The 72089-nt window shown below is 46.1% G+C and overlaps 1 pseudogene; it reads left to right on the top strand.

Annotated features, from left to right (window-relative positions):
* The first annotated feature begins 9567 nt into the window (after nt 1-9567).
* Nucleotides 9568-43911, top strand: LOC125534981 (phosphoenolpyruvate/phosphate translocator 3, chloroplastic-like; annotated as a pseudogene).
* The last annotated feature ends 28178 nt before the right edge of the window (nt 43912-72089 follow it).

Below are 72089 nucleotides of genomic sequence, written 5' to 3' on the forward strand. Positions count from 1 at the left end.
ACATACACACCAATCTAGTATCACTAAAAGAAACTGCTAATAAGATGACAATCAACAGCAGAAAACAAACATGTACATGTGATTTTAAAAAGTTTAAATGTTGATTTTAAGCATGGCGTGCCCATGAAATCCTCACTGGTTTATACCCGAATGACACCCATCTTCAACAGCAAAAAATAATAAACAATCTGCTCGATTGTTGAGAGCATTACATCCATGGATGAAGATTCCTAAAGAAGATTTTAATTAGGTTGGAAATCAAATGACACTAACATGTGTGGTACAAGGAGCCGTGTCGATCTGTAGCCACAAGTTCTTCCATTTAGTATTAGCAGCTCCATATGATACGTAAGGAGGCTGTCCAAAATAGGTCATCATGGGAAAGGGGTGACTCCCACGAGTCAATTAAGATCCAAACTGGATTTTCTACCGATCAGCAGTTGATCACCTTGCACCACGTACAAAAAAGTAGAGCTCACAATCAGGAGAGAAAGTCCAATAGAGCAGGTAATATCATTTGCAAGATGGACAATATAGTCAGAAACTCAGAATATATAATAAAAAAGATGATAACTATCACCGGTCACATACTGGACACAGGATGGCATAATAATGCACCATATGAGGCTAAAATTTTCATATAACATTAACACATATTAGTAGAATGAAAATAAATTTTATATGGCAAAAAGAAAACATTTGTCTCATGACATGTAGAAGAATACGATGCAAATAGATTAGTATGACCATAATATGTTTTTTTAAAGACCAAAATATGTCTTTGACCTCTGTCAGAAAAAAGCATATACTTCTAGTAATAGTTTCAGATGGAGTAATATTCTTTGAGCAGATAGCTACACATTGCTAATGTGTAATCTACTGTCTAAGCTCGGCTAACTCTACAGTAACAATAATTGAGCATTACAAATGTATATGCATTTTCAGTGGCTGTGCATTTTTTATGCAGTAGCTATTCTCACCCATGGTGACATTTCACGGAATTTTCAACTGTACCTGAATCAGTTCATAAGCTATTTTAGGTGTAAATGTCAATATAGTAGAGAATTCTCACCTGCTTTATGTTCAGTAGCACGCTCAATATTTTCCTTTCACAAGCCATAACCTGAATAAGCACATGATTCATGAAGTAACTAATATTATTTAAAAAAAGTGCATGAAAATAGCAAATAGTAGCTGTAGTGCCTGTTAATTGGTCCACGCCAACTGCTATCAGAACTACCTCAACTCACATCAACCTAAACCCAAAGAGAGATTTAAAAGGGGCAGTAGGGAAGGTGTAACCTGGACTTGAAGGACAGTCCAAAAACAGATTCGATCGCCCAAAACAAGTAGAGTAGTATCAAACACTTGGCAGGCCGTAATGTTAATACTCTCTCAAGAGATTATTAGAAAGCGCATCAAGAGAAATCTCAAACGAGGGAGAAGACAGAAGGATGCCAGATTGACATGGACGGATCTGCACAAGAGGAAGCTTGAAATAATGATGAGAACCCATAGTGAGAAGGCCACATGGTTGGTGGAGAAGATGTTTGGTTCTGCTGCCCGAACAATGGGAGAGCACGGGGCGACGGATATATAATTATATATGTATTAAATAGGCGCACGAACTCAAGCAGGTGTAGGCTGCCAAAGCAATAACGTACCTCCACTAATCAACACCGCGAGTGGCGGACATCAACCGCTATGAAGGCTACCATGAACTGATACTTCAATGCTTTCTTCAATGCTGGCAGATCGGCAATCGATCTGATTCTGCGGTCCCTTTCGCACGTTTCTACCGCTTCAGTTGCCGAGGTGTGTGAGGAGATCCACATCCTCTCTCCCGCATTGCTTCGCTCCACGTTGTCCGGCCGATCAAGAGGGCGATCTTCCGTTCGCTCGATCGCCATCTCTCTCTTAGATTGGACTGGATGTTTTTTTCCTTCTGAGCATACCGATCGCCATCTCCAGTAACGATTGAGTTGCTCAATGGGCTTTGTCAAATGCTAGGCCCGCACGCTATTTTTCAGTCATACCCCCGCACCCAAAGGCCCCAATTAATAAGAGAACGCCGATTTTGTTCCAGGAGCAGCGGCCCATTGGAGATGGCGATCAGAGGGTCAAGCCCAGCTGCGGGAAGTGTTTCACTGAGAAGCTGATCCAACGACCAAAAAACGCCCGGGAATAGATCAAATGGTCCAGTATCGTGAGGGCGTGAGAAGCCTCCTAGAGTGCACAGTTATAATGTTTCTAAATAGCTCTAGTGCATCCGTTGCATGGCAATCCCTACTCACTCACATTGATATCTATTGATGGGCATCTCCATAACCCGTGGATACGCCTAGTTGATGTGAGACTATCTTCTCCTTTTTGTCTTCTCCACAACCACCATCCTATTCCACCTATAGTGCTATGTCCATGGCTCACGCTCATGTATTGCGTGAAGATTGAAAAAGTTTGAGAACATCAAAAGTATGAAACAATTGCTTGGCTTGTCATCGGGGTTGTGCATGATTTAAATACTTTGTGTGATGAAGATGGATCATAGCCAGACTATATGATTTTGTAGGGATAGCTTTCTTTGGCCATGATATTTTGAGAAGACATGATTGCTTAGTTAGTATGCTTGAAGTATTATTGTTTTTATGTCAATATTAAACTTTTGTCTTGAATTTTATGGATCTGAACATTCATGCCAAAATGAGGAGACTTACTTAGAGAAATATGTTAGGTAGCATTCCACATCAAAAATTCTTTTTTTATCATTTACCTACTCAAGGACGAGCATGAATTAAGCTTGGGGATGCTGATATGTCTCCAACGTATCTATAATTTTTTATTGTTCCATGCTATTATATTATCTGTTTTGAATTTTTATGGGCTTTATTATACACATTTATATTATTTTTGGGACTAACCTATTAACCTAGAGCCCAGTGCCTGTTTCTGTTTTTTCCTTGTTTTAGAGTATCGCAGAAAAGGAAAATCAAACGGAGTCCAATTGACCTGAAACTTCACGGAACTTATTTTTGGAACGGAAGCAATCCAAAAGACTTGGGGTGTACGTAAGGGAAGCAGCGAGGAAGGCACGAGGCAGGGGGCACGCCCACCCCCCTGGGCGCGCCCTCCACCCTCGTGGGCCCCTCGTGGCTCCCCTGATGTATTTCTTCCGCCTATATATATCCATATACCCTAAAACTATCGAGGAGCAGAATAGATCGGGAGTTCCGCCGCCAGAAGCCTCCGTAGGCACCAAAAACCAATCTAGACCCGTTTGTCACCCTACCGGAGGGGGAATCCCTCTCCGGTGGCCATCTTCATCATCCCGGTGCTCTCCATGACGAGGAGGGAGTAGTTCTCCCTCAGGGATGAGGGTATGTACCAGTAGCTATGTGTTTGATCTCTCTCTCTCTCGTGTTCTTGAGGTGGTATGATCTTGATGTATCGTGAGCTTTGCTATTATAGTTGGATCTTATGATGTTTCTCCCCCTCTACTCTCTTGTAATGGATTGAGTTTTCCCTTTGAAGTTATCTTATCGGATTGAGTCTTTAAGGATTTGAGAACACTTGATGTATGTCTTGCGTGGGATGCCTGTGGTGGCAATGGGGTATTCTATTGATCCACTTGATGTATGTTTTGGTGATCAACTTGCGGGTTTCGCCCATGAACCTATGCATAGGGGTTGGCACACGTTTTCGTTTTGACTCTCCGGTAGAAACTTTGGGGCACTCTTTGAGGTCCTATGTGTTGGTTGAATAGATGAATCTGAGATTGTGTGATGCATATCGTATAATCATACCCACGGATACTTGAGGTGACATTGGAGTATCTAGGTGACATTAGGGTTTTGGTTGATTTGTGTCTTAAGGTGTTATTCTATTACGAACTCTAGGGCTGTTTGTGACACTTATAGATTGATTGGAAAGAATAACTTTGAGGTGGTTTCGTACCCTACCATAATCTCTTCGTTTGTTCTCTGCTATTAGTGACTTTGGAGTGACTCTTTGTTGCATGTTGAGGGATAGTTATGTGATCCAATTATGTTATTATTGTTGAGAGGACTTGCACTAGTGAAAGTATGAACCCTAGGCCTTGTTTCAACGCATTGCAATACCGTTTGTGCTCACTTTTACCACGTGTTACCTTGCTGTTTTTATATTTTCAGATTACAAAAACCTTTATCTACCATCCATATACCACGTGTATCATCATCTCTTCGTCGAACTAGTGCACCTATACAATTTACCATTGTATTGGGTGTGTTGGGGACACAGGAGACTCTTTGTTATTTGTTTGCAGGATTGCTTGAGAGAGACCATCTTCATCGTATGCCTCCTACGGATTGATAAATCTTAGGTCATCCACTTGAGGGAATTTTTCTACTGTCCTACAAACCTCTGCACTTGGAGGCTCAACAACGTCTACAAGAAGAAGGTTGTGTAGTAGACATCAGTACATGCTGAAGGAACTTAGCATACAAAGTAAGCAAGCTCCTTGTTTGTGGTGTGACAATCTTGGTGCCACGTATCTCTCTGCAAATCCAGTGTTCCATGCCAGAACAAAACATATAGAGATAGATTTTCATTTTGTCAGAGAAAGAGTTGCTCAGAAGCAACTTGACATTCGCTTTGTGCATTCCAAAGATCAACTTGCAGATGGATTTACAAAGCCTTTGCCTACAAGAAGTTTCAAAGACTTTAAGCATAATCTCAACTTGATGAAGTTGTGATTAAGGGAGGGTGTTAAACTTCAGATATCAAGTCTGCCGCATGCATACAATGTACCGTACCTATCCAATGTACTCGGGCGGACTTGTAGCGTATCTTAGCGAGAGTCTTCGGTTAGAGGCTAGGAGATGTTTATCTTCTATAACCATATCTCCTCCTAGCTTGATCTCCAAGTTGTAATCCTAACTGTATGTGTTATCAGGACTCGCACCCCTGCCTATAATATACGCAGCGTCCCCTCGATACGAGATAAGACGTTTTCCGCTTCATACAATTTGAACAGACGAACTTGAGGAGGATCGGAGCCCGTAAGATTGACTTGAAGAAGGAGCGCCGCCATCCGTCCAAACGTCGTCCCTACGAAGACTAAAACTCTACCTATCTACTAGCGGAAGCCGAGACACCAGGATTCTCCTCCCCGCCACCGGCCACCGGAGCGGCAGGCAGGGAGGGGGGGAGGAGTAGGGGTGGACTAACGAGCAGCTCGGCTCGTTAAGCTCGCGCTTGTTAAGGCTCGGCTCGTTAAGATTAACGAGCAGAAAACCCTGCTCGGCTCGGCCCGTTAAGCTCGTGAGCGCTCACGAGCACTCATTAACAGATTATAGTGTGTTACGATATACATGATGAATGTGTAGGTATGGTTTTCAAGATGAAATATGGTGACTACAAAAAGAAATGAAGTAGTTTGTTGCCTCATATGGCGATTAGATTAAATAGATGGGCTGAGGAGCTACAAAAAGTTTGTCATGCGAGATGAAAATATGCATTGTGTTGTTACTAACGAGCTTAACGAGCTAAAATCAATGATTGACTATGTTCATTAAGAAGCGAGCTACGAACTTAACGAGCCGAACTATCGAGCGCTCATTATGCTCGCGAGCTACGAGCTTTTGGTCCAGCCCTAGGGAGGAGAATCCACGGGCTCGCCCACGGAGATCGAAGGACGAGAGGCTTTCCAAAGTCACCTTGGGAGAGAGTAAAGAAAAGTCATCCAGAGATTTGGGCTCAATTTATGGTTATTGAATTTGTGCAAACGTTGCTATAGATTAGCAAAAAAAAAGGACTTGTATATCCAGCGGACGTCAGATTTTAGGCATGGCCAAATAAACTTCTTTTATGCAATTTATGTTCACCGAGGATGTCAAGTCTAGTTGGTAAGCAAGGCAAATCCACCTCGGTTTATTTTTTTACAAGGAAGTTATTATGCTTGCAAACTTAATTTCCATCCTCTCGCCCATATAAATTGTCATGAAAAATGTTCGATTTGCCATGTCTAAAACTCTAACATCAGATTCTTTAGCCTTTTCGGAAAATAAAAGGCGGGCCAAACATACAATCTAAAATTCAGGTTCGATATATCTTACCTTCTTTTCTATGTCCTTGCTCCTCACCCAACCTCTGTTGTTTTCATTTTTGCTAATTTCACTCGCTCTTTTTAAAATCGTATTAATTGGCCCACATTCGACTGGCTTACTAAATAAAACCAGGTTTCTTTGTTAAGTCAGTGGCTAATGATTCAATTGGCGACTTAAGTCCATTTTTATGCTTAATAACATTAACAATAATATTGCAGGTAAATCATGATGATTATATACAAAAATGTGTGCTCTCATTGTAACACATAGTCAATTATCTATTATTAATAGATAAAATGTATGGACATAGAAAATAACGACAATTTTTCTAGGTTGAATGCAATACAAAACACAAAACAAACCCTTAAGTTTTCTTTCATTTTCTCCTTTTTTGCTTTTGTGACCCAGCCTGTCCACGTTCTTTGCAAGTATGGGCCAAACTACAGCGCATATACTATATGCCACCTATGGCAGCATATATATAACTGCCCATGTCGCTCGGGCATGGGTCGTGGCCCGGTAGCAACTTTTTTCGGGGTAGCACCTTTTTCTCCTTTCCTATTATGTCTATTTTTATTTTTATTTTATAAATTACGTGGAACACATTTTTAAATTACATGAATATTTAAAAACTAGATTGAAAACTTTTAAAATTACGTGACACCATTTTAAATTTGTGAACACTTTTAATCTTAAATTACACATCTTCTAGAATTACATTAACATTTTATAAATGTGTGAACGGTTTTTAAAACTACATGGAAAAAAATCTTCAAAAAAGGCGTCAAAACTTTAAAATCACAAAGCCTTTTTATGACATGGACATTTTTAAAAATATGTATACACATTTAAAAGAAGATGTGAACACTTCTATAAAAAATAATGAACGCATATTAAATGGATGACGTTGGCACATACCAAAGTCCAGTGGCTACAATCTAATCGTTTCAAAAACAGAAAGTCCATTGGCTATAAACAGTTTCATCGAGCGATTCTTGGATGAGGTTGAATTATCAAAGTCGAAGAAGAATACGCCTGCTGCGACCATTCCAACAAGGCAACAAGACGGCACTAAGATCAATGTTGATGCACCCGCAAAAAGATCAATGTTGATGCAGTATTGAGCAAAACAAAGATAGGGCAGCCATGGTGGCGGTTGCCGGCGAAGGCACGGGGTGCTATATCTATATGTGTGTGTCGGTGTCGGGTGGCTTACTCCAGGACTTCTACTCCGAAGACTCTTAAACTGATGGCATCCATAGAAGTGCTGGCACGACCTGAATATTCAGCAAACTATGGTGGCAAGAGAAATTGCCTCAAGGTGATAAATACTTTCCCCAAGAACCTGGAGCCTTTTTTAGGTTGCGGTCACGGAGGAGATCAAAGCTTAGTCTAATGAATTCTAAGCTATTAGTTTTAGCCATGAAAAAGTGAAGTTCTAATGTAGAAGAGTATATTAGAACTTCACTTTTGTAGAGCACTGTGATTCGAACGTGTGATGGGCACTTTGACATACACAGGCGCTTCAATCCTCGATTGGATTGCCGACGACGACATCACATTGTTGCCTGTAAGAACTTCTGTAGCTCCCAGCCTCCCACGATCAAGTGCCGTGAGCAGAGCACTGTGATTCGAACGTGTATAAACGAGAAGCCATCAGTAGCTGGGGAGCAGATCGCTACTGCCGTACTAAAGTTCAGATTCTTCAGAATTTTAAAAAGGCGTCCATCTTCGGACGCCATTTGGCACTTGCTCCTTGCACTTCAGAGTGCTAAGCCAAGCCAGAACGGCTACAATTTATTGATCGACGTCAGCGGAGGCTGCCGGCCTAATTAGATGCCGAACTAATGATTGAGATTGACTAATTTTGATGTTAAAAAAAGGAGATTGAATAACTTTGGAGCATGACTTGCTAAAATCAGTAGTTAAAATCACTGCACAATCAATCTCGAAAAGAAAAGAAAAGAAAATCACTGGATAAGCCATGTGTGACCGCCAACTCGATAGGGTTCTACAAACATGTTGATCGGCGAAAGAGTTGCGCCTGAATCTCTATATGATTCAATATATTATGAAAAGGTCCGCTTAGATTTGATTGACCAATATCGGCAGCCCCCTCGTACCCCCTCGCATCGCCTCCCCGGGCGACGCCAGGGGCCGAAAAAACCAGCGCTGCCGGCGAGGTCCGCGGTGGCGGTGGGCCCGATGCCAAAGCGCTAGGGCGGGCAGATCTGCAGCGGGATCCCCTTGAGGCGGCAGGGGCGCCTCTTGTGGTGCGTCCGTGGGCAGCAGGTAGGGCAGTGCCCCTAGCCTGTGCAGCGGCAGCCAACGGTCCAGGGCGGTAATGGGCTTCCCTGCGTGTATGGATGGTGGCAGCACTCGATGGATGACACGGTGGACGGCTCTGCCTGGGGATGGGTCACGGCGGCCGCAGATCTGGCGTCCTGTACAGATCCGCCGCAACGTGGTCTTGGCCAGCTGGCAGCGCGTGGAGGGGTCGGTGAGGGGACGGAGGATCTCTGCCGGAGTACCAACGGTGGCATACGTCTTCATGGCGAGGCTCCGCACAGTTCTAGCCAGCCGCGAGATCAGGACGACGCGGCTTTCGGTGAAAATCATGCCAAACTGCGGTCTTGGCGGATGATGGCGGCGTCTTTGACGTCATTTTCTTCTCGAGGCATCGTCGTTGCAGGTCCTATCAACTCGATCGGGATGTTCCAGAGGAAACCTTAGATCTGGGTTTATTGGATCGGACGATGGCAGCGTCTTCGATGTCGTTCTCCCTCCTGGAGGCATCATTTTGGAGCAAGTGCTGGCTGGAGGGGACACAAGGAGGAGCAGTGTTACATCTACCGCAAGTCGATGGCGGATCTCGGCGGCATGCGCTGCGGAGTTTTGGCGACGGGCGCGTGTGGATGGATACGTGCAGGATGGTGGCGTTGTCTGGCGCTATGGTGGCATCAACGACAGGCCAGGCAAGGTCGATGCGTCAGTTCCTGCTCTGAAGATGGACCGGTGGAAGATGGTGGCGACAACCTCTGAGAGTGCGCCGTTCCGGTGTGTGACCCAATCCTAGTATGTGGCTGGGCTGGGGCATCCGGTTTTAAATGTTAGGCTTTTGTGCGATGTCTTTTTGGTGTTTGGCTCGGACATTCGGCACCCCTTCATTAAGAGAATAGGAGTAGCAACAAGTGTTGCCTAGACAGTGACTTTAGAGTTACAGATGTATTACTTTGTATGATTTTTGTAAATAATTAATAAAATGGCTGCATGCATCGTCCAGATGAAGAGGCCGAAGGTATATTCTCCTTTTTGAAATAAAAAAATCCAAGCCGGCCAAAAACTGTTCATGCAACAGATAAGAAACATGCGTCCTTCAACGAAGCACTTGTTAAAATCTTAATCGCGCAATTTAATCTACTCCGTATTAATTTTTTATCAGAATTTACCATTACATCTTCTTTGTATTTAGTGCATGGTGCTCCTAGCCTCGATATGATCATGGATGCGACGGAGGAACGTAGGTCCCATGCGGAGTGCCGCCCGGTCGGCTTCATAGGAGGGTTCGCAATAGTGCAAAAATGTATTCCTGGGAGGAACCGGACGAGTTGACAACTTTTCCCCAGGCCTGGAGCTGCAGGCGCTCCCTTCCTCGTCGCTCTTTCGTGCTGTCCCGCCGCCTGCTCGGCATTCGCAGGGGCCACCTGCTCCTCGCCACATCTACACGCAGGCGGCAGCAAGGGCCGGGCTTCCATGAGCAGGACGGCGGCGGCCTTGTGGCGGCGTCGCCCGGCGGCGAAGGGAGGCGTGGAGCCGGAGGCCGCTGGAATTCCTCGGACGCTGCAGCTCGGCGCCATGATCCTCGTCTTGTGCCTCCTGAACATCTACTTCAATATTTACAACAGGCCGGTCAGTACTAATCTCCATTTTTCTCCTTCTCCTTTGGGAATCGTTTCTTGAATTCCCATATGCATGTGACTGATGATGATGCTACACAGGTTCAGAGAGTATTTCCCTTCCCACACCACCTTCCACTTCGCATTCGGCTCCTTCTTCATCACTCTCATGTGGCTGCTAAACCTTCATCCCAAGCCAAGGCTCTCCCTTCAACAGGTGACACAAGGATAAACACTGACCTTTCCAATTTATAGAACGATAGAGAGAGAAGAATTGGCGGAATATGATGGATGTCGTTGTATTGAGCCTCTCGGTCGGTTTATACGCAGTAGATGGCTTGGAGGGCAAGAAGCATTCCCTAGAGATAAGACATGAGATTATTATATGCTATCAAATACATGAGATTATTATACGCCAGGGGCCCCAACCCTAGCGCCGCCAGCACCTCCCCCTCCACCCCCTCCTGCCGCCGCTGCCGCCGGCGTGGGCCGCGGTGGCGGCGGGCCCGGTGCCAAAGGTCCTGGGCAGGGGGGGGATCCCATCTGAGGCGGCGGGCGCAGCCCTTCTCATGAGATCCAACGGCGGCAGCTAGGACGGAGTATCCGTGCTGTGCGGCGGGGGCCCGAGCACCATCGCTGGCGGAGCGGCGGCCCTGCATGGACGGCAGTGGTGGCAGTGCCCCATCCAGCGAGGTGGGCTGTCCTGCTCGTGATGGTGACGACCGCTACTGCGGATCCAACGCTCCGTTTGGATCCGTCGCGGGGAGGCCTTTCGCCGACCGGCGACGCATGGAGGGAACGGTGAGGAGATGCCGGATCTCCGCCGGAGTACCGACGGCAACATACGTCTTCGTGGCGAGGTTCCGCTCGGTTCCAGCCAGCCACGAGGTCGGGAAGACGTGGCTTCCGATGAAAATCGCGCCAGACTGTGGTCTTGGCGGACGATGGTGGCGTCTCAGACGTCGTTTCCTTCTGGAGGCATCGTCGTTGCAGGTCTCATCAACCTGATCGGAATGTTCCGGGGGAAACCCTAGATCTGGGTCTACCGGATCGGACGATGACGGTGCTATCTGTTGGGGAACGTAGTAATTTCAAAATTTTCCTACGCACACACAAGATCATGGTGATGCATAGCAACGAGAGGGGAGAGTGTTGTCTATGTACCCTCGTAGACCGGCAATGGAAGCGTTGACACAACGTAGAGGAAGTAGTCGTACGTCTTCCCGATCCGACCGGTCCAAGTACCGAACGTACGACACCTCCGAGTTCTGCACACGTTCAACTCGGTGACGTCCCTCGAGCTCCGATCCAGCCGAGTGTTGAGGGATAGTTTCGTCAGCACGACGGCGTGATGACGGTGATGATGTTCTACCGACGCAGGGCTTCGCCTAAGCACCGCTACGATATGACCGAGGTGGAATATGGTGGAAGGGGGCACCGCACACGGCTAAGGAACGATAACGAAGATCAACTTGTGTGTCATGGGGTGCCCCCTTGCCCCCGTATATAAAGGAGGGAGGGGGGAGGTGCGGCCGGCCCCTAGGGGTGCGCCTGGAGGAGTTCTACTCCCACCGGGAGTAGGACTCCCCCCTCTTGCCTTGTTGGAGAAGGAAAGGGGAAGGGGGAAAGAGGAAAGGGGGGTGCCGCCCCCTTTCCTTGTCCTATTCGGACTAGGGGGAGGGGGCGCGCGGCCTGCCCTGGCCGGCCCTCCTCTTTTCCCTTAGGGCCCATGTAGGCCCATTAACCCCCAGGGGGGTTCCGGTAACCCCCCGGTACTCCGGTAACCCCCCGGTACTCCGGTAAAATCCCGATTTCACCCGGAACGATTCCGATATCCAAATATAGGCTTCCAATATATCAATCTTTATGTCTCGACCATTTCGAGACTCCCCGTCATGTCCGTGATCACATCCGGGACTCCGAACAACCTTCGGTACATCAAAACACAAAAACCCTAATTACGATCGTCACTGAACTTTAAGCATGCGGACCCTACGGGTTCGAGAACTATGTAGATATGACCGAGACACATCTCCGGTCAATAACCAATAGCGGAACCTGGATGCTCATATTGGCTCCTACATATTCCACAAAGATCTTTATCGGTTAAACCGCATAACAACATACGTTATCGGTATGTTACTTGCCCGAGATTCGATCGTCAGTATCTCAATACATAGTTCAATCTCGTTACCAGCAAGTCTCTTTACTCGTTCCGTAATACATCATCCCGCAACTAACTTATTAGTTTCAATGCTTGCAAGGCTTGAGTGATGTGTATTACCGAGAGGGCCCAGAGATACCTCTCCGACAATCGGAGTGACAAATCCTAATCTCGAAATACGCCAACCCAACAAGTACCTTCAGCGACACCTGTAGAGCACCTTTATAATCACCCAGTTACGTTGTGACGTTTGTTAGCACACAAAGTGTTCCTCTGGTAAACGGGAGTTGCATAATCTCATAGTCATAGGAACATGTATAAGTCATGAAGAAAGCAATAGCAACATACTAAACGATCGGGTGCTAAGCTAATGAAATGGGTCATGTCAATCAGATCATTCAACTAATGATGTGATCCCATTAATCAAATAACAACTCCTTTGTCTATGGTTAGGAAACATAACCATCTTTGATTAACGAGCTAGTCAAGTAGAGGCATACTAGTGACACTCTGTTTGTCTATGTATTCACACATGTATTATGTTTCCAGTTAATACAATTCTAGCATGAATAATAAACATTTATCATGATATAAGGAAATAAATAATAACTTTATTATTACCTCTGGGGCATATTTCCTTCACTCTCACACTTGTAGTAGAGTCAATAATCTAGATTACACAGTAATGATTCTAACAGCCATGGAGCCTTGGTGCTGATCACGTTTTGCTCATGGAAGAGGCTTAGTCAGCGGGTCTGCAACATTCAGATCTGTATGTATCTTGCAAATTTCTATGTTTCCCACTTGGTCTAAATCCCGAATGGAATTGAAGCGTCTCTTGATGTGCTTGGTTCTCTTGTGAAATCTGGATTCCTTCGCCAAGGCAATTGCACCAGTATTGTCACAAAAGATTTTCATTGGACCCGATGCACTAGGTATGACACCTAGATCGGATATGAACTCCTTCATCCAGACTCCTTCATTTGCTGCTTCTGAAGCAGCTATGTACTCCGCTTCACATGTAGATCCCGCCACGACGCTTTGTTTAGAACTGCACCAACTGACAGCTCCACCGTTCAATGTAAACACATATCCAGTTTGCAATTTAGAATCGTCCGGATCAGTGTCAAAGCTTGCATCTACGTAACCATTTACGATGAGCTCTTTGTCACCTCCATATACGAGAAACATATCCTTAGTCCTTTTCAGGTACTTCAGGATGTTCTTGACCGCTGTCCAGTGATCCACACCTGGATTACTTTGGTACCTCCCTGCTAGACTTATAGCAAGGCACACATCAGGTCTGGTACACAGCATTGCATACATGATAGAGCCTATGGCTGAAGCATAGGGAACATCTTTCATTTTCTCTCTATCTTCTGCGGTGGTCGGACATTGAGTCTTACTCAACTTCACACCTTGTAACACAGGCAAGAACCCTTTCTTTGCTTGATCCATTTTGAACTTCTTCAAAACTTTGTCAAGGTATGTGCTTTGTGAAAGTCCAATTAAGCGTCTTGATCTATCTCTATATATCTTAATGCCCAATATGTAAGCAGTTTCACCGAGGTCTTTCATTGAAAAACTCTTATTCAAGTATACCTTTATGCTATCCAGAAATTCTATATCATTTCCAATCAGTAATATGTCATCCACATATAATATCAGAAATGCTACAGAGCTCCCACTCACTTTCTTGTAAATACAGGTGTCGGTGTCAAAACCGGCGGATCTCGGTAGGGGGTCCCGAACTGTGCGTCTAGGCCGAATGGTAACAGGAGGCAAGGGACACGAAGTTTTACCCAGGTTCGGGCCCTCTTGATGGAGGTAAAACCCTACGTCCTGCTCGATTGATATTGATGATATGGGTGTTACAAGAGTAGATCTACCACGAGATCAGAGAGGCTAAACCCTAGAAGCTAGCCTATGGTATGATTGTATGTTATGATTGTTGTCCTACGGACTAAAACTCTTCGGTTCATATAGACACCAGAGAGGGTTAGGGTTACACAAGGTCGGTTACAAAGGAGGAGATATCCATATATGTATTTCCTACCTTGCCTTCCACGCCAAGTAGAGTCCCATCCGGACATGAGAAGAAGTCTTCAATCTTGTATCTTCATAGTCTAACAGTCCGGCCAATGGAGATAGTCCGGCTGTCCAGAGACCCCCTAGTATAGGACTCCCTCAGTAGCCCCTGAACCAGGCTTCAATGACGATGAGTCCGGCGCGCAGTTGTCTTCGGCATTGCAAGGCGGGTTCCTTCTCCGAATACATCACAAAAGAATTTGAATACGAGGATAGTGTCCGACCCTGCAAAATAAGTTCCACATTCCACCATAGAGAGAATAATGCTTTCGCAGATCTAATCCGCTAGCTTGCTTTGGCAAAATGACGTTATGTCATGGCCCGGTGATTATTCGAACCGTTTCTTTTAACCAGCCCCGCACATAACGCGAGGCAGTTTTTCGACACGTCTTGTCAAAGCAGAGATCGTGTCCCCTTATTACATGATTCTCATCAATACGGGCATGAGTAACCCAACTGCACCATCAATTGCAGCGCTTGGGGGATAAGCGAGTTTTACTAGGCAAGTGGGGACGTTTAATTTTGTCCGCCCATATAAAGGGATAAGGATTCACCTTTCTATCCACGCCTTCTTCCTCCTCTGCTCATCCGCTCCCGCATACTCGAGCTCTAGCGCCCAATACCTCACTTCCATCTCAACCTTCTCCAACCATGTCCGGAGCGGGAGGCAAGTGGATGGTATCCTCCGTCACGGAAGGAGACATCAAGAAACTGAGGAGAGCCGGATACCTGCACGACGACATCGCGCACCGGCTCCCAGATGAGGGACAACTCATCCCCACCCCGAGCCCCATGAAAGGGTGGTATTCCTCACCCATTTCCTCCGTGGACTAGGATTCCCTCTCCATCCCTTCATCCGGGGCTCATGTTTTATTACGGCCTGGATTTCCATGATCTAGTCCCAAACTTCATCCTCAACATCTCGGCGTTTATCATCGTGTGCGAGGCCTTCCTCCGCATCAAGACCCACTTCGGCTTATGGCTGAAGACCTTCAATGTCAAGCCGAAGGTAGTGAGCACCCGCCAGGCGGAGTGCGGAGGCGCCATGGTGGGCAAGAGCACCAACATCATATGGCTCGAGGGCACCTTTGTGGACACCATAAAGGGGTGGCAATCGGGGTGGTTCTATATCACCGAGCCGCGCAACCCCGCATGGGTAGCGGCCCCCGAGTTCCGATCCGGCATCCCCATGCGGCTCACCTCCTGGAAAGAGAAGGGCCTGTCCTGGGGTAATTCGAAAGAGCTGACCGGACTCCAGTCATGTATTCAGAACATGGTGGATAAGAAGCTCAAGCTTGTCAACATAGTGTAGGTTATGCTCGTTCGCCGGATACTCCCGTGCCAACAACGGGAGTTTACCTTGTGGGAGTTCAATCCGGTGTAGCACCGAACTCTGAACAGGCTCTTCGACATGACTCATGAAGATGCCTGGAGGGTGCTGTTCAAGGGCGCCGCGGTCCCTCCCCCATTACTGAGGATCGCGGATTCAGCGCGAAGCGCTACGCCAGTGCGGTAAGTTGTTTTACCTCTTACAGGATATTTGTTTTATATATGTAGATTGGCTCTATGCGGGATCTAAACTCCAGTAATTTTGACATGACTGGCAGAAGATGGCCGGACAGATCGACTGTCCGGCTCCCTTGCCAGAAGGCCCCGTAGACGCTCTTCTGACGAAGATGCTGACTCCGGCCCCTTATAAGGTGCTGGAGAAGACCAAGAAGGCCAAGGGAGCTCGAAAGAGTTCCCGACGCCAGGTGTCGTCGGACTCACCGTCCGATGACTCTGCAGTGCACTCTTCCCCCGAAGACGAGGAAGAGGAAGAGGAGGCTCCCCCACCGACTAGGGGAGACAAGAAAAGGAAGGAAGCCCCAACCGGGGAGGCCGAAGGGTCCAAGAAGGGAAGGACGCTCCTTCCGGACAGCTCCACCGCCGTCGACAAAAGTGAAGACGAGTGGTTGCCCAGGGGCAAGCCCCAGGGGAGATCGTAAGTATTCAGATACCAAAGTAACCCATAGGATTCCTTTGTCGCATTGCTTTCCCTAACGCCGAACTCAATTGTGCAGGCCGCCCCAAGCCAATATCGAGGTATCCTCGGACGGCTCCTTGGGCGCGTCGGACATGGATAGCGATCCAGTCCCGACGGCCACCTCCCCTCATCCGGCCAATGACACCGAGGTGCTGTCTCAAGAGGCATCAGATCGGGGGGATAGTCCCGGAGGCGCCTCGAGGCGACCTTCCGGACTCCGGGAGCCAAGGGGACGGGGTCCCCGGAAGCTCTGAGTTCGGCGCTCAGCCGAACACCGCGCCGGACCCTCCAACGGATCCGAGCTCAGGCAGGCGGTCCCCTTCTAAGGAGGGTGAGACACCAGTGCCGGTGACCTCTGTCCATCCAGAGGCGCCGGACACTATGTTGGAAGCACTTCGCAGCGCTTCCATCAAGGAGGAGCACCGCACTGTCATGAGTGCGGTGATCCAGAAGGTTCAGTCCACGAAGAGCGGATTGACTGAAGCCTGTACTAGCCTTCTAACAGGCTTCGAGGTAAGTATTTTAAAATGTAGTAGAAGTTTTACTGCATAGACAGTAGCCCCTGATGCCGTGCTCGGTGTTCACAAAGAAAAGCCGAACAGAGGATCAAATAATATCGCAGGAGTCTAATTAAGTATGTCAATATGCATATGCAGGCTTCGCTGCTGGCATCCGCCGCACTGACTGCGGAGGTCGCCGTACTGAAGGAGGCCCTCGAGGGGTCCCAGAAAGAGCTCGGCCTTGCTAAGAGGCAGCTCGAGGAGAAAAAGGGTAAGTGATACCCCGTCTGTAGATGAGAAAAAGGACGCGATTGCTAAATGACAGGATCATTGTATGTTTGCCAGCGGCCACGACCGAGGTGGCGACCCTGAGGCAAGCGCTGTCCCAGGCCAAAGAAAAGGCGGCCCAGGAGTGCACCGAGCGAGAGAGGCACGAGGCTCGGGTGGGCGAGGTGCAGCAAGAGCTCCAGGCTCTCGTGACCAAGCACGCGGCGTTGGAGCTTGACTTGAAGACGAGAGAGTCTGAGCTTGCCGCGGCCCGTGAGAGCGCGAAGAGTGCCAAGGCCGAGGCCCAGAAGGCCCTTCAGGAGATCGACGCGATGAAGAAGATAGAGACGGGTAAGGCTTTCTATATGCAAAGCAAGCATGTAAAGGTGAAACCGATTACTTACCCGAATCTGGAGCTCTTCAGGAGCATTTGCAGATTTTCCCCGCAGTGTGTCCGATGCCGCACTGTTCTACCAGGCCGAGGACAGAAGCTCGACGGAGAAGTTGTTCTGGTCTCAGTATGCTGAGGCCGAACATCCGGTGCCAATGAGCGACCAGCTGAAGCAGATGGCCGAGCTACATAAGGCGGCCGATCAGGCCATGAAGGGCTTCATAGTCCGGTTGTGGCCTGGCGACGCCCTTCCGAACAGCTTCTTCGGCCTGGTGAGGCAGCTTGTGGATGCCTGCCCATGGTTGGAGGTCGTCAAGCGATCTGTCTGCAATGAAGGTGCACACCGGGCCTTCGCTCGTGTGAAAACGCAGTGGGTCAAGCTAGACGCCGTGAAGCTTATCAAGGAGGGGACGCCGGAGGGCAAGGAGCACCGCCACCCCGAGATGTACTACGAGGGTGTTCTGCCGGGCGCCCGTCTTATCGCGGATGAGTGTTCACAAAATGTAATATTTGAATGAGACTTGCTCGTTTTTTATCCTGTGTAATGAAAACGTGTTTCATATGCGCTATGCAACGCTTGTGTGAATTTAAAATATTACCTTCTGTTTGGCTGTTTATCCAATCTGAGAGATGGCTAGTCCTCGGCTTCTGCCCCCATGCCACGAGTGCCTCGGTGTTCGGGATAAACCTGAGCACTCTTGTTCCCATGTTTGGGTCCTTCGAGGGAGGTGCTCAGCACAAGGAACAAGGCAACCGGACTAATAATGCTTTATTACTCTCACTTAGCCATAGAATTCTATAATTTTAAATTTTGGCGAAGCCCCTGGTATTCAGAAGGCCGAATTCGGGGCGCGATACACGCCTGTAAGCCGGACAGAGCCGGCCCCTCGCCCTAAGCAGCATAAGTCTTTAGGGACTCGAAAAACCTCGCCGAACAGCGACCAGTCTCTCACCTTATCATGACAGTCAGTTTTAGCTTTCTCTACTGAGGTGCTCGACCCGGCAGAACTGGGGCACAATCGCAGTAGTTCTCCTAGCGCTACCTTAGCCGATAGAGCGGAACGTAAGGTACCAAAACATAGGAGCCGGGCAAACCCAACATTTGACCAAAGACATGATTCGGAGCTGATGCATATAATGCTATAAGTTCGGGGTGCCGCACTTGTGAAAGTGTTCGGACTTTTTACACCATATTATGGGTACGTAAGCCCCTGGTGCATTGGCCGTACCAGAGTGTACAGTTGCTAGGCGTCATTAATGAACACATAGATATGTATACATATAACAAAAGTGCGATAATAATCGTAATGTCATGCATTGTATATTAAAAATTGCATTAAAGCAAAGTGATACAGATAGTGTAATGAGCAAAAGAGTAGGACTATGTCCCTTCCAAGGGAGAACTGAGGAATTATGTGAAATCTGTAATCCACCTGGGAATTCCGTAGTCGTCGGCCTCCTTGGTTGCTGTATCATGTGTTCGGCAATAGAGCTGCCGGACAGTGTTTCCAGAGATTGAAGTCCTAAAAGAAAAAGAAAAATAACCAAACGGGAAGCCCCTCGTGCGGTTTAGGCCACGTTTTGGGACGTGCCGTAGTTGTGCCTCCCCCTCGCCATCTGTGCCCATGGTATTTTTAATGCGTAATGATGTACGCGCGGCATGAACAACGTCGTTGGGCTGGGATTGGGGTGGCCGTCGTATTGCTACGCGAGCTCAGATCGCGCCAGGCAGTCTATTTCCCGATTGCCCTGAGCGCGCTTGAAGGTGTCCGGGCTTTGAAACGCCGAACTGGTAGATTGCCTTAAGAGGCTGCTTTGCGCTTCTGCTGCGAGGGCCGCGGTGTGCTCCTTTGTTCGGAGAGAGCGCTCTGTGTTTCCATTGACTGTAATAACTCCGCGAGGTCTTGGCATCCTGAGCTTGAGGTATGCATAATGTGGTACCGCATTGAATCTAGTGAATGCGGTTCGTCCGAGAAGTGCGTGATAACCACTGTGGAACGGGACTATATCGAAGATTAACTCTTCTCTTCGGAAGTTATCCGGGGATCCGAAGACCACTTCTAGTGTAATTGAGCCTGTGCAGTGGGCCTCTACGCCTGGAATGACGCCTTTAAAGGTCGTCTTTGTGGGTTTGATCCTTGAGGGGTCTATACCCATTTTGCGCACTGTGTCCTGATAAAGCAGGTTCAGGCTACTGCCGCCGTCCATGAGGACTCGAGTGAGGTGAAATCCGTTGATGATTGGGTCTAGGACCAGTGCGGCGAATCTGCCGTGACGGATACTAGTGGGGTGGTCCCTGCGATCAAAGGTGATCGGACAGGAGGACCAAGGGTTGAACTTCGGGGCGACTTGCTCCAGCGCATATACGTCCCTGAGCACACGCTTCCGCTCCATCTTGGAGATGTGGGTTGCGTATATCATGTTCACCGTCCTCACTTGCGGGGGAAACCTCTTCTGTCCTCCAGTGTGCGGCTGCCGGGGTTCTTCCTCGTCATCGCTATGCGGCCCCTTGTCCTTGTTTTTGGCAATTAACTTGCCGGCCTGCTTGAACACCCAACAATCCCTGTTGGTGTGATTGGTTGGCTTGTCTGGGGTGCCGTGTATTTGACACGAGCGATCGAGTATATGGTCCAAGCTGGACGGACCCGGCGTACTTTGTTTGAACGGCTTTTTCCGCTGACCGGGTTTAGAGCCTTTGAATCCGGCATTGACTGTCGTATCCTCAGTGCTTTCGCCGTTAATGCAGCGCTTATGCTTGTTGCGACATGACCTGCTGTTGCTGTCCTTGGTATCTGAGGCACCATGGTTCTTTGATATGTTGTTACTGCGAGCCAACCAGCTGTCTTCTCCCGCACAAAAGCGGGTCATGAGCGTCGTGAGGGCTGCCATAGATTTTGGCTTTTCCTGACCAAGGTGCCGGGCTAGCCACTCGTCTTGGATGTTGTGCTTGAAAGCCGCTAAGGCCTCCGCATCCGGACAGTCAACGATTTGGTTTTTCTTTGTAAGGAACCGAGTCCAGAATAGCCTGGCCGACTCTTCTGGCTGCTGGATTATGTGGCTCAAGTCATCGGCGTCTGGTGGTCGCACATAAGTGCCCTGAAAGTTATCGAGGAATGCGGCTTCCAGATCTTCCCAACAGCTAATGGAGTCCGCTGGCAAGCTATTAAGCCAATGCCGTGCTGGTCCTTTGAGTTTTAGTGGGAGGTACTTGATGGCATGTAAGTCATCACCACGGGCCATGTGGATGTGGAGGAGGAAGTCCTCAATCCATACCGCGGGATCTGTTGTGCCGTCGTATGATTCAATGTTTACAGGTTTGAAACCTTCTGGGAATTGATGTTCCATTACTTCGTCTGTGAAGCATAAGGGGTGTGCGACGCCTCTGTATTGGGCTATATCGCGACGCAGCTCGTATGGGTCCTGCCCACTGTGTTCGGCCCGGCCGGATTTGCTTTTACTGTATCCGGCGTGACGTTTACCGTCTCATAGAGTGGTGCGCCCTCGTGATCCGTAGATCGATCTTGAGTGCTTTGCTTTGTCCTCCAATATGTCTCGCAGGTCTGGCGTATCTCCCCATGCCTTTTTATTTGGATGGCGTTGGGGTGGAGGCTGAGCTTTCAGCAGGAATGCCTCTCTATCGCGGCCCGAAGTGGCCGGTCAGCCGTATCATACGCTTCTTCCTCCAGTCGGGGTAGTAAACCGCGCCTTGGGTAACTCTTGGAGGGACGCTCGAGTATATATTCCTCGGCTGCGAGGACTTCAGTCCATTTGTCAGCTAGCAGATCTTGATCAGCTTGAAGCTGCTGCTGCTTTTTCTTCAGCCTATTTGCCGTGGCCATAAGCCTGCGCTTGAAGCGCTCTTGTTCGACGGGATCCTCTGGTACGGCGAATTCATCGTCGCCGAGGCTTGCCTCGTCTTCGGAGGGGGGCATGTAATTGTCATCCTCCTCCTCTCCGCCAGCCGCTCTCTCAGGAGAGCTGGCTCCTTCATCCTCCTGATCTAACTCTTGCTGGAGGGGGTTTTCGTTGTCTTCGGCGCTATCCGGAGTGTTATTATCTCCTGTGCCGGTATCACCACTTTTGCTTTGGCGGGACTTAGAGTGGCGCCGCTGACGTCAGCGCTTGGGTTGCTTCTTGGAGGGGTCATCCTCCGCTATCTCGTCGCCGTTGCCTTCATTGGGTGTATCCACCATGTATATGTCATACGACGAGGTGGCTTTCCAGTGCCCTATAGGTGCTGGTTCATGTTCGTCTCCTACATCGTCGTCCATACCGTCGATGTCTTCGGAGTCGAAGTCGAGCATGTCGGTTAAATCATCGACAGTGGCTACAAAGTGGATGGTGGGTGGGTGTCGAATTTCTTCATCGTCCGCATCCCAGTCCTGTTGGCCATGATCCGGCCAGGGCTCTCCTGACAAAGAGAGAGACCTTAGTGAATTCAGAATGTCGCCGAAGGGCGAGTGCTGAAAGATATCCGCAGTGGTGAATTCCATGATCGGCGCCCAGTCGGATTCGATTGGCAGGGGCGCGGATGGTTCGGGGTCCGGAGGAGAGTCCAGCACCTTGGAGTCACGGGCTGCGCGGAGGATTATGCTGGTGTTCGGCTCGATCGCCGTTGAGACTGCAGCCCCTGAGGCGGTGTCTAGCCACCCGTTCTCGATTGGTGCAACTGGCTCTGAGCTAAGGGTCGGAGCTGGTGTGGGCGCGGCCTCTGGAGTACCGTCTGGTGGCAGAGCTAGGTCATGCCCATCGAGACAGTGCGGCGCGCCCAGCTATGGCTCGAATCCGTCGAAGATCAAGTCTCCGCGAGTATGGCCAGGGGCATAGCTTTCAATCTGCTCCAGATGGCCAAGCGAATTAGCCCGCAGTGCAAAGCCGCCAAATACGAAGATCTATCCGGGGAGAAAAGTCTCACCTTGGACCGCATCGCTACCGATGATGGTAGGAGCCATCAAGCCTAACGGCGACGACACAGAGGAACTCTCAATGAAAGCACCAATGTCGGTGTCAAAACCGGCGGATCTCGGTTAAGGGGTCCTGAACTGTGCATCTAGGCCGGATGGTAACAGGAGGCAAGGGACACGAGGTTTTACCCAGGTTCGGGCCCTCTTGATGGAGGTAAAACCCTACGTCCTGCTCGATTGATATTGATGATATGGGTGTTACAAGAATAGATCTACCACGAGATCAGAGAGGCTAAACCCTAGAAGCTAGCCTACGGTATGATTGTATGTTATGATTGTTGTCCTACGAACTAAAACTCTTCGGTTTATATAGACAGCGGATAGGGTTAGGGTTACACAAGGTCGGTTACAAAGGAGGAGATATCCATATACGTATTGCCTAGCTTGCCTTCCACGCCAAGTAGAGTCCCATCCGGACACGAGACGAAGTCTTCAATCTTGTATCTTCATAGTCTAACAGTCCGACCAATGGAGATAGTCCAGCTGTCCGGAGACCCCCTAGTACAGGACTCCCTCAACAGGCTTCTCCAAAAGTCTGTACAAAACCAAATGCTTTGATCACACTATCAAAGCGTTTATTCCAACTCCGAGAGGCTTGCACCAGTCCATAAATGGATCACTGGAGCTTGCACACTTTGTTAGCTCCCTTTGGATCGACAAAACCTTTCGGTTGCATCATATACAACTCTTCTTCCACAAATCCATTCAGGAATGCAGTTTTGACATCCATCTGCCAAATTTCATAATCATAAAATGTGGCAATTGCTAACATGATTCGGACAGACTTAAGCATCGCTACGGGTGAGAAGGTCTCATCGTAGTCAATCCCTTGAACTTGTCGAAAACCTTTCGCAACAAGTCGAGCTTTGTAGACAATAACATTACCGTCAGCGTCAGTCTTCTTCTTGAAGATCCATTTATTCTCAATTGCTTGCCGATCAACGGGCAAGTCAACCAAAGTCCATACTTTGTTCTCATACATGGATCCCATCTCAGATTTCATGGCTTCTAGCCATTTTGCGGAATCTAGGCTCACCATCGCTTCTTCATAGTTCGTAGGTTCATCAAGATCTAGTAGCATGACTTCCAGAACAGGATTACTGAGGGAGTCCTGGATTAGGGGGTGTTCGGATAGCCGAATTATACCTTCAGCCGGACTCCTGGACTATGAAGATACAAGATTGAAGACTCCGTCCCGTGTCCGGAAGGGACTTTCCTTGGCGTGTAAGGCAGGCTTGTCGATACGGATGTTCAGATCTCCTACCATTGTAACCAACTCTATGTAACCCTAACCCTATCCGGTGTCTATATAAACCGGGGGGTTTTAGTCCGTAGGACAACATACACATCAACAATCATACCATAGGCTAGCTTCTAGGGTTTAGCCTCTCTGATCTCGTGGTAGATCTACTCTTGTACTACCCATATCATAAATATTAATCAAGCAGGACGTAGGGTTTTACCTCCATTGAGAGGGCCCGAACCTGGGTAAAACTTCGTGTCCCTTGCCTCCTGTTACCATCCGGCCTAGACGCACAGTTTGGGACCCCCTACCCGAGATCCGCCGGTTTGGACACCGACATTGGTGCTTTCATTGAGAGTTCCTCTGTGTCGTCGCCGTCAGGCCCGATGGCTCCTATGATCATCAATGGCGATGCAGTCCAGGGTGAGACCTTCCTCCCCGGACAGATCTTCGTCTTTGGCGGCTTCGCACTGCGGGCCAATTCACTTGGCCATCTAGAGCAGATCGAAAGCTACGCCCCTGGCCATCAGGTCAGGTTTGGAAGTTTAAACTACACGGCTGACATCCGCGGGGACTTGATCCTCGACGGATTCGAACCAATGCCGAGCGCGCCGCACTGTCACGACGAGCATGATATAGCTCTGCCGCCGAACAGTGCCCTGGAGGCCGCACCCACAGCTCTGACCCTTAGTTCGGAGCCGACCGCGCCGGTCGAGGATGGGCGGTTGGACACCACCTCGGGGGATGCGATCCAAACGGCGATTGAGCAGAACACCAGCCCCGTACTCTGCGAGGCTCGTGACTCCAAGGAGCCGGACTCCTCTCCGGACTCCGAACCCTCCGCGCCCCTGCCAGTCGAATCCGATTGGGCCCCTATCATGAAGTTCACTGCCGCAGACATCTTTCAGCACTTGCCTTTCAGCGATATCCTGAAGTCACTGAAGTCTCTCTCTTTATCAGGAGAGCCCTGGCCGGACTACGGTCAGCAAGGTTGGGGTACGGACGATGAAGAAATTCAAAACCCACCCACCACCCACTTTGTAGCCACTGTCGACGACTTAACCGACATGCTCGACTTCGACTCCAAAGACATCGATGGCATGGACGCCGATGAAGGAGATGATGAAGAGCCAGCGCCTACTAGGCCCTGGAAAGCCACCTCGTCATATGACATATACATGGTGGACACCTCAAAAGAGGGAGAGGGCGATGGAACAGCGGAGGATGACCCCTCCAAGAAACAGCCTAAGCGCCGACGTCAGCGGCGCCGCTCAAAATCCCGCCAGCACAAAAACGGTGATTCCAGCACGGGAGATAATAATACTCCGGAGAGTGCCGAAGAAAACCCCCTCCAGCAAGGTTTAGCACAGGAGGATGGAGAAACCAGCCCTCATGAGAGAGCGGCAGACAGAGAGGTCGAGGACGATAACTATATGCCTCCCTCCGAAGACGAGGCAAGCCTCGACGAGGACGAATTCGTCGTGCCAGAGGATCCCATTGAGAAAAAGCGTTTCCAACGCAGGCTTATGGCCACGGCAAGAAGCCTCAAGAAAAAACAGCAACAACTCCGAGCGGATCAAGATTTGCTGGTTGATAGATGGACCGAAGTCCTTGCGGTCGAAGAGCATAAACTCGAACGCCCCTCCAAGAGTTACCCAAAGCGCAAGTTGCTACCCCAATTAGAGGAGGAAGCACTTGATGCGGCCGAACGGCCACTTCGTGGCCGTGACAGAGAGGCCTCCCGGCCCTCCACTCAAGCCGCACCCCGTACCAAGGCACGGGAATATGTGCCGGACTTACGAGACATGTTGGAGGACAAGGCAAGGAAAACACGTTCGATCTACGGATCGCGTGGGCACCCCACGGCTCGAGACGGTAAACATCACGCCGGCCACATATTCGGCAGGGCCGAACATAGTAGACAAAGCTCATTGGAGCTACGTCATGATATCGCCCAGTACAGAGGCACCTCACACCCACTGTGCTTTACAGACGAAATAATGGATCATCAGATCCCCGAGGGTTTCAAACCCGTAAACATCGAATCATATGATGGCACAACAGACCCTGCGGTATGGATCGAGGATTATCTCCTTCATATCCACATGGCCCGCGGCGACGATTTTCACGCCATCAAATACCTCCCACTCAAGCTTAAAGGACCAGCTCGGCATTGGCTCAACAGCTTGCCAATAGGGTCAATCAATTGTTGGGAGGACCTGGAAGCCGCATTCCTCGACAATTTCCAGGGCACTTATGTGCGACCCCCAGACGCCGATGACCTAAGTCACGTAATCCAGCAGCCAGAGGAATCGGCCAGACAATTCTAGACACGGTTCCTAACAAAGAAAAATCAAATAGTCGACTGTCCAAACGCTGAAGCCCTAGCAGCCTTCAAGCACAATATCCGTGACGAGTGGCTGGCCCGGCACCTCGGACAGGAAAAGCCGAAATCTATGGCGGCACTCACGACACTCATGACCCGCTTTTGCGCGGGAGAAGACAGCTGGCTCGCTCGTAGCAACAATATGACCAAGAACCCTGGTAGTTCGGACACCAGGGACATTAGTGGCAGGTCGCGTCGCAACAAGCAGAAGCGCCGCATTAACGGCGACAATGCTGAGGATATGGCAGTTAATGCCGGATTCAGAGGCTCTAAATCCGGTCAGCAGAAGAAGCCATTCAAAAGGAATCCTAGGGGCCCGTCCAGCTTGGACCGAATACTCGACCGCTTGTGCCAAATACATGGCACCCCCGAAAAGCCGGCCAATCACACCAACAGGGATTGTTGGGTGTTCAAGCAGGCAGGCAAGCTAAGCGCCGACAATGAAGACAAGGGGCTGCATAGCGATGACGACGAGGAGCCCCGGCCGCCGAACAACAATGGACAGAAGGGTTTTCCCCCACAAGTGCGGACGATGAACATGATATACGCAACCCATGTCCCCAAAAGGGAGCGGAAGCATGCGTTAAGGGACGTATACGCGGTAGAGCCAGTCGCCCCAAAGTTCAACCCATGGTCCACCTGCCCGATCACCTTTGATCGAAGGGACCATCCCACTAGCATCCGTCATGGCGGATTCGCCGCATTGGTTCCAGACCCAATTATTGACGGATTTCATCTCACTAGAGTCCTTATGGATGGCGGCAGCAGCCTGAACCTGCTTTACCAGGATACAGCGCGGAAAATGGGCATAGATCCCTCGAGGATTAAGCCCACCAAAACGACCTTTAAAGGCGTAATACCAGGTGTAGAGGCCAACTGCACAGGCTCAGTCACACTTGAAGTGGTCTTCGGATCTCCGGATAATTTCCGAAGCGAGGAGTTAATCTTCGACATAGTCTCGTTTCGCAGTGGCTATCACGCACTGCTCGAGCGAACCGCATTCGCCAAATTCAATGCGGTACCGCACTACGCATACCTTAAGCTCAAGATGCCAGGCCCTCGTGGAGTAATTACGGTCAATGGAAACACCGAACGCTCCCTCCGAATGGAGGAGCACACGGCGGCCCTTGCAGCGGAAGTACAAAGCAGCTTCTCCAGGCCGTTCTCCAGTCCGGCCATTAAACGTCCAGACACCGTCAAGGACGCCCAGAGTAACCTACAACAAGACCGCCTGGCACGTTCCAAGCAGGCGTAGCAATGCGGCCCCAACCCCAACCCTCGCAAAAAGGCGACGCCAGTACTTTGCGTCCATAACTACGCTCTAGAAATACCATGGGCATAGGGGAAGGGGCACCATCACGGCACGCCCAAAACACGGCTTAAACCGCACCAGGGGCTGCCGATTTTTTTTACTTTTCTCTTACTTCCAGGACTCTACTCTTCGGAAGGCTTGTTCGGCAGTTCAATTGCCGCACAAACGATGCAAGGACCAGGGAAGCAGACAAGCCATGCCGCATTACGGAAATCCCAGGTGGTCTCTATCACGAGCAGTATACCTGTTTCGCATACTATTCCGCAGCTTGCCCCTGGAGCAGACATGTTAAATAGTCCAACTTTTCGTTTATCGCATTACTTGTATCGTTCTGCTTTGATCGCAGCTATTTTAATAAACAATGCATAGCTTTTGTCTATTTTTTGCATTATCTTTTTTTATATATATGTTCCTTAACGACATGTTGCACCCGTACACTTTGGTACGGCCAAAATGCACCAGGGGCTTCAGTACCCCTCAACATGGTGTGAGAAGTTCGAACACTTTAACAAGTGCGGCACCCCGAACTTATAGCATTATATGCATCGGCTCCGAATCATGTCTTGGGTCAATAGTTGGGTTTGCCCGGCTCCTATGTTTTTGTGCCTTACGTTCCGCTATATCGGCTAAGGTAGCACTAGGAGAACCACTGCGATTGTGCCCCGGTTGAGATGGGTCGAGCACCTCAGTTGAGAAAGCTAAAACTGACCATCATGATGAGGCGAGAGCTGGTCGATGTTCGGGAGGTCTTTTCGAGTCCTTAAAGACTTATGTCGCTTAGGGCGAGGAGTCGGCTCTGTCCGGCCAAGGCGTGGATAGCGCCCCGAACTCGGTCTTCCGAATACTAGGGGCTTGGCCGAAATTTAAAATTATAGAATTCTATGGCTAAGTGAGAGTGTTCACGTATTATAGTCCGATTGCCTTGCTCGTTGGGCTGAGTGCCTCCCTCGAAGGACCCAAATATGGGAAAAGAGCGCCCAGGTTTATCCCCGAACACCCTAGCACTAGCGGCAAGGGGGCAGAAGCCGACGACTCGCCATCTCTCAGTATTGATAAACAGCCGCACAGAAGGTAATATTTTAAATTCAAGCAGCATTGCTTTGCGCATATGAACAAGTTTTCAGCGCACAGGATAACACGAGTGGGTTTTACTCAAAAAATACATCCTTGGTACATTCATCCGCAACAAGGCGGGTACCCTTCAGAACATCCTTATAATAATTCTCGGGCTTGGGATGCTCTTTCCCCGGCGGTGGCCCGTCCTTCACAAGCTTCTCCGCATCCAGCTTGCCCCAGTGCACCTTAGCACGGGCAAGGGCCCTACGGGCACCTTCAATGCAGACGGAGCGCTTGATGTCTTCAAGCCTCGGACAGGCCTCCACCAGCCACCGCACCATCCTGAAATAGCTCCCAGGCAGAGCCTCTCCAGGCCACAGCTGAACTATGAGGCCCTTCATAGCCTGTTCGGCCGCCTTGTGGAGCTCGACCAGTTGCTTCAGCTGGTCGCTCAGGGGCACGGGGTGTCCGGCCTCAGTGTACTGAGACCAGAACACCTTCTCCGTCGAGCTGCCCTCCTCGGCCCGATAGAATGCGGCGGCATCGGACACACTCCGGGGGAGATCTGCGAACGCTCCTGGAGAGCTCCGGATTCGGGTAAGCATCAAGTAACTCACATTTATGTGTTTACTCTGCATAAAGAATGCCTTACCCGCCACTATCTTCTTCACCTCATCCAACTCCTGGAGGGTCTTCTGGGACTCGGCCTTGGCAGATTTGGCACTTTCAATAGCCACCGCAAGCTCGGATGCTTGCGTCTTCGAGTCACGCTCCAAACTCTCATGTTTTTCCATGAGAGCCTGGAGCTCTTGCCGCACGTTGCCAACCTCGGCCTCATACTTCTCCCGCTCGGTGCGCTCCAAGGCCGAATTCTTCTCGGCCTCGTCCAGCGCTTGCTTAAGGGTCGCCACCTTAGACGTGGCCCCTACAATAGCCACGATAATCCTGTCATTTTTCGCAATTGCACCTTTTTTATATATATACTTTTAACAAGGTATTTCTTACCTTCATTGTCCTCGAGCTGCTTCTTGGCATGCTCGAGCTCTTGCTCGGACCTTTCGAGGTCCTGCTTTAGCATGTCCACTTCCGCAGTCAGTGCGGCGAACGCAAGCAGGGTAGCCTGCACATGCATATTGACTCATTTTTGTTAGACTCCTGCGAATTCTATTTGATCCTCTATTCGGCTTTTCTTCCCGAACGCCAAACAGAGCAGCAGGGGCTACTGTCTATGCGGTACTATTATTTACGCATTCTTTACTTACCTCAAAGCCTGTTAAAAGGCTTGTACAAGCTTCCGTCAGTCCGCTCTTGGCGGACTGAACCTTCTGGATCACCGCACTCATAATAGTGCAGTGCCCCTCGTCGATGGAGGCACCTTGGAGCGCCTCCAACATATTGTCCAGCACCTCCGGTTGGACGGAGGTCACCGGCACGGCGGGCTTGCTCCTCTTGGAAGGAGGTCCCCCGCCGGACTCTGGAACCTTTGAAGATTCCGGAGTGGTGTCCGGCCTAGGGCCGGACTTGGAGCCCTGGGGGTTTCATCCCCTTTACTCCTGGAGTCCGGGAGGTCGCCTTGCGGCGCCTCCGAGACCACCTCCTCCCTGCTGGGAACCTGTTGGGACAACACCTCGGTGTCGTCCGTAGGGCGGGGGGAGGAAGCCGTTGGAAGCGAGTTCACCTCCGACGAGTCCAATGAGCCGCTCGACGACACGTCGAGCCGGTCTTTGGGTGGGCTGCATAAGCATATTCGACATAAGAAAAAGCTGTGCAATAAACGAATACTATGAATTACTCCGGTATTCGGATACTTACGATTTTGCCAGGGGCTTGGCCCTGGGCTACCACTCATCTCCGCCGTCGTCGGCGTCGGCGGAGTAGTCCGGAGGAAGGGCTTTCCCCTTCTTGGACCCTCCGGCCTCCTCAGAGAGGGCGGCCTTCCTTTTCTTCCCTTCCCCCGCTGGAGGGGGAGGGGTCTCTTCTTCCTCCTCCTCGTCTTCATGGGAGGAGTGCGCCTCGGATTCGTCGGATGCTGAATCCAACACCTCTGGGCGTTGGGCACTCTTTCGAGTCCCCGTGGCCTTCTTCTTGGCCCTCTTCTCCGGCACCACATAGGGTGCCGGAACCAGCAGCTTCGCCAGGTGAGCGTCCGCTGGGTCTTCGGTCAAAGGAGCCGGACAGTTGATCTGTCCGGACGTCACCTGCCAATCCTGTCAGAGGAAAAGGGAGCTTAGATCCCGCATAGAATCAAACTATGTAAAACTGATACCCTGTAAAAGGAAAAACAGTTTACCACGAGCGCGTGACGCTGCGCGCTGAATCCGCGATCCTCGGTAGCGGATGCAGGAGCCTCGGCGCCCTTGAAAAGCATCCTCCTGGCATCTTCGCACGTCGTGTCGAAGAGCCTGTTTAGAGTTTGATGCTGCGCTGGGTCTAACTCCCACAGATTGAAGGCCCGTCGGTGACACGGGAGGATCAGGCGGATGAGCATAACCTGGACTATGTTGACAAGTTTGAGCTTCTTGTTCACCAGGGTTTGGACGCATGTTTGGAGTCCGGTCAACTCTCCTTTTTTACCCCACGACAGGCCGGTCTCCTTCTAGGAGGTGAGCCGCGTAGGGGGTCCAGACCGAAACTCGGGGGCTGCGACCCATTCGGGGTCGCACGGCTCGGTGATGTAAAACCACCCCGATTGCCACCCCTTCAGGGTCTCCACAAAGGATCCCTCGAGGCACAGGACGTTGACCATCTTGCCAACCATGGCACCGCCACACTCCGCCTGGCTGCCGTGCACCACCTTCGGCTTGACGTTGGAAGTCTTAAGCCATAGGCCGAAATGGGGGCGGATGCGGAGGAACGCCTCACACACGACGATGAACGCCGAGATGTTGAGGACGAAGTTCGGGGCCAGATCATGGAAATCCAGGCCGTAGTAGAACATGAGCCCCCGGACAAATGGATGCAGAGGGAAGCCCAGTCCGCAGAGGAAATGGGGGAGGAATACCACCCTCTCATGGGGCCTAGGAGTGGGGATGAGCTGCCCCTTTTCGGGAAGCCGGCGCGCGATATCGCTAGCCAGATATCCGGCCTTCCTCAGCTTTTTGATGTGTCCCTCCGTGACGGAGGAGACCATCCACTTGCCTCCCGCTCCGGACATGACTGGAGAAGGTTGAGGTGGTAGTGCGGACTTGGGCGCTGGAGCTCGAGTGCGCAAGAATGGATAGGCAAAGGAGGAAGAAGGCGTGGGTGAAAAGGTGGATCCTTATCCCCTTATATGGGTGGACGCAACAACATGTCCCCACCAGCCTGGTAAAACTCGCTTATCTCCAAGCGCCGTAATCAATGGCGCGGTTGGGTTACCCACGCCCGTATTGATGAGAATCCCGGAATAAGGGGACACGATCTCTGCTTTAACAAGACGTGCCAAGGAGACCGCCTCGCGTAAGGCACTAAGATGGGACAGTAAAACGGTTCGAATAAAAGCTTGGTCGTGGTGTGATGTCACACTACAGAATATGTCAGCAGATTAGATTTGTGTAGATATTATTCTCTCTTTGGCAATATGTGGAAACTTATTTTGTAGAGCCGGACACTATCTTTGTGTTCAAAATCTTCTATGAAGTACTTGGAGGAGGAACCCTCCTTGCAATGCCAAAGACAATTTGTGCGCCAGACTCGTCGTCATTGAAGCCTGGTTCAGGGGCTACTGAGGGAGTCCTGGATTAGGGGGTGTTCGGATAGCCGAATTATACCTTCAGCCGGACTCCTGGACTATGAAGATACAAGATTGAAGACTCTGTCGCGTGTCCGGAAGGGACTTTCCTTGGCGTGGAAGGCAAGTTTGTCGATACGGATGTTCAGATCTCCTACCATTGTAACCGACTCTATGTAACCCTAACCCTATCCGGTGTCTATATAAACCGGGGGGTTTTAGTCCGTAGGACAACATACACATCAACAATCATACCATAGGCTAGCTTCTAGGGTTTAGCCTCTCTGATCTCGTGGTAGATCTACTCTTGTTCTACCCATATCATCAATATTAATCAAGCATGACGTAGGGTTTTACCTCCATCGAGAGGGCCCGAACCTGGGTAAAACTTCGTATCCCTTGCCTCATGTTACCATCCGGCCTAGACGCACAGTTCGGGACCCCCTACCCGAGATCCGCTGGTTTTGACACCGACAATTACCGTACCACTCAGGTGCGGATCTTACTCTGGTTGATCTACGAGGTTCGGTAGTAACTTGATCTGAAGTTTCATGATCATTATCATTAGCTTCCTCACTAATTGGTGTAGGTGTCACAGAAACCGGTTTCTGTGATGTACTACTTTCCAATAAGGGAGCAGGTACAATTACCTCATCAGGTTCTACTTTCCTCCCACTCACTTCTTTCGAGAGAAACTCCTTCTCTAGAAAAGATCCATTCTTAGCAATGAATGTCTTGCCTTCGGATCCGTGATAGAAGGTGTACCCAACAGTCTCCTTTGGGTATCCTATGAAGACACATTTCTCTGATTTGGGTTCGAGCTTATCAGGTTGAAGCTTTTTCACATAAGCATCACAGCTCTACACTTTCAGAAACGACAACTTTGGTTTCTTGCCAAACCACAGTTCATAAGGCATCGTCTCAACGGATTTCAATGGTGCCCTATTTAATGTGAATGCATCCGTCTCTAAAGCATAACCCCAAAACGATAGGGGTAAATCAGTAAGAGACATCATAGATCGCACCATATCTAGTAAAGTACGATTACGACATTCGGAACATCATTACGCTGTGGTGTTCCGGGTGGCGTGAGTTGCAAAACTATTCCGCATTGTTTCAAATGTAGAACAAACTCGTAACTCAAATATTCTCCTCCACGATCAGATCGTAGAAACTTTATTTTCTTGTTATGATGATTTTCAACTTCACTCTGAAATTCTTTGAACTTTTTAAATGTTTCAGACTTATGCTTCATTAAGTAGATATACCCATATATGTTTAAATCATCTGTGAAGGTGAGAAAATAACGATATCCGCCACGAGCCTCAACATTCATCGGACCATATACATCTGTATGTATGATTTCCAACAAATCTGTTGCTCTCTCCATAGTACCAGAGAACGGCGTTTTAGTCATCTTGCCCATGAGGCACGGTTCGCAAGTACCAAGTGATTCATAATCAAGTGATTCCAAAAGTCCATCAGTATGGAGTTTCTTCATGCGCTTTACACCGATATGACCTAAACGGTAGTGCCACAAATAACTTGCACTATCATTATCAACTATGCATCTTTTGGCTTCAACATTATGAATTTGTATATCACTACTATCGAGATTCATCAAAAATAGACCACTCTTCAAGGGTGCATGACCATAAAAGATATTACTCATATAAATAGAACAACCATTATTCTCTGATTTAAATGAATAACCGTCTCACATCAAACAAGATCCAGATATAATGTCCATGCTCAACGCTGGCACCAAATAACAATTATTTAGGTCTAATACTAATCCCGAAGGTAGATGTAGAGGTAGCGTGCCGACTGCGATCACATCGACTTTGGAACCATTTCCCACGCGCATCATCACCTCGTCCTTCGCCAGTGTTCGCTTAATCCGTAGTCCCTGTTTCGAGTTGCAAATATTAGCAACAGAACCAGTATCAAATACCCAGGTGCTACTGCGAGATCTAGTAAGGTACACATCAATAACATGTATATCACATATACCTTTGTTCACCTTGCCATTCTTCTTATCCGCCAAATACTTGGGGCAGTTCCGCTTCCAGTGTCCAATCTGCTTGCAGTAGAAGCACTCATTTTCAGGCTTAGGTCCATATTTGGGTTTCTTCTCCTGAGCAGCAACTTTCTTGCTGTTCTTCTTGAAGTTCCCCTTCTTCTTCCCTTTGCCCTTTTTCTTGAAACTGGCGGTCTTGTTGACCATCAACCCTTGATGCTCCTTCTTGATTTCTACCTCCGCAGCCTTTAACATTGCGAAGAGCTCGGGAATCGTCTTATCCATCCCTTGCATGTTATAGTTCATCACGAAGCTCTTGTAGCTTGGTGGCAGTGATTGAAGAACTCTGTCAATGACACTATCAACAGGAAGATTTACTCCCAGTTGAGTCAAGTGCTTATGATACCCAGACATTTTGAGTATATGTTCACTGACCGAACTATTCTCCTCCATCTTGCAGCTATAAAACTTATTGGAGACTTCATATCTCTCAATCTGGGCATTTGCTTGAAATATTAACTTCAATTCCTAGAACATCTCATATGCTCCATGACGTTCAAAACATCGTTAAAGTCCCGATTCTAAGCCGTAAAGCATGGCACACTAAACTATCGAGTAGTCATCAGCTTTGCTCTGCCAGACGTTCATAACATCTGGTGTTGCTCCAGCAGCAGGCCTGGCACCCAGCGGTGCTTCCAGGACATAATTCTTCTGTGCAGCAATGAGGATAATCCTCAAGTTACAGACCCAGTCCGTGTAATTGCTACCATCATCTTTCAACTTTGCTTTCTCAAGGAACGCATTAAAATTCAATGAAACAACAGCACGGGCCATCTATCTACAATCAAACATAGATAAGCAAGATACTATCAGGTACTAAGTTCATGATAAATTTAAGTTCAATTAATCATATTACTTAAGAACTCCCACTTAGAAAGACATCCCTCTAATCTTCTAAGTGATCACGTGATCCAAATCAACTAAACCATAAGCGATCATCACGTGAAATGGAGTAGCTTTCAATGGTGAACATCAATATGTTGATCATATCTACTATATGATTCACGCTCGACCTTTCGGTCTCAGTGTTCCGAGGCCATATCTGCATATGATAGGCTCGTCAAGTTTAACCTGAGTATTCTGCGTGTGCAAAACTGGCTTGCACCTGTTGTAGATGGACGTAGAGCTTATCACACCCGATCATCAAATGGTGTCTGGGCAGGACGAACTTTGGCAATGGTGCATACTCAGGGAGAACACTTTTATCTTGAAATTTAGTGAGAGATCATCTTATAATGCTACTGTCAATCAAAGCAAGATAAGATGCATAAAAGATAAACATCACATGCAATCAATATAAGTGATATGATATGGCCATCATCATCTTGTACTTGTGATCTCCATCTCCGAAGTACCGTCATGATCACCATCGTCACCGGCGCGACACCTTGATCTCCATCGTAGCATCGTTGTCGTCTTGCCAATCTTATGCTTCCATGACTATCGCTACCGCTTAGTGATAAAGTAAAGCATTACAGCGCGATTGCATTGCATACAATAAAGCGACAACCATATGGCTCCTGCCAGTTGCCGATAACTCGGTTACAAAACATGATCATCTCATACAATAAAATTTAGCATCATGTCTTGACCATATCACATCACAAAATGCCCTGCAAAAACAAGTTAGACGTCCTCTACTTTGTTGTTGCAAGTTGTACGTGGCTGCTACGGGCTGAGCAAGAACCGTTCTTACCTACGCATCAAAACCACAACGATAGTTTGTCAAGTTGGTGCTGTTTTAACCTTCGCAAGGACCGGGCGTAGCCACACTCGATTCAACTAAAGTTGGAGAAACTGACACCTGCCAGCCACCTGTGTGCAAAGCACGTCGGTAGAAACAGTATCGCGTAAGCGTACGCGTAATGTCGGTCCGGGCCGCTTCATCCAACAATACCGCCGAACCAAAGTATGACATGCTGGTAAGCAGTATGACTTATATCGCCCACAACTCACTTGTGTTCTACTCGTGCATATAACATCAGCGCATAAAACCTGGCTCTGATACCACTTTGGGGAACGTAGTAATTTCAAAATTTTCCTACGCACACATAAGATCATGGTGACGCATAGCAACGAGAGGGGAGAGTGTTGTCTATGTACCCTCGTAGACCGGAAACGGAAGCATTGATACAGTGTAGAGGGAGTAGTCGTACGTCTTCCCGATCCGACCGATCCAAGTACCGAACGTACGACACCTCCGAGTTCTGCACACGTTCAACTCGGTGACGTCCCTCGAGCTCCGATCCAACCGAGTGTTGAGGGAGAGTTTCGTCAGCACGACAGCGTGATGACGGTGATGATGTTCTACCGACGCAGGGCTTCGCCTAAGCACTGCTATGATAAGACCGAGGTGGAATATCATGGAAGGGGGAACCGCACACGGCTAAGGAACGATCATGAAGATCAACTTGTGTGTCATGGGGTGCCCCCTGCCCCCGTATATAAAGGAGGGAGGGGGAGGTGCGGCCGGCCCCTAGGGGTGCGCCTGGAGGAGTCCTACTCCCACCGGGAGTAGGACTCCCCCCTCTTGCCTTGTTGGAGAAGGAAAGGGGAAGGGGGAAAGAGGAAAGGGTGGCGCCGCCCCCCCCCTTTCCTTGTCCTATTCGGACTAGGGGGGAGGGCGCGCACGGCCTGCCCTGGCCGGCCCTCCTGTTTTCCCTTAGGGCCCATGTAGGCCCATTAACCCCCGGGGGGTTCCGGTAACCCCCCGGTACTCCGGTAAAATCCCGATTTCACCCGGAACGATTTCGATATCCAAATATAGGCTTCCAATATATCAATCTTTATGTCTCGACCATTTCGAGACTCCTCGTCATGTCCGTGATCACATCCGGGACTCCGAACAACCTTTGGTACATCAAAACACTAAAACCCTAATTACGATCGTCACTGAACTTTAAGTGTGCGGACCCTACGGGTTCGAGAACTATGTAGACATGACCGAGACACATCTCCGGTCAATAACCAATAGCGGAACCTGGATGCTCATATTGGCTCCTACATATTCTACGAAGATCTTTATTGGTCAGACCGCATAACAACATACATTGTTCCCTTTGTCATCGGTATGTTACTTGCCCGAGATTCGATCGTCGGTATCTCAATACCTAGTTCAATCTCGTTACCGGCAAGTCTCTTTACTCGTTCCATAATACATCATCCCACAACTAACTTATTAGTTGCAATGCTTGCAAGGCTTGAGTGATGTGAATTACCGAGAGGGCCCTGAGATACCTCTCCGACAATCGGAGTGACAAATCCTAATCTCGAAATACGCCAACCCAACAAGTACCTTCGGAGACACCTGTAGAGCACCTTTATAATCACCCAGTTACATTGTGACGTTTGGTAGCACACAAAGTGTTCCTCCGGTAAACGGGAGTTGCATAATCTCATAGTCATAGGAACATGTATAAGTTATGAAGAAAGCAATAGCAACAAACTAAACGGTCAAGTGCTAAGCTAACGGAATGGGTCAAGTCAATCACATCATTCTCCTAATGATGTGATCCCGTTAATCAAATGAAAACTCATGTCTATGGTTAGGAAACATAACCATCTTTGATCAACGAGCTAGTCAAGTAGAGGCATACTAGTGACACTCTGTTTGTCTATGTATTCACACATGTATTATGTTTCCGGTTAATACAATTCTAGCATGAATAATAAACATTTATCATGATATAAGGAAATAAATAATAACTTTATTATTGCCTCTAGGGCATATTTCCTTCACTATCGGTATCGTTCTCCCTCATGGGGGCATCGTTTTGGAGCGAGTGCTGGTTGGAGGGGACAAGAGGAGGAGCGGTGTTTCATCTGCTCCATTGATGACGGCGGATCTCGGTGGCATGGCGCAGTGGAGACTCGGCGCCTGATGAGCGGAGATGGACTCGCGCAGGAGGGTGACGCTGCCTGGCGTCACGGTGGCGTCGGCGGTAGTTGGACCGGCCAAGGTTGATGCAGCAGTACAGCTCTGAAGATGAATTCGTGGCAGGTGGCTGCGGCGGCCTCATACCCGGCAGGGGTCCTGGTTGAGAAGCACGCCGGACTGGTGGATGCCCATACCCGGCAGGCGTCCTGGGTGGGACCTCAAGTCTTTAGATGTTTAGGTTTGGCTGCGTGGTCTGTTTGGTATTAGGCCCAGACTTTCAGCGCCCCTACATCAACTGGATAGGGATAGCGACAGTTGTTGCTTAGTTTGGTGGCTTTAGACTTATTGCTGTATGACTCTGTACGGTCTTGTGTAAATAATTAATAAAGTGGCCGTATGCATCGTCCAGATGCAGAGGCCGGGGGTCGTCCTCCTTTTCTAAAAAAATTCAAATACATAGATATGCCTAAATAGTAAATACTTTAACATCCCCCGAGAGTTGTAATGGTAGCGTCGCGGATGATTAGACTAGAGAAACCGATGAGCTGACATCCCCCCATAGTCGTAGTGGGAGCGCCGTGGACGGTGTCACGTCACGGACATGTTGACTGTAGAGGAAGCCGCCGAGTTGCTCAAGCGAGGTGATAGCACTTTGTGCCGAAGTCGAGGAAGCCGAGAGCATGGTGGCAGAGCCATGGTCGAGGTAGTCGTGCGAGGGGTCGCCGTGGTCGATGTCATGGTCGGGTGCCAGTGTCGAGGTACTTGCACATTAAGCCGCAGGCGCATAGTGCGTGAAAAGTGTGACGAAGGCATGTCGAGGCTGTCGTTGGAGATGAAGGCATCGTGTTGGGGACGAAGGCACATATCGATGTTGGCAGTACCGGCCATGCAAGGCAGGGACCATCATGACATGTGCAAGTGCACGGAGAGGATTACAAATCATATATGCTACCAATACAGAGATATGCATAGATACTCTAACACAATTTACCCGATCATGTTAAAATTAAAATATTTCCTTTCGATAACATGCTCATGAGTCATGTCAAGTCGTAAAGTAATGCAAGTTTGCAATGACTGAGTTACTCTTCTAATTACTGGTGCAGTACGCAATGATCCTTCCTTTGGCGTTAATACACATGATGGCCATTGTCTTCGCCAACATGAGTTTGGGCAAGGTGGCGGTCTCCTTCACGCACACCATTAAGGCAGGGAACACCGTTCCACTCTCTGTCTTGTTGCTCAGGCAGGTATTTGATTTTAGGTTTTCTTGTGTTATCTGTCCCAGTAATAAAATGTGCAGAAAGAGATGAATATGTTGTTCTTAATTGTTCTGTTCTTGCAGACACCTTCTCTACTTGTATTAGGTTCTCTCGCGTCAGTTGTTGGTGGAGTTGTGCTGGCATCTATGACTAAAATTTCTTTCAACTGGTTAGTTGCAATGCTTGCCATCTCTTAAATTCCAGTGTCAAAAGATTGGGGAAACATTGGCTCTCTTCACATCTTGCAAGCTATATTAGAATGTATATATCACACTGTCCATTAGTTCAGTCAATCTTATTCACTGCCACTCTGGAAAGAAACAAATAGTGGTTCACATTTTTGGCAATCGTGTTAGTCTTATACGCATGTACGTATCACTCAAAACATTCTAAAATGGGAAGTGAGGTGTGAATTTTGTGTTGGGGAACATAGCATGCAATTTCAAAAAAAAATCCTACGCTCACGCAAAATCTATCTAGAAAATGCATAGCAACCTTGAGGAGGAGAGTGTGCCCACGTACCCTCGTAGACCGAAAGCAAAAGCGTTTGTTAACACGGTTGATGTAGTCGAACTTCTTCTCGTTCCGACCGATCAAGCACCGAACGTACGGCACCTCCGAGTTCTGTACACGTTCAGCTCGATGACGTCCCTCGAACTCTTGTTCTAGCAAAGTGTCGAGGGAGAGTTCTGTCAGCAGGACGGCGTGGTGACAGTGATGGTGAAGTGATCCGCGCAGCGCTTCGCTTAAGCACTACGTGAATATGACTGAATGTGTAAACTGTGAAGGGGGCACCGCACACTGCTACGAACAATTGATGTGTGTTGTAGCCCCCCCCCCCTATATAAAGGAGGGAAGGGAGGAGCTGGCCCTAGGCGCGCCCAAGTAGGAGGAATCCTACTTGGGCTCCTAGTAGGATTCGCCCCCTCCCATTTCCTTTTTACCGGAGGGGGGGGGGCAGGGGAAAGGAGAGAGAGAGGGAGAAGGAGGGGGCGTCGCCCCTCTCCTAGTCCTATTCGGCCTCCTTCCCTGTTGGGGGGGGGCACGCCACCCCTTTGTGGGCTAGTGTGCCTCCCTCCTATGGCCCATATGGGCCATATCTTCCCCCTGGGGGGTTCCGGTAAACCCTCCGGTACTCCGATATGTATCCGATACATTCCAGAACACTTCCAGTGTCCGAATACTATCATCCAATATATCAATCTTTATCTCTCGATCATTTCGAGACTCCTCGTCATGTCCTTGATCTCCTCCGGGACTCCGGACAACATTCGGTCACCAAATCACATAACTCATATAATACAAATCGTCATCAAACGTTAAGCGTGCAGACCCTACGGGTTCAAGAACTATGTAGACATGACCGAGACTCTTCTCCGGTAAATAACCAATAGCGGAACCTGGATGCTCATATTGGTTCTCACATATTCTACGAAGATCTTTATCGGTCAAACTGTAATGACAACATAAGTTTATTCCCTTTGTCATCGGTATGTTACTTGCCCGAGATTCCATCGTCGGTATCTCCATACCTAGTTCAATCTCGTTACCGGCAAGTCTATTTACTCGTTCTGTAATGCATCATCCCGTAACTAACTCATTAGTCACATTGCTTGCAAGGCTTATCATAATGTCCATTACCGAGAGGGCCCAGAGATACCTCTCCGATACTCGGAGTGACAAATCCTAATCTCAATCTATGCCAACCGAACAAACATCTTCGGAGATACCTGTAGAGCATCTTTATAATCACCCAGTTACGTTGTGACGTTTGATAGCACACAAGGTATTCCTCCTGTATCCGGGAGCTGCATAATCTCATAGTCAAAGGAATATGTATAAGTCATGAAGAAAGCAATAGCAATAAAACTTAACGATCATTATGCTAAACTAACGGATGGGTTTTGTCCATCACATCATTATGTGATTCCATTAATCAAATGACAACACATGTCTATGGTTAGGAAACTTAACCATCTTTGATCAACGAGCTAGTCTTGTAGAGGCTTACTAGGGACACGGTGTTTTGTCTATGTATCCACACATATATCAAGTTTCTGGTTTAATATAATTCTAGCATGAATAATAAACATTTATCATGATATAAGGAAATATAAATAACAATTTTATTATTGCGTCTAGGGCATATTTCTGTCACTTTGGATAGACTCTTGTTAGGTTGCAACTTAAAACTGCAGTTACTTTAGCTAAATTAATGCAGGAATTTTTATTCTATTTTGCAATCCAAAACCTTGGTTGTACTTCAGGCTTTGGCAACTTGGTTATTTCTCGTGGTCTTAAGAAGGGCCATCTGATATCATGTATACTAATTGTGTAAGTACGTTGAGGAAACAGGATAGGATTTAATTGTGTAAGTACGTTGAGGAAACAGGATAGGATTTTGCAGTGCCAGGGATTCCAATGACCAATCGCGAAGTGCTTTCAGCAAGAAAACTCTTGCTGATAAAGAGGTGACTTGCTACTTTATTTTGTTCTATTGGATATTCACATCGTAGAAGCATGATAAATATCATGAAGCACATTCTCCTTACACATAATTTTTCCTTACAGGAAAAATTGGACGATATAAATCTCTTTTCAATTATGACTATCATGTCATTTTTGTGTTTGGCCCCATTAACGCTATATATGGAGGGCATAAAGTTTAGCCCGCTGTTCCTACGAAGCACTGTGAGTATTGCCAGCTTGCAAAAGTAGATATAGATTGTTTTGGCACTTTTTTGGCTAATAAAAAATCAAACATTGTGCCTTACTGTAGGGGTTAAATCTTCAAGAACTATGCCTGAAAGCGGCCATTGCGGCCACTTGTTTCCATTTTTACCAACAGGTATGTCAATCTTCACGAAGAATCGGTTAAGACCACATAGTGCATAATTATGCATAATAGTACTCCCTCTGTAAATCTAAATGCTCTTATATTAGTTTACGGAGGGAGTAGTTCATAACACCCGCATCATTGTTCATAATTAAAGTAGATAGCACTTGCTTCAAACTAAACTAAAGATAAAATGGGTCGGAGTCAGGATTTATCAACGCTGGCTTGTCAGATCAGGACATCTCAGCGTGTGGGTGCCCCGCCATGACACCGGCGCATTGCCGGAGTCATCGGAGTCGGCGGTGGCAACCTCCCCGAAGATTACATCGTGCTTGCGATCCACCTCAGCCAAGTATCGGCGGTTGGCCTCGGCCTCGTGTTCGTTGACGATGGACTGCAAGAATGCTTGTTTGACCTCCATCGTCTCGGCGTCGGAGGCGAGTAAACGGCCGCCTCCGTGTCGGGCGTTCTACTCCTCCGCCTCTCGGTGCTCCTCGTCGTCAAGCAACGCACACTCATACTCCCGCTCTGCCACCTCCCATGAGAATAGGATGTGGTCGCCGGCGCCACCCTCGTATCGGCTTCATCCGTCGCTTGCCCATCCTCCTCCTCCGCCTCGCCCCCCCTCCCGCTCTTCGTCGGCCTCCTTCTCCTCTTCCTCGAATTCCATCGACATGGATGCGGTGAGCTGCGCCGCCTCCCACTCATCGTCGGAGTCATCTCCGACAATGACGAGTCAATGGGGATAACGTCCCCTGCGGTGACACCCCACCTCTTGGCCCACGACCGGCGGCACGCCATGTTGATTTGAGTGGCAGCGGACAAATTTATTAGGGGGAGGGGGTAAATTTGGCGGCTTGTCGCCGATTGAGTCATTTTTCCGGTCAGATGAGAGCACAAAGGAGTTTTGAGAAGTGATGTTGCTCTCTCAAGTTTGAGCCAAATAGAATCTTTCGAGATTTTACTCTTCAATTTTTTGAGTTATAGGTTTGAGGCTTCGATTAGGTGTGTTTAACTCCACCAAAGATACCAATTTTAGGAGTTAAGATATCAGTTTTGCTAAAGCACATCTAGATGTGCCATACGTATTGCACATCTAAGTCCTATGTCATTGATCTTACATTGAGATTCGTGTGGATATTTTCTTTTTCTTTTTTCTCTTTCTCTTTATGCTTAATTCATTCACTTAGATGTGCAATAACTAAAGCACATCTAGATGTACCCTAGACACACCCTAGTTCGATTAGAGATGCTCTTGGTAGCTATAGAGGCTGTATATCACCATGATCAACCAGTTTCTATGCTCAGTGATGTTGGATGAGTGGTCGTGCATAGTAAGTTTCATGACCTGAAATTCAACTCTTACCACTTTTCTGTTTTTTCTTGTTTAATATTTACCATCAATTCTATTTACTTTTTTCTTTACTTACCTGTAGTAAAGTTTCTACTTTGTTTTTGTGGCAGGTTTCATATAGTTTATTGGCCGGAATATTACCTATAACCCGTTCTGTTGCGGACTTCTTCAAATGAGTTGTCATCATATCATATGTTCTCTTCTTCAGAACTCCAATTTCACCTATAAAGGTCCTTGGTAACTTTATCACCAACCGATCCTACTTTTATATTCTAGTAGTTCACTCTCCTGTTTATTTGTGTCTGAAATATATCCTTATTTGCAGGAACTGGTCTACTTCTACTCGGTGTTTTCCTGTACTCTAGATTCACGAAAGCAAAATCAAAGACAAATGTTACAAAAAATAGTTCATACTAGACGCATTGTCGTGCCCGTCTATTATTTTGTTAGAATGATAGAAATATCCATACAAAATATTGGAGCAAATTTGCATAATGTAACCCATATATTGGTTAGCACTCGAAGAGGAATTTAAACCGATTGAAACAAAGTAGAGCCATTGTAGAGGGGCACTCTCTTTCTTTATGATTATGAGGGCATATGAAGTACAAAAATCTTTGTGAAAAAAACACAACTTGTATCATCACTGATCTGATTGTATTATCTAGACATTGTGGGAAAACAAAAGATATGTTATATTTCTTTTAGAAAAGGAGGAGGACCCCTGGCCTCTACATCTGGGCGATGCATACGGCCACTTTATTAATTATGCTCACAAGGCCTTACAAAATCATAAAACAGTAAGGCTAAAGCCACCGTCTAAGCAACAACTGTCGCTACTCCTATCCAATTGAGAAGGGGCGCTGATAGTCTGGACCTAATACCAAATAGACATCGCAGCCAAACCTAAACATTTAAGACCTGAGGTCCCAATCAGGACGCCTGCCAGGTATGGGGCACGTACCAGTCCGACGCACTCCTCAATCAGGACGCCTGCCGGGTATGAGACCGCCGCAGCCACCTGCCACCAATCCATCTTCAATGTTGTACTGTTGCATCACCTTGCCCGGCCTCTCTGCCATCGATGCCACCACGACGCTTGATAACGTCACCCTCCTGTGTGAGTCCCTCGCCACACATCGGGCGCCGAGCCTCCACTGCGCCACACCGCCGAGAAACGCCACCATTAATGTGCGGGACGAAACACCGCTCCACCAATTATTCCTTCCACTGATCCCTCGAGCCCATGTACTCCTCCAAGAATGACGCCACAAGAGGGAAATGACACAATAATGTCGCCGTCATCCGATCTACTGATCTAGGGTCTCCCCCGGAGGTAGCAGATAGTGGCCAGAAACTTCTCAACGGCGATGCCTTCAACAAGGAAACGACACCGAATAGTGCCGCCATCGCCGACACAATAGTGCAGGTCTTCACCCAGATCTGTTCCAATGACCTCCATCAAGCGTCTTGTGCGCGGATCGTCCACCATCACGGCCGCCGCCGCTGCCTGACCGGCCATGGCACCACCACGATATCTACAGCCGGTGCCACCACCAACCTGCGTGCTGAGCCGCAGCACCACGCCATACCAGATCCGGCGAACGGCACGCCGGCCGAGCCCAAATCTTGCCCCCACCATCCGCGCCAGTCGCGGCCCGCGAGGACCCAGATCGGGCCCGCACGGGCGGCCAAGACCGCGACCGCACGCCCACGACGGAGCTCCCATCATGGCGACACCGCGCTGCGCGCCAGCGACCACCGCTGCCACGATCGAGGACGCCGCCTGAAGAAGAGCTCCGGACAGTCACCAGCCGCCTAAGATCTTCCTATCAAAACAACAACCGACGAGGAGCACGAGCCCGCCGCCGCCGGCTCCGCGCAGGCTTTGCCTGCCGGAGGCCACCGGCGACGGCGAGGGGGTGAATGGGATGGGTGGGGCAAGGAGAGGCTGGGGGGGGGGGGGGGGGGGTCGCCGCCCGTGTCGGCCCGGGGGGGAGTGGCGCTGGGGCAGATGGGATCTCGGGAGGAGTCGGGAGGAGTCACTTCCAGGTCAAAGATATGTTATATAATTTTGAATGACTTGTATCACACAAGTACGTTGAACATATATGCATGAAACAGCAGGCACGTCTGAAGGTAGAACCAGATATCAACAACCAATATCCATAAAAATCACCTCCACTGGAATTGCAGTTCGGAAATTCATAGCACCTAGAGCGTAGAAACTACATCGACGTTGCTATTCTTGGCTTGTTTCTCTTGCAAGTAATTTTTTCAAGCATTCTTAACTTAGTCAAGCCTATGATATATATATATAAGCCAACCCAACCCTGTCTAAACCTACATGATTTTTTTGACAAAACAGATCAACTAAGTTCTCAAGGGAGGGAAGAGGAACACAGATAGGTGCCGACTGTGGAGAAGGGTGCATGAGGAGTCACTCGAAGTGGTAAAAAAGGTGGCAATGGAGTGCTGACAACATGGCATCCGACACTAGTTTGCCATGCAATTGCTTGTACTTGAAATGTCCATCTATCATTGCGGTTGTGAAAACCACAAAGGTGGACGCTGTAACACAAATTAAATTGCTTGTTGTACATGAGAAAAAAAATACAAGAGCTAAAAATTGCATTAAGTAATACGTAGTAAAAAAATAGCGGTGGACTTTTAAATCTATGCCCCTAGTTTCTTAGTTGTGCTCACTTTTCCCCATTCATGAGTTTTGCGTCCTTTTTAGAAAATTTTCAGGGGGAAAAGTGAGGAAAATGTGAAAGCAACAACCCGAGACATGGGGAAAAGTAAGGAAAAAGTTAACAAATGGGGAAAAGTGAGCACAACTAAAAAACCGGGTGTTCCAGCATGGCTAACACATATTTAATATCGTATCAAAGAAAGAACAATGTGTATCTATTTAATCATTTCAAGGATTGTCCACATCTCAATATTAAACTCGACGCTGGTTTGAGTAGCACTACGTTTTTGGAGAGAAACACTTCAACGGAGTGACCTTATCTAGCAACATGGAGACACAAATATTTAGTAATTTGTCCATGATAGCAAAGTAGCAAAATCAAGCTAGTCAAAATAGACGCAACAGGAACACACTTTGTATGATATTCATCAATATTAGAAAGATCTTCATTAATAGTTGGACACAATTATATGAAAGGGGAATCAAGCAAGGTAATTACATGAGTTACACGAAAAGTTACATACATATGCATTAGTTGGAACCAAACCCCGAGAATTAAGAATATCATACCGATAGCACCAAAAGAAAGATAGAACTAAGTACCTATTTGGCTCTTCCAATACTATTCAAACACCGTCTCTAACAAGCTGATGTGATATTTTTGGGTATACAAAACCACTTGATAAGCTTTAACTTTTAAGATAATGACCAAATAGCACCGAATCATGTCCACCTTTTCCCAAGATATGTGTCGGGGAATTCACAAATACCACGAAGCTTGAACCGCTCAAAAAGTAAGGTTTGAATTAGTGGTTTCTAATTTGAGATCTGGTGCAGGTACAAGATAGAGAAGTGTAGGCATATTGTTTAGGTGAGGATGGAAGTGGCAGTAAGGAGATATTGCAGAGAAACTTACTTGCAGTCAAGGATCACCATGGTGCGATCGTAGATGGATAAGGGATCATAGACATCTCTTGCATCGATCAGATCTTGAACCATCGACCGACGGCCACAGCGTCCATTTTTGGAGTTAGCATGACACAGACTGAGCGAAACCGTTGGCGAGTACGGGATCGAGGCATTGAGGCAACGAGTGATGACGCCAAAAGGTCCTTCCTTTGGCGTTAATACACATGATGGCCAATGTCTTCGCCAACATGAATTTGGGCAAGGTGGTTATCTCCTACACGCACACCATCAAGGCTGGGGACGGTGTTAGACTCTTCGTCTTATTGCTCAGGCAGGTATTTGGTTTCAGGCTTTCCTGTGTTATCTGTCCCAATAATATAATGCGTAGAAAGAGATGAATCTGTTGTTCTTAATTGTTCTGTTCTTGCAGACACCTTCTCTACTTGTATTAGGTTCTCTCGTGCCACTTGTTGGTGGAGCTGTACTGGCATCTATGACTGGAATTTCTTTCAACTGGTTAGTTGCAATGTTTGCCATCTCTAAAATTCAAGTGTCAAAAGATTGGGGAATCATTGACTCCATTATTATCATCTTCACATCTCTTTGCAAGCTATATTTGAATGTATCACACTGTCCATTAGTTCAGTCAATGTTATTCACTACCACTCTGGAAACAAAGAAATAGTGGTTCACATTATTGGCAATCGAGATTAGTCTTATATGCGTGTATCACTCAAAAGTCAAAACTGAAGGGAATATGCCCTAGAGGCAATAATAAAGTTGTTATTCATATTTCCTAATAAAATGATAAATGTTTATTATTCATACTAGAATTGTATTAACCGGAAACTTAGTACATGTGTGAATACATAGACAAACAGAGTGTCACTAGTTTGCCTCTACTTGACTAGCTCGTTGAATCAATGATGGTTATGTTTTCTAACCATAGACATGAGTTGTCATTTGATTAACGGGATCACATCATTAGAGAATGATGTGATTGACTTGACCCATCCGTTAGCTTAGCACGATGATCGTTTAGTTTGTTGCTATTGCTTTTTCCATAACTATACATGTTCCTATGACTATGAGATCATGCAACTCCCGAATACCGAAGGAACACTTTGTGTGCTACCAAACATCACAACGTAACTGGGTGATTATAAAGGTGCTCTACAGGTTTCTCCGATGGTGTTTGTAGAGTTGGCAGGATCAAGATTAGGATTTGTCACTCCGATTGTCGGAGAGGTGTCTCTGGGCCCTCTCGGTAATGTACATCACTATAAGCCTTGCAAGCAATGTAGCTAATGAGTTAGTTACGGGATGTAGCATTACGAAACGAGTAAAGAGACTTGCTGGTAACGAGATTGAACTAGGTATTGAGATACCGACGATCGAATCTCGGGCAAGTAACAAACCGATGACAAAGGGAATAACGTATATCGTTATGCGGTTTGACCGATAAAGATCTTCATAGAATATGTAGGAACCAATATGAGCATCCAGGTTCCGCTATTGGTTATTGACCGGAGACATGTCTCGGTCATGTCTACATAGTTCTCAAACCCATAGGGTCCGCACGCTTAACGTTCGGTGACGATCGGTATCATGAGTTTATGTGTTTTGATGTACCGAATGTAGTTCGGACTCCCGGATTTGACCACGGACATGACGAGGAGTCTCGAAATGGTCGAGACGTAAAGATCGATATATTGGAAGCCTATGTTTGGACATCGGAATGGTTCCGGGTGAAATCGGGAGTATACCGGAGCACCGGGAGGTTACCGGAACCCCCGGGAGGTATATGGGCCTTATTGGGCCTTAGTGGAAGAGAAGGGAAAAGAAGCAAAGGAGGGGCCCCCCAAAGCCCAATCCGAATTGGGAGCCCCCCTTTCCTTCCTTCTTCTTCCTCCTTCCTTCTCTCCTAGAACCAACAAAGGGAAGGGGGGAATCCTACTCCCGGTGGGAGTAGGACTCCCTTGGGGCGCGCCTAGAGAGGCCGGCCCCCTCCCCCTCCTCCACTCCTTTATATACGAGGGAGGGGGCACCCCATAGACACACAAGTTGATTATTGATCTTTAGCCGTGTGCGGTGCCCCCTTCCACCATAATCCACCTCGATAATATCGTAGCGGTGCTTGGGTGAAGCCCTGTTCCGGTAGCAACATCATCACCGTCATCACGCCGTCGTGCTGACAAAGCTCTCCCTCGAAGCTCTACTGGATCGTGAGTTCGTGGGACGTCGCCGAGCCAAACGTGTGCAGATCACTGAGGTGCCATATCTTCGGTACTAGATCGGTCGATCGTGAAGACGTACGACTACATCAACCGCGTTGTCATAACGCTTCCGCTTACAGTCTACGAGGGTACGTAGACGATACTCTCCCCTCTCGTTGCTATGCATCACCATGATCTTGCGTGTGCGTTTGAATTTTTTTGAAATTACGGTGTTCCCCAACAGTGGCATCCGAGCCAGGTTTATGCGTAGATGTTATATGCACGAGTAGAACACAAAGGAGTTGTGGGCGTGGGTATATACATATTGCTTGTCATCACTAGTTGATTCTTGATTCAGCGGCATTGTTGGATGAAGCGGCCCAGACCGACATTACGCGTACGCTTACGCGAGACTGGTTCTACCGACATGCTGCACACACAGGTGGCTAGTGGGTGTCTGTTTCTCCAACTTTAGTTGAATCGGATTCAATGAACATGGTTCTTTCTGAAGATCAGAAAGCAATCACTATACCGCGTTGTGGTTTTTGATGGTAGGTAAGAACGGTTCTTGCTCAGCCCTAGCAGCCACGCAAAACTTGCAACAACAAAGTAGAGGACGTCTAACTTGTTTTTGCAGGGCATGTTGTGATGTGATATGGTCAAGACATGATGCTAAATTTTATTGTATGAGATGATCATGTTTTGTAACACAGTTATCGGCAACTGGCAGGAGCCATATGGTTGTCGCTTTATTGTATGAAATACAATCACCATGTAATTGCTTTACTTTATCACTAAGGGATAGCGATAGTCGTAGAAGCAATAGTTGGCGAGACGACAATGATGCTTCGATGGAGATCAAGGTGTCAAGCCGGTGATGATGGTGATCATGACGGTGCTTTGGAGATGGAGATCAAAGGCACATGATGATGATGGCCATATCATATCACTTATATTGATTGCATGTGATGTTTATCCTTTATGCATCTTATTTTGCTTAGTTCGGCGGTAGCATTATAAGATGATCTCTCTATAAATTTCAAGGTATAAGTGTTCTCCCTGAGTATGCACCGTTGCTACAGTTTGTCGTGCCGAGACACCACGTGATGATTGGGTGTGATAAGCTCTACGTTCACATACAACAGATGCAAGCCAGTTTTGCACACGCGGAATACTCGGGTTAAACTTGACGAGCATAGCATATGCAGATATGCCCTCCGAACACTGGAGACCGAAAGGTCAAGCGTGAATCATATAGTAGATATGATCAACATAGTGATGTTCACCATTAAAAACTACTCCATCTCACGTGATGATCGGACATGGTTTAGTTGATATGGATCACGTGATCACTTAGATGATTAGAGAGATGTCTATCTAAGTGGGAGTTCTTAAGTAATTTGATTAATTGAACTTTAATTTATCATGAACTTAGTACCTGATAGTATTTTGCATGTCTATGTTGTTGTAGATAGATGACCCGTGTTGTTGTTCCGTTGAATTTTAATGCGTTCTGATGTCTACTACACAACCTTCTTCTTGTATACGTTGTTGGGCCTCCAAGTGCATAGGTTTGTAGGACAGTAGCAAATTTCCCTCAAGTGGATGACCTAAGGTTTATCAATCCGTGGGAGGCATAGGATGAAGATGGTCTCTCTCAAACAACCCTGCAACCAAATAACAAAGAGTCTCTTGTGTCCCCAACACACCCAATACAATGGTAAATTGTATAGGTGCACTAGTTTGGCGAAAAGATGGTGATACAAGTGCAATATGGATGGTAGATAAAGGTCAATATGGATGGCCGATATTGGTCAATCAAATCTAAGCGGACCTTTTCATAATATATTGAATCATATAGAGATTCAGGCGCAACTCTTTCGCCGATCAACATGTTTGTAGAACCCTATCGAGTTGGCGGTCACACATGGCTTATCCAGTGATTTTCTTTTCTTTTCTTTTCGAGATTGATTGTGCAGTGATTTTAACTACTGATTTTAGCAAGTCATGCTCCAAAGTTATTCAATCTCCTTTTTTTAACATCAAAATTAGTCAATCTCAATCATTAGTTCGGCATCTAATTAGGCCGGCAGCCTCCGCTGACGTCGATCAATAAATTGTAGCCGTTCTGGCTTGGCTTAGCACTCTGAAGTGCAAGGAGCAAGTGCCAAATGGCGTCCGAAGATGGACGCCTTTTTAAAATTCTGAAGAATCTGAACTTTAGTACGGCAGTAGCGATCTGCTCCCCAGCTACTGATGGCTTCTCGTTTATACACGTTCGAATCACAGTGCTCTGCTCACGGCACTTGATCGTGGGAGGCTGGGAGCTACAGAAGTTCTTACAGGCAACAATGTGATGTCGTCGTCGGCAATCCAATCGAGGATTGAAGCGCCTGTGTATGTCAAAGTGCCCATCACACGTTCGAATCACAGTGCTCTACAAAAGTGAAGTTCTAATATACTCTTCTACATTAGAACTTCACTTTTTCATGGCTAAAACTAATAGCTTAGAATTCATTAGACTAAGCTTTGATCTCCTCCGTGACCGCAACCTAAAAAAGGCTCCAGGTTCTTGGGGAAAGTATTTATCACCTTGAGGCAATTTCTCTTGCCACCATAGTTTGCTGAATATTCAGGTCGTGCCAGCACTTCTATGGATGCCATCAGTTTAAGAGTCTTCGGAGTAGAAGTCCTGGAGTAAGCCACCCGACACCGACACACACATATAGATATAGCACCCCGTGCCTTCGCCGGCAACCGCCACCATGGCTGCCCTATCTTTGTTTTGCTCAATACTGCATCAACATTGATCTTTTTGCGGGTGCATCAACATTGATCTTAGTGCCGTCTTGTTGCCTTGTTGGAATGGTCGCAGCAGGCGTATTCTTCTTCGACTTTGATAATTCAACCTCATCCAAGAATCGCTCGATGAAACTGTTTATAGCCAATGGACTTTCTGTTTTTGAAACGATTAGATTGTAGCCACTGGACTTTGGTATGTGCCAACGTCATCCATTTAATATGCGTTCATTATTTTTTATAGAAGTGTTCACATCTTCTTTTAAATGTGTATACATATTTTTAAAAATGTCCATGTCATAAAAAGGCTTTGTGATTTTAAAGTTTTGACGCCTTTTTTGAAGATTTTTTTCCATGTAGTTTTAAAAACCGTTCACACATTTATAAAATGTTAATGTAATTCTAGAAGATGTGTAATTTAAGATTAAAAGTGTTCACAAATTTAAAATGGTGTCACGTAATTTTAAAAGTTTTCAATCTAGTTTTTAAATATTCATGTAATTTAAAAATGTGTTCCACGTAATTTATAAAATAAAAATAAAAATAGACATAATAGGAAAGGAGAAAAAGGTGCTACCCCGAAAAAAGTTGCTACCGGGCCACGACCCATGCCCGAGCGACATGGGCAGTTATATATATGCTGCCATAGGTGGCATATAGTATATGCGCTGTAGTTTGGCCCATACTTGCAAAGAACGTGGACAGGCTGGGTCACAAAAGCAAAAAAGGAGAAAATGAAAGAAAACTTAAGGGTTTGTTTTGTGTTTTGTATTGCATTCAACCTAGAAAAATTGTCGTTATTTTCTATGTCCATACATTTTATCTATTAATAATAGATAATTGACTATGTGTTACAATGAGAGCACACATTTTTGTATATAATCATCATGATTTACCTGCAATATTATTGTTAATGTTATTAAGCATAAAAATGGACTTAAGTCGCCAATTGAATCATTAGCCACTGACTTAACAAAGAAACCTGGTTTTATTTAGTAAGCCAGTCGAATGTGGGCCAATTAATACGATTTTAAAAAGAGCGAGTGAAATTAGCAAAAATGAAAACAACAGAGGTTGGGTGAGGAGCAAGGACATAGAAAAGAAGGTAAGATATATCGAACCTGAATTTTAGATTGTATGTTTGGCCCGCCTTTTATTTTCCGAAAAGGCTAAAGAATCTGATGTTAGAGTTTTAGACATGGCAAATCGAACATTTTTCATGACAATTTATATGGGCGAGAGGATGGAAATTAAGTTTGCAAGCATAATAACTTCCTTGTAAAAAAATAAACCGAGGTGGATTTGCCTTGCTTACCAACTAGACTTGACATCCTCGGTGAACATAAATTGCATAAAAGAAGTTTATTTGGCCATGCCTAAAATCTGACGTCCGCTGGATATACAAGTCCTTTTTTTTTGCTAATCTATAGCAACGTTTGCACAAATTCAATAACCATAAATTGAGCCCAAATCTCTGGATGACTTTTCTTTACTCTCTCCCAAGGTGACTTTGGAAAGCCTCTCGTCCTTCGATCTCCGTGGGCGAGCCCGTGGATTCTCCTCCCTAGGGCTGGACCAAAAGCTCGTAGCTCGCGAGCATAATGAGCGCTCGATAGTTCGGCTCGTTAAGTTCGTAGCTCGCTTCTTAATGAACATAGTCAATCATTGATTTTAGCTCGTTAAGCTCGTTAGTAACAACACAATGCATATTTTCATCTCGCATGACAAACTTTTTGTAGCTCCTCAGCCCATCTATTTAATCTAATCGCCATATGAGGCAACAAACTACTTCATTTCTTTTTGTAGTCACCATATTTCATCTTGAAAACCATACCTACACATTCATCATGTATATCGTAACACACTATAATCTGTTAATGAGTGCTCGTGAGCGCTCACGAGCTTAACGGGCCGAGCCGAGCAGGGTTTTCTGCTCGTTAATCTTAACGAGCCGAGCCTTAACAAGCGCGAGCTTAACGAGCCGAGCTGCTCGTTAGTCCACCCCTACTCCTCCCCCCCTCCCTGCCTGCCGCTCCGGTGGCCGGTGGCGGGGAGGAGAATCCTGGTGTCTCGGCTTCCGCTAGTAGATAGGTAGAGTTTTAGTCTTCGTAGGGACGACGTTTGGACGGATGGCGGCGCTCCTTCTTCAAGTCAATCTTACGGGCTCCGATCCTCCTCAAGTTCGTCTGTTCAAATTGTATGAAGCGGAAAACGTCTTATCTCGTATCGAGGGGACGCTGCGTATATTATAGGCAGGGGTGCGAGTCCTGATAACACATACAGTTAGGATTACAACTTGGAGATCAAGCTAGGAGGAGATATGGTTATAGAAGATAAACATCTCCTAGCCTCTAACCGAAGACTCTCGCTAAGATACGCTACAAGTCCGCCCGAGTACATTGGATAGGTACGGTACATTGTATGCATGCGGCAGACTTGATATCTGAAGTTTAACACCCTCCCTTAATCACAACTTCATCAAGTTGAGATTATGCTTAAAGTCTTTGAAACTTCTTGTAGGCAAAGGCTTTGTAAATCCATCTGCAAGTTGATCTTTGGAATGCACAAAGCGAATGTCAAGTTGCTTCTGAGCAACTCTTTCTCTGACAAAATGAAAATCTATCTCTATATGTTTTGTTCTGGCATGGAACACTGGATTTGCAGAGAGATACGTGGCACCAAGATTGTCACACCACAAACAAGGAGCTTGCTTACTTTGTATGCTAAGTTCCTTCAGCATGTACTGATGTCTACTACACAACCTTCTTCTTGTAGACGTTGTTGAGCCTCCAAGTGCAGAGGTTTGTAGGACAGTAGAAAAATTCCCTCAAGTGGATGACCTAAGATTTATCAATCCGTAGGAGGCATACGATGAAGATGGTCTCTCTCAAGCAATCCTGCAAACAAATAACAAAGAGTCTCCTGTGTCCCCAACACACCCAATACAATGGTAAATTGTATAGGTGCACTAGTTCGACGAAGAGATGATGATACACGTGGTATATGGATGGTAGATAAAGGTTTTTGTAATCTGAAAATATAAAAAACAGCAAGGTAACTAATGATAAAAGTGAGCACAAACGGTATTGCAATATGTTGAAACAAGGCCTAGGGTTCATACTTTCACAAGTGCAAGTTCTCTCAACAATAATAACATAATTGGATCATATAACTATCCCTCATCATGCAACAAAGAGTCACTCCAAAGTCACTAATAGCGGAGAACAAACGAAGAGATTATGGTAGGGTACGAAACCACCTCAAAGTTATCCTTTCTGATCGATCTATTCAAGAGTACGTAGTAAAATAACATGAAGCTATTCTTCCCGTTCAATCTATCAGAGTTCGTACTAGAATAACACCTTAAGACTGATGACTCACAAGTATAGGGGATCTATTGTAGTCCTTTCGATAAGTAAGAGTGTCAAACCCAACGAGGAGCAGAAGGAAATGATAAGCGGTTTCCAGCAAGGTATTCTCTGCAAGTACTGAAATAAGTGGTAACAGATAGTTTTGTGATAAGATAATTTGTAACGAGCAACAAGTAACAAAAGTAAATAAGGTGCAGCAATGTGGCCCAATCCTTTCTGTAGCAAAGGACAAGCCTAGACAAACTCTTATATGATGTAAAGCGCTCCCGAGGACACATGGGAATATCGTCAAGCTAGTTTTCATCATGTTCATATGATTCGCGTTCGTTACTTTGATAATTTGGTATGTGGGTGGACCGGTGCTTGGGTGCTGCCCTTACTTGGACAAGCATCCCACTTATGATTAACCTCTATTGCAAGCATCCGCAACTACAACAAAAGTATTAAGGTAAACCTAACCATAGCACGAAACATATGGATCCAAATCAGCCCCTTACGAAGCAACGCATAAACTAGGGTTTAAGCTTCTGTCACTCTAGCAACCCATCATCTACTTATTACTTCCCAATGCCTTCCTCTAGGCCCAAATAATGGTGAAGTGTCATGTAGTCGATGTTCACATAACACCACTAGAGGAGAGACAACATACATCTCATCAAAATATCGAACGAATACCAAATTCACATGACTACTGATAGCAAGACTTCTACCATGTCCTCAGGAACAAAAGTAACTACTCACAAAGCATAAACATGTTCATAATCAGAGGGGTATTAATATGCATATATGATCTGAACATATGATCTTCCACCAATTAAACCAACTAGCATCAACTACAAGGAGTAATTAACACTACTAGCAACCTACTAACACCAATCCCGGACTTAGAGACAAGAATTGGATACAAGAGATGAACTAGGGTTTTGAGATGAGATGGTGTTGATGAATATGTTGATGGAGATTGCCCTCTCCCGATGAGAGGAGCGTTGGTGATGACGATGGCGATGATTTCCCCCTCCGGGAGGGAAGTTTCCCCAGCAGAACAGCTCCGCGAGAGCCCTAGATTGGTTCCGCCAAGGTTCCGCCTCATGGCGGCGGAGTTTCGTCCGAGAAGATGGCTTAAGATTTTTTCCCATCGAAAGACTCCATATAGCAGAAGATGGCCACCGGAGGGCCACCAGGGGGGCCACGAGGTAGGGGGCGCGCCCAGGGGGGTAGGTCGCCCCCCCCCCCCCCCCCCGTCGTGGGCAGGGTGTGGCCCCCTGGTGAGTTTCTTTCGCTGAGTATTTTTTATATATTTGGAAAACATCTTTCATGAAGTTTCAGGACTTTTGGAGCTATGCAGAATAGGTCTCTAATATTTGCTCCTTTTCCAGCCCAGAATCCCAGCTGTCGGCATTCTCCCTCTTTATGTAAACCTTGTAAAATAAGAGAGAATAGGCATAAGTATTGTGACATAATGTATAATAACAGCCCATAATGCAGTAAATATTGATATAAAAGTATGATGCAAAATGGGCGTATCAACTCCCCCAAGCTTAGACCTCGCTTGTCCTCAAGCGAAAAGCCGAAATCGAAAAATATGTCCACATGTTCAGAGATAGAGGTGTCGATAAAAATAAAATACAGACATGAGGGCATCATGATCATTCTTAGAACAGCAACTCATATAATTCTTTGTCATGTAATCTCTAATGCTAGAGTAATAATTCAATCACAATATCAAGTATGAATCGTAAACTTCATTGAAAACTAACAAACTACAATCTCAGTCATTGAAGCAATTGCAATTTATCATAACATAGGAAAGAGTCAATGTATAAGAGCTTTTCAGCAAGTCCACATACTCAACTATCATATAGTCTTTCACAATTGCTAACACTCACGCAATACTTATGGGTATGAAGTTTTAATCGGACACAGAGAAAGATAGGGGCTTATAGCTTTGCCTCCCAACATTTTACCTCAAGGGTAATGTCAACAGTAATAGTTCATGAAAACTCACATCCAATTAGCCATATATACCAGGATCTTTCCAACATAATGTGCTTGCCAAAGGATAAAATGTAAAAAGGAAGGGTGAAGATCACCATGACTCTTATGCAATGTAGGAGATAAAAGTAAAAGATAGGCCCTTCGCAGAGGGAAGCAGAGGTTGTCGTGCACTTTTATGGTTGGATGCACAAAATCTTAATGCGAAAGAACGTCACTTTATATTGCCACTTGTGATATGGACCTTTATTATGCAGTCTGTCGCTTTTATTACTTCCATATCACACGATCGTATAAAGCTTATTTCCTCCACACCAATCAATCATACATATTTAGAGAGCAATTTTTATTGCTTGCACCGATGACAACTTACTTGATGGATCTTACTCAATCCATAGGTAGATATGGTGGACTCTTATGGCAAGACTGGTTTAAGGGTATTTGGGAGCACAAGTAGTATCTCAACTTGGTGCAATGAATTTGGCTAGCATGAGGGGGAAAAGCAAGCTCATCATGTTGGAAGATCCAAGACAATATAATTTATTTCAGATGTAAGAAAACATAACCCATTACGTTGTCTTCCTTGTCCAATGTCAACTCTTTAGCATGTCATATTTTAATGAGTGCTCACAATCATAAAAGATGTCCAAGATAGTATATTTATATGTGAAGACCTCTCTTTCTTTATTACTTCCTATTAATTGCAACGATGACCAAAACTGTGTTTGTCAACCCTCAACAACTTTTATTCATCATACTCTTTCTATGTGAGCTCATTACTCTCCATAAGATTCACATGATCTCTTTGTTTCTTTTTATTTCTTTCTCTTTTCTTTTATTCACTTAGGATCATGGCAAAATTAATCAAGCCCTTGACTCAACACTAATCTTTATTATATAGCTCACGGACTCGATTACATAGAAGGATAATAAAGCAAAACTCACGACTAGATCATACTAAGAACTTTTATTCTACTAGATCAAGATATTACCAAAATGATCGAACTAAGAAAAAACGGTAAAGATAAAAGTGATGGTGATACGATACCGGGGCACTCCCCCAAGCTTGGCAGTTGCCAAGTGGAGTGCCCATACCCATGTGATTATGTCTCCTTTGTTGGTGAAGAAGGTGGGGATGTTGATGATGGATAGTCGCACATTGAGCGTACGAGGTCTTCTAACTTGCGGATAATGCCCTTGAGTGCGATGATGTGCTCCTTCAACAAAATATTTTCACATGTGAGATACTTATTTTGTATACGAGCTAACTCAATCATCTTGAAAGCTTCAATTTCTATTGGGGTAAGAAGGTTGTGATCCAGTTGAAGGGTGTCTTCTGTTGCCGGAACTTGGTCCTCCGTGGCCTTCTTGATCCCTTCATCCTTGTTGATCTCCTTGGATTCTTCTCTCTTCAGCTCTATCTTCATTAGCCAAGCATCGTTGCCCTCATGGTTGGAGGAGGAGGGAGATGACATAGTGCCTGGCCTTGACAACCCTAACAGAAAACAGCTCGAAACAAAGACAGGAGATTTTTGCGTGATACGGGAGTCAAAACCCCCGGGAGATTATATATTGAATTTTTACCGACCAAAATACGTGTCGTGTACGAAAACGGAGTCCAGAGAGCACACGAGGTGCCCACGAGGTAGGGGGGCGCCCAGTAGAGTAGGACGCGCCCTCCACCCTCGTGGAGGCCTCGTGTCCTTCCCGGACTGCTTCTTATTTTTCTATTTTTCTAAATATTCCAAAACGGAGAAATATTGCCTTAAAAACTGTTTTGGAGTCGGTTTACTTACCGTACCACATACCTATTCCTTTTCGGAGTCTGAAACGTTCCAGAAAGTGTCCCTTATGTATTCCTCCGGGGTTACGGTTTCAATAACATTGGTTTCAACATTTATGGGATTACCTGAGATATAATGTTTGATTCTTTGACCGTCTACCACCTTTGGATTTGTGCCTTCGAAGTTGTTGATTTTTATGGCACTGGAACGGTAGACCTCCTCGATAACGTAAGGACCTTCCCATTTAGAGAGAAGTTTTCCTGCAAACAATCTTAAACGAGAGTAGTATAGCAATACATAATCACCTACATTAAACTCACGCTTTTGTATCCTTTTGTCATGCCATCTTTTAAGTTTTTCTTTAAACAACTTGGCATTTCCGTAGGCTTGGGTTCTCCATTCATCAAGTGAGCTATCAAATAACCTCTTCTCACCGGCAAGTTTAAAATCATAATTAAGTTCTTTAATAGCCCAATAAGCCTTGTGTTCTAGTTCGAGAGGTAAGTGACATGCTTTTCCATAGACCATTTTATACGGAGACATACCCATAGGATTTTTATATGCAGTTCTATAGGCCCATAATGCATCATCAATTTCTTGGACCAATTAATTCTAGACCTATTAACAGTCTTTTGGAAAATTAATTTGAGTTCTCTATTACTCAATTCTACTTGACCACTAAACTGAGGGTGATAAGGAGATGCAATTCTATGATTAACATCATATTTAGCAAGCATTTTACGGAAAGCACCATGAATAAAATGTGAACCACCATCAGTCATTAAATATCTAGGGACTCCAAATCTTGGAAAAATAACTTCTTTAAGCATTTTAATAGAAGTGTTATGATCAGCAATACTAGTTGGAATAGCTTCTACCCACTTAGTAACGTAATCAACAGCAACTAAAATATGTGTATAACCATTAGAGGAAGGAAAAGGTCCCATATATTGAAAGCCCCAAACATCAAATGGTTCAATAATAAGTGAATAATTCATAGGAATTTCTTGACATCTACTAATATTACCAATTCTTTGACATTCATCACAAGATAAGACAAACTTACGGGCATCCTTGAAGAGAGTAGGCCAATAAAAACCAGATTGCAGTACCTTATGTGCAGTTCTATCTCCAGCATGGTGTCCTCCATAAGCTTCGGAGTGACACTTGCGTAGGATCTGTTCCTGTTCATGCTCAGGTACACAACGTCTAATAACACCATCTACTCCTTCTTTATAAAGATGTGGGTCATCCCAAAAGTAATGCCTCAAATCATAGAACAACTTTTTCTTTTGCTGGTATGTGAAACTAGGTGGTATAAACTTAGCAACAATGTAATTAGCATAATCAGCATACCATGGAGCAGTATTATGACATTTAATTGCTCATCAGGAAAGCTATCATCAATAGGTAGTGGGTCATCAAGCACATTTTCTAACCTAGACAAGTTGTCTGCAACGGGGTTCTCAGCTCCTTTTCTATCAACAATATGCAAATCAAATTCTTGTAGCAAGAGAACCCATCTAATAAGTCTAGGTTTACCATCTTTCTTTTCTATGAGATATTTAATAGCAACGTGATCAGTGTGAATAGTTACTTTAGAATCAACAATATAAGGTCTAAACTTATCACAAGCAAATACAACTGCTAAGAATTCTTTTTCAGTAGTAGCATAATTTCTTTGAGCATTGTCTAGAGTTTTACTAGCATATTGAATAACATTTACTTTCTTATCAACTCTTTGTCCTAGAACAGCACCTACAGCATAATCACTAGCATCACACATGATTTCAAAGGGTAAATTCCAATCAGGTGGCTGAACAATAGGTGCAGAAATCAATGCTTTCTTAAGTATTTCAAATGCTTCTACACAATCATCATCAAAAACAAATGGTATATCTTTTTGTAATAAATTAGTCAGAGGCCGAGAAATTTTTGAGAAGTCCTTAATGAACCTCCTATAAAAACCGACATGACCAAGGAAACTTCTTATACCTTTGATGTCCTTGGGACATGGCATCTTTTCAATAGCATCAACCTTGGCTTTATCAACTTCAATACCTCTTTCAGAAACTTTATGCCCGAAGACAATACCTTCATTAACCATAAAGTGGCACTTTTCCCAATTCAAGACAAGATTAGTTTCTTCACATCTCTGCAAAACTCGATCAAGGTTGCTCAAGCAATCATCAAAAGAAGATCCATAGACGGAAAAGTCGTCCATGAAAACCTCACAAATCTTTTCACAAAAGTTAGAGAATATAGCCATCATGCATCTTTGAAAGGTAGCAGGTGCATTACATAAACCAAAAGGCATACATCTATAAGCAAAAGTACCAAAAGGGCATGTAAAAGTAGTCTTTGATTGATCTATGGCTGACACAGGTATTTGAGATAAACCAGAATAACCATCTAGAAAGCAAAAATGTGTATGTTTGGACTATCTTTCTAGCATTTGATCGATAAAAGGTAAGGGGTAATGATCTTTTTTAGTAGCCTTATTTAATTTGCGAAAATCAATTACCATCCTATAACCTGTAATAATTCTTTGAGGAATCAATTCATCTTTATCATTAGGAACAACAGTAATACCTCCCTTCTTAGGGACACAATGGACAGGGCTTACCCACTGACTATCAGCAACGGGATAAATTATACCTGCCTCAAGGAGCATTAGTATCTCCTTTCTTACCACTTCTTTCATTTTAGGATTCAGCCGTGTTGATGATCATGAAATGGTTTAGCATCTTCTTCCAAATTAATTTTATGTTGACATAGAGTGGGACTAATGCCCTTAAGATCATCAAGAGTATACCCAATAGCAGCACAGTGCTTCTTCAGAGTTTTCAATAATCTCTCTTCCTCATGCTCTGAAAGGTTAGCACTAATAATAACAGGATATATCTTTTTCTCATCAAGATAAGCATATTTAAGAGTATCAGGTAACGGTTTAAGCTCAAACACGGGATCACCCTTGGGTGGAGGAGGATCCCCTAGGATTTCAACAGGTAAATTGTTTTTCATAATAGGTTCCTGTTTAAAGAATACTTCATCTAATTCCCTTCTTTCGTTCATAAACATCTCGGTTTCATGGTCTAGCAAATATTGTTCTAAAGGATCACTAGGAGGTACGGCAATAGAGGCAAGACCAATAATTTCATATTTACTAGGTAATTCTTCTTCACGGTGTTGTCTACTAAATTTAGAAAAATTAAATTCATGAGCCATATCATCTAAACCGATAGTAACAACATCTCTTTTGCAATCTATGATAGCATTAACAGTGTTCAAGAAGGGTCTACCAAATATAATGGGACAAAAGCTATCTTGTGGGGAACCAAGAACAAGAAAATCAGCAGGATATTTAGTTTTCCCACACAAGACTTCAACATCTCTAACAATTCCCATCGGTGAAATAGTATCTCTATTGGCAAATTTAATTGTAACGTCAATTTATTCTAACTCAACAGGTGCAATATCATGCATAATTTCTCTATAAAGTCTAATAGGTATTGCACTAGCACTAGCACCCATATCACATAAGCCATGATAACAATGATCTCCTACTTTAACAGAAATAATAGGCATGCCTACCACAGGTCTAGGTTTATCTTTATCACAGGGTTTAGCAATTCTAGTAGTTTCATTACAGAAATAAATAACATGCCCATCAATATTATCAGACAAGAGATCTTTAACAATAGCAATATTAGGTTCAACTTTAACTTGCTCATGAGGTGTATATGTTTTAATATTGCTTTTACGAACTACAGTTGAAGCTTTAGCATGATCCTTTATCCTAACAGGGAAAGGTGGTTTCTCAACATAAGAAGTAGGAACAACAGGATCGTTATAAGTGATAGTCTTTTCTTCAACTTTAATAGGTGCAGCTACTTTTACTTCTATGGGAGGATGATATTTAAACCACTTCTCATTGGGGAGATCAACATAGGTAGCAAAAGATTCATAGAAAGAAGCTACTATCTCAGAGTCAAGTCCATATTTAGTGCTAAATTTATGAAAAATATCGGTATCCATAAAAGATTTAACACAATCAAAACTAGGTGTCATACCTGACTCCATACCATTGTCGAGGTCCCAATCTTCAGAGTTGCATTTAATTCTTTCCAATAAATCCCATTTGAATCCAATAGTCTTCATCATAAAAGAGCCAACACAAGAAGTATCAAGCATGGTGCGATTGTTACCAAAAAGCCGAGCATAAAAATTTTGAATTTCTCTTGAGAGCTCATGATTGGGGCATGAATATAACATTGATTTAAGCCTCCCCCAAGATTGAGAGATGCTTTCTCCTTCGCGAGGCCAAAAATTATATATATATAATTGCGATCACGATGAACAAGATGCATAGGATAAAACTTCTGATGAAATTCCAATTTCAATCATTTGTAATTCCAAGACCTCATATCATCACATAGCCTATACCATGTCGATGCATCTCCCCTCAAAGATAAAGGGAAGACCTTCTTCTTAACAACATCTCCGGGTACACCTGCAAGCTTAAATAATCCACAAACTTCATCCACATATATCAAATGTTCATCGGGATGTTTTGTTCCATCTCCTAAAAAAGGATTAGCTAGCAGTTTTTCTATCATACCCGCAGGAACTTCAAAGCAAGCATTTTCATTTTCATTTTCATTTTTAGTAGGTTCAGTAGGTTGAGGAGCAACTCTTTGCTCTACTGGTCGGGGTGAAGATACCTCGAACAAGCCCCTCAGAGGATTACTTTCCATAGTAACAAGTGACAGTAAATTTCAGCACACTATATAAATTTTTCCTTATCAAATTCCACCTACCAAAGGTGCTTCACTCCCCGGCGACGGCGCCAGAAAAGAGTCTTGATGACCCACAAGTATAGGGGATCTATTATAGTCCTTCTGATAAGTAAGAGTGTCGAACCCAACGAGGAGCAGAAGGAAATGATAAGCGGTTTCCAGCAAGGTATTCTCTGCAAGTACTGAAATAAGTGGTAACAGATAGTTTTGTGATAAGATAATTTGTAACGAGCAACAAGTAACAAAAGTAAATAAGGTGCAGCAATGTGGCCCAATCCTTTTTATAGAAAAGGACAAGCCTGGACAAACTCTTATATGATGTAAAGCGCTCCCGAGGACACATGGGAATATCGTCAAGCTAGTTTTCATCACGTTCATATGATTCACGTTCGGTACTTTGATAATTTGGTATGTGGGTGGACCGGTGCTTGGGTGATGCCCTTACTTGGAAAAGCATCCCACTTATGATTAACCTCTATTGCAAGCATCCACAACTACAACAAAAGTATTAAGGTAAACCTAACCATAGCACGAAACATATGGATCCAAATCAGCCCCTCACGAAGCAACGCATAAACTAGGGTTTAAGCTTCTGTCACTCTAGCAACCCATCATCTACTTATTACTTCCCAATGCCTTACTCTAGGCCCAAATAATGGTGAAGTGTCATTTAGTCGACGTTCACATAACACCACTAGAGGAGAGACAACATACATCTCATCAAAATATCGAACGAATACCAAATTCACATGACTACTGATAGCAAGACTTCTCCCATGTCCTCAGGAACAAAAGTAACTACTCATAAAGCATAAACATGTTCATAATCAGAGGGGTATTAATATGCATATAGGATCTGAACATATGATCTTCCACCAATTAAACCAACTAGCATCAACTACAAGGAGTAATTAACACTACTAGCAACCTACTAGCACCAATCCCGGACTTAGAGACAAGAATTGGATACAAGAGATGAACTAGGGTTTTGAGATGAGATGGTGATGATGAAGATGTTGATGGAGATTTCCCTCTCCCGATGAGAGGAGCGTTGGTGATGACGATGGCGATGATTTCCCCCTCCGGGAGGGAAGTTTCCCCGGCAGAACAGCTCCGCGAGAGCCCTAGATTGGTTCCGCCAAGGTTCCGCCTCATGGCGGCGGAGTTTCGTCCGAGAAGATGGCTTATGATTTTTTTCCCATCGAAAGACTCCATATAGCAAAAGATGGCCACCGGAGGGCCACCAGGGGGCCCACGAGGTAGGGGCGCGCCCAGGGGGTAGGCCGCGCCCCCCACCCTCGTGGGTAGGGTGTGTTCCCCCTGGTGAGTTTCTTCTGCTGAGTATTTTTTATATATTTGGAAAACATCTTCCGTGAAGTTTCAGGACTTTTGGAGCTGTGCAGAATAGGTCTCTAATATTTGCTCCTTTTCCAGCCCAGAATCCCAGTTGTCGCCATTCTCCCTCTTTATGTAAACCTTGTAAAATAAGAGAGAATAGGCATAAGTATTGTGACATATTGTGTAATAACAGCCCATAATGCAGTAAATATCGATATAAAAGCATGATGCAAAATGGACGTATCAAAGACACAAATCAACCAAAACCCTAATGTCACCTAGATACTCCAATGTCACCTCAAGTATCCATGGGTATGATTATACGACATGCATCACACAATCTTAGATTCATCTATTCAACCAACACAAAGAACTTCAAAGAGTGCCTCAAAGATTCTACCGGAGAGTCAAGACGAAAACGTGTGCCAACCCTAATGCATAAGTTCACGAGGTCATGGAACTCGCAAGTTGATCACCAAAACATACATCAAGTGGATCACGTGATATGCCATTGTCACCACAGATAAGCACATGCAAGACATACATCAAGTGTTCTCAAATCCTTAAAGACTCAATCCGATAAGATAACTTCAAAGGGAAAACTCAATTCATCACAAGAGAGTAGAGGGGGAGAAACATCATAAGATCCAAATATAATATCAAAGCTCGCGATACATCAAGATCGTGCCGACTCAAGAACACGAGAGAGAGAGAGAGAGATCAAACACATAGCTACTGGTACATACCCTCAGCCCCGAGGGAGAACTACTCCCTCCTCGTCATGGAGAGCACCGGGATGATGAAGATGGCCACCAGGGAGGGATTCACCCCCCTCCGGCAGGGTGCCGGAACGGGTCTAGATTGGTTTTCGGTGGCTATGGAGGCTTCTGGCAGCGGAACTCCCGATCTATTCTGATGTGCGATGTTTCTAGGGTATGTTGATATATATAGGCGAAAGAAGTCGGTCAAGGGGGCACGAGGCGGCCTCGAGGCAGGGGGCGCGCCCAAGGGGGTAGGGCGCGCCCGCACCCTCGTGGTGGCCTCAGGACTCTTCTGGCCCACCTCCGGTACTCCGCGGTCTTCTTCTCGTCCAAAAATGATCTCCGTGAAGTTTCAGGTCAGTTGGACTCCATTTGATTTTCCTTTTCTGCGATACTTAAAAACAAGGAAAAACAGAAACTGGCACTGGGCTCTAGGTTAATAGGTTAGTCCCAAAAATCATATAAAATAGCATACTAATGCATATAAAACATCCAAGGTTGATAATATAATAGCATGGAACAATCAAAAATTATAGATACGTTGGAGACGTATCACGTTCCTAGAGAAAGCTAAGTTGAAAGATGATGGTAGCAACTACACGGACTGGGTCCGTAACTTGAGGATTATCCTCATTGCTACACAAAAGAATTACATCCTGGAAGCACCACTAGGTGACAAACCCGCTGCAGGAGCAATGCCAGATGTTATGGACACCTGGCAGAGCAAAGCTGATGACTACTCGATAGTTTAGTGTGCCATGCTTTACGGCTTAGAACCGGGACTTCAACGATGTTTTGAACGTCATGGAGCATATGAGATGTTCCAGGAGTTGAAGTTAATATTTCAAGCAAATGCCCGGATTGAGAGATATGAAGTCTCCAATAAGTTCTATAGCTGCAAGATGGAGGAGAATAGTTCTGTCAGTGAACATATACTAAGAATGTCTGGGTACCACAACCACTTGACTCACATGGGAGTTAATCTTGCTGATGATAGTGTCATTGATAGAGTTCTTCAATCACTGCAACCAAGCTACAAGAGCTTCATGGTGAACTATAATATGCAAGGGATGGATAAGATGATTCCTGAGCTCTTCGCAATGCTAAAGGCTGCGGAGGTAGAAATCAAGAAAGAGCATCAAGTGTTGATGGTCAACAAGACCACCAGTTTCAAGAAAAAGGGTAAAGGGAAGAAGGGGAACTTCAAAAAGAACAGCAAGCCAGTTGCTGCTCAAGTGAAGAAACCTAATCCTGAGACTTAGTGCTTCTACTGCAAAGGAACTGGTCACTGGAAGCGGAATTGCCCCAAGTATTTGGTGGAGAAGAAGGATGGCAAAGTGAAAGGTATATTTGATATACATGTTATTGATGTGTACCTTACTAATGCTCGCAATAGTGCCTGGGTATTTGATACTGGTTCAGTTGCTAACATTTGCAACTCGAAACAAGAGCTACGGATTAAGCGAAGATTGGCTAAGGACGAGGTGACGATGCGCGTGGGAAATGGTTCCAAAGTCGATGTGATCGCCGTCAGCATGCTACCTCTACATCTACCTTCGGGATTAGTTTTAGACCTGAATAATTGTTATTTGGTGCCAGCATTGAGCATGAACATTATATCTGGATCTTGTTTAATGCGAGATGGTTATTCATTTAAATCAGAGAATAATGGTTGTTCTATTTATATGAGTAATATCTTTTATGGTCATGCACCCTTGATGAGTGGAATATTTTTACTAAGTCTTGATAGTAGTGATACACATGTTCATATTATTGAAGCCAAAAGATGCATAGTTGATAATGATAGTGCAACTTATTTGTGGCACTGCCGTTTAGGTCATATTGGTTTAAAGCGCATGAAGAAACTCCAATCTGATGGACTTCTGGAATCACTTGATTATGAATCAGTTGGTACATGTGAACCATGCCTCATGGGCAAGATGACTAAAACTTCGTTCTCCGGAACAATGGATCGAGCAACAGAGTTATTGTAAATCATACATACTGATGTATGTGGTCCAATGAACATTGAAGCTCGCGGCGGATATCGTTATTTTCTCACCTTCATAGACGATTTGAGCAGATATGGGTATATATTATTGATGAAATATAAGTCTAAAACATTTGAAAAGTTCAAAGAATTTCAGAGTGAAGTGGAAAATCATCGTAACAAGAAAATCAAGTTTCTACAATCTGATCGTGGAGGTGAATATTTGAGTTATGAGTTTGGACTTCATTTGAAACAATGCGGAATAGTTTCGCAACTCATGCCACCTGGAACACCACAGCGTAATGGTGTGTCCGAACGTCGTAATCATACTTTACTAGATATGGTGCAATCTATGATGCCTCTCATTGATTTACCGCTATGGTTTTCGGGTTACGCTTTAGAGACAGCTGCATTCACATTAAATAGAGCACCATCTAAACCGTCCAGACGACACCTTATGAGCTGTGGTTTGGCAAGAAACCCAAGTTGTCGTTTCTTAAAGTTTGGGGCTGCGATGCTTATGTGAAAAAGCTTCAACCTGATAAGCTCGAACCCAAATCGGATAAATGTGTCTTCATAGGATACCCAAAGGAGACTGTTGGGTACACCTTCTATCACAGATCCGAAGGCAAGATATTTGTTGCTAAGAATGGATCCTTTCTAGAGAAGGAGTTTCTCTCGAAAGAAGTGAGTGGGAGGAAAGTAGAACTTGATGAGGTAATTGTACCTTCTCCCTTATTGGAAAGTAGTTCATCACTGAAATCCGTTCCAGTGATTCCTACACCAGTAAGTGACGAAGCTAATGATGATGATCGTGAAACTTCTGATCAAGTTACTACCGAACCTCGTAGGTCAACCAGAGTAAGATCCGCACCAGAGTGGTACGGTAATCCTATTTTGGAAGTCATGTCAATTGACCATGACGAACCTACGAACTATGAGGAAGCGATGATGAGCCTAGATTCCGCAAAATGGCTTGAGGCCGTGAAATCTGAGATGGGATCCATGTTGGGGAACGTTGCAGAAAACAAAAAAATTTCCTACGGTTTCACCAAGATCCATCTAGGAGTTCATCTAGCAACGAGTGATTGGATTGCATCTACATACCTTTGTAGATCACGCGCGAAAGCGTTCAAAGAACGGGGATGAGGAAGGCGTACTCGACGTGATCCAAATCACCGGAGATCCTAGCGCCGAACGGACGGCACCTCCGCGTTCAACACACGTACGGTCAGCGTGATGTCTCCTTCTTCTTGATCCAGCAAGGGGAAAGGAGAGGTTGAGGGAGATGGCTCCAGCAGAAGCACGACGGCGTGGTGTTGATGGAGCTGCAGTACTCCGGCAGGGCTTCGCCAAGCACTATGGAGGAGGAGGATGTGTTGGAGAGGGAGAGGGAGGCACCAAAGATCAAGGTAAGAAGTCCTCCATCTCCCCACTATATATAGGAGGGCCAAGGGGGGGCGCCGGCCCTAGGAGATCTAATCTCCTAGGGGGGTGCGGCCAAGGGGAGGAATCCCTCCTCCCCAAGGCACCTAGGGGGTGCCTTCCCCCTTTGGGACTCTTCCCTCCTTGAACCCTAGGCGCATGGGCCTCTTGGGGCTGGTGCCCTTGGCCCATGTAGGCCAAGGCGCACCCCCTACAGCCCATGTGGCCCCCCGGGAAAGGTGGCCCCACCCGGTGGACCCCCGGGACCCTTCCGGTGGTCCCGGTACAATACCGGTGACCTCGAAACTTGTCCCGATGCCCGAAATAGCACTTCCTATATATAATTCTTTACCTCCGGACCATTCCGGAACTCCTCGTGACGTCCGGGATCTCATCCGGGACTCCGAACAACATTCGGGTTACTGCATATACATATCCCTACAACCCTAGCGTCACCGAACCTTAAGTGTGTAGACCCTACGGGTTTGGGAGACATGTAGACATGACCGAGATGTCTCCGGTCAATAACCAATAGCGGGATCTGGATACCCATGTTGGCTCCCACATGCTCCTCGATGATCTCATCGGATGAACCACGATGTCGAGGATTCAAGAAACCCCGTATACAATTCCCTTTGTTAATCGGTATGTTACTTGCCCGAGATCCGATCGTCGGTATCCCAATACCTCGTTCAATCTCGTTACCGGCAAGTCACTTTACTCGTACCGTAATGCATGATCCCGTGACCAGACACTTGGTCACTTTGAGCTCATTATGATGATGCATTACCGAGTGGGCCCAGTGATACCTCTCCGTCATATGGAGTGACAAATCCCAGTCTTGATCCATGTCAACCCAACAGACACTTTCGGAGATACCCGTAGTATACCTTTATAGTCACCCAGTTACGTTGTGATGTTTGGTATACCCAAAGCACTCCTACGGTATCCGGGAGTTACATGATCTCATGGTCTAAGGAAAAGATACTTGACATTGGAAAACTTTAGCAAACGAACTATACGATCTTGTGCTATGTTTAGGATTGGGTCTTGTCCATCACATCATTCTCCTAATGATGTGATCTTGTTATCAATGACATCCAATGTCCATAGTCAGGAAACCATGACTATCTGTTGATCAACGAGCTAGTCAACTAGAGGCTTACTAGGGACATGTTGGTGTCTATTATTCACACATGTATTACGATTTCCGGATAACACAATTATAGCATGAATAAAGACAATTATCATGAACAAGGAAATATAATAATAATGCTTTTATTATTGCCTCTAGGGCATATTTCCAATAGTCTCCCACTTGCACTAGAGTCAATAATGTAGTTACATTGTGATGAATCGAACACCCATGGAATTCTGGTGTTGATCATGTTTTGCTCTAGGGAGAGGTTTAGTCAACGGATCTGCTACATTCAGGTCCATGTGTACTTTACAAATATCTATGTCTCCATCTTGAACATTTTCACGAATGGAGTTGAAGCGACGCTTGATGTGCCTTGTCTTCTTGTGAAACCTGGGCTCCTTGGCAAGTGCAATAGCTCCAGTGTTGTCACAAAAGAGTTTGATCGGCCCCGACGCATTGGGTATGACTCCTAGGTCGGTGATGAACTCCTTCACCCAAATTGCTTCATGCGCTGCCTCCGAGGCTGCCATGTACTCCGCTTCACATGTAGATCCCGCCACGATGCTCTGCTTGCAACTGCACCAGCTTACTGCCCCACCATTCAAAATATACACGTATCCGGTTTGTGACTTAGAGTCATCCAGATATGTGTCGAAGCTAGCGTCGACGTAACCCTTTACGACGAGCTCTTCGTCACCTCCATAAACAAGAAACATTTCCTTAGTCCTTTTCAGGTACTTCAGGATATTCTTGACCGTTGTCCAGTGTTCCTTGCCGGGTTTACTTTGGTACCTTCCTACCAAACTTACAGCAAGGTTTACATCAGGTCTGGTACACAGCATGGCATACATAATAGAACCTATGGCTGTGGCATAGGGGATGACACTCATCTCTTCTATATCTTCTGCCGTGGTCGGACAGTGAGCTGAGCTCAATTTCACACCTTGTAACACAGGCAAGAACCCTCTTAGACTGATCCATATTGAACTTCTTCAATATCTTATCAAGGTATGTGCTTTGTGAAAGACCTATGGGGCGTCTTGATCTATCTCTGTAGATCTTGATGCCTAATATATAAGCAGCTTCTCCAAGGTCCTTCATTGAAAAACTCTTATTCAAGTAGGCCTTTATGCTAAGTTCTATATCATTTCCCATCAAAAGTATGTCATCTACATATAATATGAGAAATGCTACAGAGCTCCCACTCACTTTCTTGTAAACGCAGGCTTCTCCATAAGTCTGCGTAAACCCAAACGCTTTGATCATCTCATCAAAGCGAATGTTCCAACTCCGAGATGCTTGCACCAGCCCATAAATCGAGCGTTGGAGCTTGCACACCTTGTCAGCATACTTAGGATCGACAAAACCTTCCGGC

Source organism: Triticum urartu, chromosome 2A (assembly GCF_056163025.1).
Source record: "Triticum urartu cultivar PI428250 chromosome 2A, HENAU_Tu73, whole genome shotgun sequence".
NCBI lineage: Eukaryota > Viridiplantae > Streptophyta > Magnoliopsida > Poales > Poaceae > Triticum > Triticum urartu.